The sequence below is a fragment of the Lathyrus oleraceus genome, chromosome 3 (assembly GCF_024323335.1).
Source record: "Lathyrus oleraceus cultivar Zhongwan6 chromosome 3, CAAS_Psat_ZW6_1.0, whole genome shotgun sequence".
In the NCBI taxonomy this organism is placed as follows: domain Eukaryota; kingdom Viridiplantae; phylum Streptophyta; class Magnoliopsida; order Fabales; family Fabaceae; genus Lathyrus; species Lathyrus oleraceus.
The window spans coordinates 121,535,118-121,607,206 of record NC_066581.1 but is presented as its reverse complement, the minus strand read 5'-3'; the positions used below and the strand labels follow the sequence as shown (position 1 = coordinate 121,607,206).

Here is a 72,089-nt window from a genome sequence, read left to right as displayed (position 1 = left end):
CCAACACAAAGGAGTCTTACACCTCCTTCTATACAAAGATTCAAAAGGTGCCATTTCAATAATATAATGGTAACTGTTGTTATATGTGAACTCGATTAAAGGCAGGTAACTATCCTAATTACCTTCTTGTTCCAAAACATAAGCTCTTAACAAATCTTCCAAAGATTGGATAGTCCTTTATATATGACCGTCCGTCCGCGGATAGTAGTAAAAAATTAACCATAATTTGGTTCCAAAGGCTTCCTGCAAACTCTCCCAAAAACTCGAAGTGAACCTCAAATCTCTATCTGAAATAATACTCGAAGGAATACCATGCAGCTTCAAAATCTCACTGATGTAAACCTCTGCTAGCTTCTGCAACAGGTAACTGATTTTTATTGGAATAAAATGAGCCGACTTAGTCATTGTATCCACCACAACCCAAATCAAATCACTTCCCTTAGTTGTTTATGGAAAACCCACCACGAAATCCATAAAGATGCTATCCCACTTCCACTCAGAAATACTCAAAGGTTGCATCAATCCAGACAACTTCTGATGCTCGATCTTCAACTTCTGACAAGTCAAACAAGAATGCACAAACTCAACACATACTTCTTAATACCTGACCACCAAAAAATATTCTTAAGATCTTGATACATCTTTTTAGCACCAAGATGAATACTCAAACCACTTATGTGACCTTCCTCAAGAATTCTCTTCTTAAGCTCTGGAAAATCTGGCACACAAACTCTATCTCGGAATCTCATAACTCCATTCTCATCAAATATGAAATTCACTTCTTTACTTTGATTAATTAACATCAACCTGTGAATCAATCCTAAATTTGATTTCTAACCTCCCCTGATCTTTTCTAGAACACTGCTAGTCAACTTCAGGATAACCAACATTACACTCAGTGGCGTCATCTCAGATACCAAGCTAAGATCTCTAAGTTGTTCAATCAAGTCTATCTCTCTAACCATCAATGCCTAAATATGCAAATAATTTTTACTCAAAGCATCTGCTGCCAAATTAGCTTTACCATGATGGTAACTCAATGCAAAGTTGAAATCCTTCAAAAAATCTATCCATATTATTTGCCTCTATCATACCCTAAATTTTACCCTGAGTTTTTCACCAACATCAACATAGCATTTTCATTTCATTTGGTCATGCATTTCGTTAACCAAAAGACATTCATTAGGTTTTAGGTGAAAATTTAGGGATTATGGTGTTTCATCTGATCTTATTGGCATGCATCCATTCATTTATGAACTGAGGAATCAAGAGTATTTTGTAGTCTTAAGACATTATTCATTTCACTAGCACTCATAGTTCAAGAGGATGAAGAATCAAGAGTATTTTATTTCATTTGTAGTCTTTGGAGATCATTTTTGTCTTTATGATTGAGTATTAGATGTGTTAGGATCATTTGCATTTAGTTCTCTGTTCATAAATCATTTGCATCACTGGCATGGATTATCATTTTTGGTAAAAGTCAAAATTCAACAATTTGACTTTCTAGACTTGTGTTAGGATCTTATTTGCATTAACATTCTCTTTTCTTTTAACTTAATATTAATATTTAAGCTTAGGTCAAAAGTCCAAGTATTGACTTTTGACCTTGACTTTTATTAATGAGTTGACCTTTAGTTCTCAATGTTTAGTTTTTTTTAACTAAATAAGTCAAAATATTGCTTTTAAGTTTTATTCATTTTATATAAGAAGTACAAAATGCAAAAATGTTTTGTTTACATTTTATTCCACGAATACTAAATACAATATATCACAAAAAGAAAAAGAAAGAAAAGTCTTTTCTGCAAACTTTTGTCATGAACCCTATGTGCCTCCCTCTATGCATCCATCATCACATTTTCATCACCATCAATGGTCTTGTAAAGAAAAATCGAACACAATGTCATCATCTTTCACACCACGCCCTTTACATAAACAAAGAGGAATCAATTAAAAAAATCAGGGACATTGCATAAGTATCATTCACATGTCCAACATCATACATGCCATGAATAAAATAAAGCTCTAAAAAATCACAATTGCAAAGTGAACTCAATAGAAGGAAAATGTGAGTCAGAGCATAACACATACAACCATAACATTAACATACATCATGACAAATTTAGGACCACAAAGCAATTCACACCCAAAATCACACAATGCATGCCCAACCAGAAAGGAAAAATTCAAATCCATTTTATCTTAATTTCAAAACTAACACAAATGAAATGCAAACCAAATTCATATTCAATATAATCCCAACCATTCATCCAAAGTTTCACATGGATTACGAGCAGGTCACACATTACCTTAACAGACTCATAATTTCCCTCCCAGTCTCATCACTACCTCACCTCAATTCCACTATAAATCAACTATCAAACTTCACTTTTTTCTACACACACAAAATCCATTGAACTGCCGCTAAAATACCTAACCACAACACTCACTAAAGCTCTCCTTTTATCTAATCAGTAGAGCTTCATATCTAAGCTTCACTTGATTGAGCTTTGAACCTTCATTACACAACATACACAAGTGATAAAAAATTGATAGAAAGAAGTAGAAGCAAATAAAGAGGAAGTCAAGAAACATAGTATACCTGAAAAGAACCCTTCGATTTTGCTTTGGTTGTTTGTCTTAAATTTTCTTCTTTCGTGTTTAAATGTTCACTGTTATTGCATTTGCTTGAAACTTCCTTCATTGAGTTTATGTATGATGTAATCGAGTATCAATGATAAAGGGGTATCAGGTTTTCAAGGGGTGGGGATCTAATCTCTTTGATTGTGTTTGATTTTTACTGAGCATCTTGTTTTATGGTGTTGTTGTTGCTTAATTAGGGTTGAGGTTAGGGTTTTATGTTTGTTTCTATGTTCGATTTAGAGTTATGGTTAAAATTCAAGTTAGGGTTTCTGAAGAACGGGCGGGGGGTCGATCTGACTATTTAAGTGCTCATTTGGTGATTTAAGTTTGAGATTCATGTTTATCAAAGATATTTTGGTAGGGTTAGTCTTTAGTGTCTTGTTTTCTGGGCGATTTTAATGGGGGTCGACTGAAGAAGATGACGGTAACCACCATGATCCACAACACTATTTCTTCTCTGATGAGGGTATTAGAGATAATGGGAGAGAATAATGTTATATGAGAGAGTTGGGGTTGTGTAATGAATGATAGGTTGAGTCCCACTTAGGACTCCCTTATCAATATCATTGTCATACCCCAAAATTCACCTACCCCCAAACAACTTTCATCTGATCTATGATCTTATTACGCATACATACATTCATTGCTCCATCATCATAATTACATTAACATTCATAACCAAAGGCATATTGCATGGGACTCAAGGCATGGATTTTACACTTAAAAAAAATTAAAAAAATTGGGAAATCGATTACCCCAATTGGGGAAATTGATTTCCACTGCGGAAACAACAGTAGTAAGTCTGTTTTTTGCACAAAGTGCATTTGGTTTCCCCCACTTACCCCCTTGCTTTCCCTATAAATAGATGCACTATTCCCCCTCATTTTTCATGCTTTCTAGCCCACCAAAATTCTTAAAAAATATCATCCAACCCCCCTCTTCTCCAAACCTAAATCAAAACCAAAAAAAATCTTTCTCTCCCAAAAGTCACCCCCACCAACTTTTTTTCCATTTCACATTTTTTTTCTCAAAATTTCTCACTCTCTAACACTCATAGCTCAGCCCCTTTACTAAGCTTTCACCACAAATATTTTCATCTCAAACCCCTTGCTTCACATTCAAGCTCAACACCATTTCAACCTAGCTTTTTTCACATTTTTTGGGTAATGATTTTAGCTTTAACTTTTTAACTTTTTGGTTATGTTTTTTTTATTAAAAATATTTGCTTGTTCTTGGTTGGTCTTTTGAGATGGTTTAGATTCAAGCTTGCAAAAATGATTAACTTTGGTTTACACACTTTTTTTTGAGTTTTTTTGCTCTTACTATCTTTTTGTTCATCTTTTTGTGGTTGCTTTGTGTTTGTTATTATTTACTTTTATTATTGATTTGTTGCTAAATTTGTTTGATTAATGAGGTCTATTAGATCATGACCATGGTTGTTTAGGGTTGATTAAATCTTCAATATTTAAAACCTATTAATGATTGATCATTAGATCATTCTTGATACTTTGAGGCATTGATATATTGCCTCTATTTCAACCATATTTGAGTCATTTGATGCATAGATGAAACCATTTTCTTATTGTTATTCTACTAACCACTAACTCCTAACTCCTAACATTTACATTATTGCACTTTACTTCCTTGCAATTTATTTTATTATTCACTTTATTTCAAGTATCCTATGTTTATGTTTATTGTTATCTTACTATATCATTTACATTATGCTAATTTTTTACTATCTTACTATCTTGCTAAATAAAAGAAGAATAAAAACAAAAGAACAAAACAAATCATAATTTGTTAAAATATTAACAGATGAACTTAAGGTTGCATAACTTTCTTTGTTACAAATCTATTGTTAGTTGATTTTTTAATCATCTTCAATACTTTGCATCAATGATAAGCTATCCCTTAATGTGCCATATTTTGAGTCCTTTTGATCTATGAAAAAATAGTCCTCAAAATATTCATTTTTGTACATGTTACTAACCACTAATTATATTTCATTAACTTTGTGTATCATTAACCTTTGTTATTGTGATTTTGGTATTATTGACTTATTATTTGTTTTATATCATTTATATCCACTAACCATTATTATTGTGATATTGTTATTCTTTATCTTGTAATTTACTTTTATGTAATTACCTTGTAATTTACATTCAAGTACTCATCATCATCATTGTACAAATTCATCATGCATGTTTATTTACTTGTTATTTATTTTATTGTCATCAAACATTAAAAACAACAAAAACATGATAAAATGATAAGACAAAAAATATTCACTTCACTCTTAATCAACTTGGACTTAGAGGATTTCATCTTAGGACCTTTGCTTGGAGTCCTTTTCATTAATCTTTGTGACACTTTGTAAATGTTGGATTTTATTCGTAACTTACATGCATGTTGTAAGAATGACATCATGGCACCACCTTAGGGGGACATGTTAGTAAGACCGTTATTATTTGTTTAGCTTAAGTCACTTTTGCACACAAAAGACTTTCTCTTGGGCTACCTTACAAGGAGACCCTTTAATTTCTTGTTGGTTACTTTGCATTCATGTTGCATAAGCCAAATGTCATAATCAAATAAAACAAACCCTTGATTCAACGTCAAGTGGCATTTTCATAGTCAAATTTAAAACATCTAATAATTACGATTATTATTGTGCGCCACGAGCCTTAAGTGGTGGAGAATGAGTAAGAATGGAGCATTCATACCTTTACTCTGACTATTTTGGATGCAAGACGCTTGGCTTGTTGTCTAGAATAGTCACCTCTGCCCATAGACTTTAGTACAATATAATCATAAACACTTATTTCATAAAACCCTTATTCAAGGTAAAAATAATACAACTTATCAAACTCATTTTTGTGCCTTAGGGCATCATCCCGAAAACCCTTTTCTCAAAGGTAAAATCGACCAACACACAAACATTTTCTACTCCGAACTACGGAGCTCTGATTCCTCATCCCCGAATGAGTGATACGTAGGAACAAGGGCCCCAATCCTTGGCGAGCACTATAATAATAAAACACCCCCTCTTTCACACACATTATTTTGAAAATAAAACGATGATCGATAAATCCACATGTATGTAAAACAACCCAAATGGTTCCCATGGAGTACCATGGACGTGAGGGGTGTTAATGTTGGTGTAAGCCCTAGAGGCCAATACTTTTGGTACTTGTATCGAATTATTTATTAATAATAAAAGGCATTTTTCTTTATTATGTTTGTTTAATAAAGTCCCTGGAATAGATAGTCCGTTTAATGTATCAAGTATGACTTAATCATGAGATCACATTAAACATAAGGACACTATTCTTAAAGTATCCGTAGTCAATCTTTATTGTGAAGTGGGATAACATTAAAGCATGAAGACTATTATGTTTATAGACTGATGATCACGTCTCATGGATCATGGATAAAGAGTTATCAAGTCTTAAACATAGGTATGAATATTAAGAGTAATATTCATACTAGATTGACCCGCTATGAGAATACTCTATAGAATGTTATGCAAAGTATCATAAGGTATTCTCATGGTGATAATGGTGTATACCACTCTTCGACCTGAAACCACTATGGACCCTAGATGTAGAGTTGAGTGCTTTATTGCTGATCCAACATTGTCCGTAACTGGATAACCATAAAGACAGTTGATGGGTACTCCACGAAGAATGCTAAGGGACATGAGTGACCTAGATGGAATTTACCCATCCTGCGTAACAAGATAAATGTCTATGGGCCCAATATTGAACTGGACAAGGATGACACAGTCTATGCCTTATGTTCAATATAGACATAAGGGCAAAAGGGTAATTATACACATAATTATTATCACATAAGGATTTGTCAGATTACATGACATTATCGTGTCTTGGGTAGCAGTGATGTGTTGCTAGATACCGCTCACTGTTTATTATGTTAAATGCGTGATTTAATATAATTGCCAACGTCGCGAAAACCTACAGGGTCACACACAAAGGACAGATTGATGAGAAATAGAGTAACTAAGGAACACTGTAAGGTACGGTGCACTTAAGTGGAATACGAAATATGGTAAGGTACCACACGCTTAAGTGATTTTGGGCATATTATAAGATATGGGCCAAAATACACTTAAGTGGGCTTTTTAGCTTGAAGCCCACACAAGTGGTTCTATAAATAGAACCCTTGGGTAGAAGCATTGTCACTCTTGCATTCCGTTTCTCTCTCTCTCAATCAAAGCCTTCATTCGTAGCAGCTAGCACTGAGATTGAAGGAATCCGTTCGTGTGGATTGAGTAGAGACGTTGTCATCGTTCAACGTTCGTGATCGCCACAAGAGGTAACGATTCTATCACTGATCATGCCCATTCGTAAGGATCACTAAATGGAGAAATTTTTAAATTCCGCTGCGCCTTGGATGACAATTCTCCTTCAGTGGTATTAGAGCCACTTACGAAACCATGAATCTGATAACTGTTTATTTTTCTATATTAATACGATTAAAACAGAATGAATCAAAGATTAAATTGAGATCGATCAAATTATATATATGATATAAGTAATCCTGATGCAAAATACATTATATATGATATAGTGTTCTTGTTTCGTTCATTCAAACACTCAATGGTTGTTTTCCTTTTAGCGATCAATGATCGTTTGCTTCTTGATCCGACATTAGTATGGTGAAGCAATGACGTGTTGATCAATCATACTGAATCAACAATCGAGATGTGTTTGACGGTCTGAAATTGGTGCATCAGGGTTAGTGACGGCACAAGGGTTGTATTGTCAGAGAGTTATGCGATTGGGGTTGTGACTGCACAAGAGTTGTGCTTTCTAACAAATTTTCGTATAGTGTTAACCGGTTAACGCATATGGTTAACCGGTTAACGCAAGACGGAATACTGTTTTCTAAAAGATTTTCAAACAGTGTTAACCGGTTAACGTATATGGTTAACCGGTTAACGTGAAATGGAATATAGCTTTCTAACAGTTTTTCAACAGTGTTAACCGGTTAACGTATTTGGTTAACCGGTTAACGCAAAACAGAATACAAATTATGAACAGATTTTCAAACAGTGTTAACCGGTTAACGCATATGGTTAACCGGTTAACGCAAGGCAAAATTCACCCGTTCGGCTAACTCTGCGTAATGTGATCGATCGTCGAGATTTAATTTGGTTTTAATTAATTAAAAGAATTAATAATAATAATAATGTGTTTATTATTGTCTTGTGGTGATCGGTTATGACCTTAGTTTTCCTTTATTTTGTTTTGGGTTTTAAAATACGACCTGCGTGTCGTGCCTCTCTTTTAATCTCTCAATGTAACTTCTTTTCTCATCTCACTCCCTCGTATGTAAAACGAGTTTCTTTATGTAATGTAATGTTATGAAGAAAGCAAAGAAGTCAGTGCCAAAGGAGGACAACCTTGAAGATCTTGCTTGGAGAAGCTTAGATCGTTATTAGGTTAGCTTAGGTTCTCTCATTGGCTTGGGAGAACAATTGCGCTAGGGGCCATAACTGTTTCATTATATATGTATGTTGATGCATGTGAGAGACGATTTATATGATAAATAAGCCGGTGAGATCAGAATAATTGAAAATTCCCTCAAATTAAATATTAAGTTTATGCTTTCCAAGTTTTAACACTCATCAAGACTAGTATCGGATAATGTAGGTTTCGCCTACGCGAGGTGCATGTTCTATATTAGTAAGGTGCGATGGGATAATTGTAATATCCAATTGTTAAAACCATGGGTCAAACTTAACTAAACAAATTATAATAAGATTATATATGTTTAGAAGCAAGAGTTGGGAATTATCCATGTGATGGATTGGAATAAGGAGTTATTCACCTAACTAAAATATTCGAGAGTTGTATTAGATACAATTGGAAGGAGTTCCTACCTAAATAACCTAGTTTTGTGTAATCCGCCTAGGCGGACTTAGAACGAAGTGAAATATGGATCTCGACCCACTAGAAAATCTTCCAACGGGATTTTCTGAATCAAATGATGAGGGTCATTTGTTTTGAGTAAAATAGTGGGAGCATATTTAATTAAAGGCCTAATTAAATATGTCAATGATACTTATATTTTCATTAATTCTTATGTAGATTACCATGACAACAAACACCTCTAACAACATCTTGCGATCAATCCTTGACAAAGAAAAATTGTCTGGGACAAATTTTCTGGATTGGCACCGAAACTTGAGGATTGTCCTCAAACATGATAAAAAGTTGTATATCTTGGAGAAACCTGTTCCTGAAGAGGAACCTCCTAGTTTTGCACCTAAGGCAGAAAGAGATGCTTATAAGAAGCATGTCGATGATGCCAATGAAACTGCTTGTCTCATGCTAGCTACCATGAACTCAGAATTGTAAAAGCAACATGAGAACATGGCAGCGTTCGATATGATCGAACACCTGAAGATGCTCTATCAAGAGCAAGCGAGGCATGAGAGGTTTGAAGTTTCAAAAGCCCTTTTTCAAGGCAAGTTAGCTGAGGGAGCCCCTGTAGGTCCCCATGTGCTCAAGATGATTGGGTATGTGGAAAACCTTGAGAGATTGGGTTTTCCCCTCGGAAAGGAACTTGCGACTGATTTGATCTTGCAATCGTTGCCAAATAGATTCAGTCAATTTGTCCTAAATTTCAATATGAATTATATGGACAAATCTCTTCCTGAACTGCTCGCCATGTTAAGAACTGCTGAGCAGAATCTGAAGTCAAAAGGGAAGTCCATTCTGATGATCGGAAATGGAAAGAGACAGAACAAAAGGCCCACTAAGCAGGGTGATAAAGGGAAAGACAAGGAAGTTGCCAAACCCAAACCCACTGTTGCTGCTTTAAAGCCTAGTGGAGGCATAGCAAAAGAAGGCACCTGCTTCCATTGCGGTAAGACCGGACACTGGAAGAGAAACTGCCCAAAGTACCTGGAAGATAAGAAGAATGGAGTAGAGACTTCAACTTCAGGTATTTTTGTTATTGAAATTAATTTATCTACTTCAGCATCATGTGTATTAGATACTGGATGCGGTTCTCACATTTGTACAAATGTGCAGGGACTAAAAAGGAGTAGAGATTTGGCAAAAGGTGAAGTCGACCTACGAGTTGGCAATGGAGCAAAGGTTGCTGCTTTAGCCGTAGGAACTTATGTATTGACTTTACCTAGTGGTTTAATAATTCAGTTAGAGAACTGTTATTATGTACCTGCAATTAGCAGGAATATTATTTCCGTTTCTTGTTTGGACAAGTTTGGTTTTTCATTTATAATAAAGAACAATTGTTGTTCAATTTATTTGAATGATATATTCTATGCTTCTGCACAAATGAACAATGGACTATATGTCCTTGATCTTGAAATGCCTATTTATAACATTAATACTAAAAGGATGAAACCTAATGAGTTAAATCCAACTTACCTTTGGCATTGTCGATTAGGCCACATAAATGAGAAACGCATTTCCAAACTCCATAAAGATGGACTGTTGGACTCTTTTGATTATGAATCATATGAGACATGCAGATCTTGTTTAATTGGAAAGATGACAAAGTCTCCATTCACAGGAAAAGGTGAAAGAGCTAATGATCTTTTGGCCCTCATACATACTGATGTATGTGGACCACTGAACATACCAGCCAGAGGAGGTTTTCAGTACTTCATCATATTTACTGATGATTTCAGTAGATATGGTTATGTGTATTTAATGAAACACAAATCAGAGTCCTTTGAAAAGTTCAAGGAATTCAAGAATGAAGTACAAAACCAACTAGGTAAGAATATTAAAACTCTTCGATTAGATCGAGGTGGTGAGTATTTAAGCCTAGAGTTTGATGACCGTCTGAAAGAGTGTGGGATCCTATCCCAACTTACTCCTCCTGGAACACCCCAATGGAATGGTGTATCTGAGAGAAGAAATCGAACCCTGTTAGACATGGTCCGATCCATGATGAGTCACGCCGATCTTCCAAACTCCTTTTGGGGACATGCACTATTGACAACAGCTTACACACTTAACCGTGTTCCATCCAAAAAGGTTGAGAAGACACCATATGAGATATGGAGTGGTAAGAAACCACATATGTCTTACATGAAGATTTGGGGTTGCGAAGTTTATGTGAAACGACAAATTTCAACTAAGCTTGAGCCCAAATCTGACAAATGCTTATCTGTGGGGTATCCTAAAGAAACAAGAGGGTATTACTTCTACAATCCTTCAGAGGGCAAAGTGTTTGTCGCTCGAACTGGAGTTTTCCTAGAAAAGGATTTTATTTCCAAAGGAATCAGTGGGAGGAAAGTAGAGCTTGAAGAAATTCAAGAATCACAAAGCATCGATACACCTATGGAGGAATTAGAGCAGGAAACACAAGTAGTTGTGGAAGAGCAACCTGCTCAAGTAGAACAAGACCAACGTAGGTCAAGCAGGATACGTCACCTACCTGAGAGATATGGATATCTCATAATAGACCAAGGTGATGTATTACTCATGGATCAAGATGAGCCTGTGACCTACCAAGAGGCCATAACTGGTCCCGAGTCTGAGAAGTGGCTAGAAGCCATGAAATCTGAAATGGATTCCATGTACACAAACCAAGTTTGGACCTTGGTAGAGCCTCCTGTAGGAGTCAACCCTATAGGATGCAAGTGGGTCTTCAAAAAGAAGACTGACATGGATGGTAAGGTACATACCTATAAGGCAAGACTGGTTGCAAAAGGATATAAACAAATTCATGGGGTTGACTATGATGAAACCTTTTCACCAGTTGCAATGCTTAAATATGTTCGGATTTTACTTGCTATCGCTGCATATCATGATTATGAAATATGGCAGATGGATGTCAAAACTGCTTTCCTTAATGGAATCTTCTTAAGGATGTGTACATGACACAACCTGAAGGATTTGACATACCAGAAGAAGCCCAAAAGATATGTAAGTTACAAAGGTCAATCTATGGATTGAAGCAAGCTTCTAGAAGCTGGAATCTTCGTTTTGATGAAACAGTAAAACAATATGGATTCATCAAGAACGAAGATGAGTCTTGTGTCTACAAGAAGGTTAGTGGGAGCATGATCGTTTTCCTGGTATTATATGTAGATGACATATTACTCATTGGAAACGATATCCCTACCCTGCAACAAGTAAAGTATTGGTTGGGGAAATGCTTTTCTATGAAGGACCTAGGTGAAGAAGCCTATATATTAGGAATCAGAATCTATAGAGATAGATCACAAAAACTGCTTGGCCTAAGTCAGAGTACGTACATAGACAAAGTGCTGAGACGCTTTAATATGCATGATTCCAAGAAAGGATTCATACTTATGCAACATGGCCTGTGTCTATCAAAAACACAATCCCCTTCAACTGAGGAAGAAAGGGATCACATGAATAAGATTCCATATGCATCTGCAATAGGATCTATCATGTATGCCATGTTATGTACTCGACCAGATGTCTCGTATGCTTTAAGTGCAACGAGTAGGTACCAATCTGATCCTAGTGATGCCTATTGGGTAGCTGTCAAGAATATCCTTAAGTACTTGAGAAGGACTAAGGACTCATTCTTGATATATGGAGGTCAGGAAGAGTTGGCTGTATTTGGATACACCGATGCTAGCTTCCAGACAGATAAGGATGACTTTAGATCACAATCTGGTTACGTGTTTTGTTTAAATGGTGGCGCTGTGAGCTGGAAAAGTTCAAAGCAAGATACAGTTGTTGATTCTACAACCGAGGCCGAGTATATTGCTGCCTCAAGTGCAGCAAAGGAAGCTGTTTGGATCAAAAAGTTCATTAGTGAACTTGACATAGTTCCTAGCATTGTGGATCCCATTGGTCTCTATTGTGATAACAATGGTTCTATCGCACAAGCTAAGGAGCCTATATCTCACCAATGATCCAAACACATACTTAGGCGTTATCACCTCATTCGAGAGATAATAGATAGAGGAGATGTGAAAATATGTAGAGTACCTACACTCGACAATATTGCTGACCCACTGACAAAGCCTCTTGCGCAGCAGAAGCATGATGGCCATACTAGATCTATGGGCATTAGGGATATGCCTGATTGGCTCTAGTGCTAGTGGGAGATTGTTGGTGTAAGCCCTAGAGGCCAATACTTTTGGTGTTTGTATCGAATTATTTATTAATAATAAAAGGCATTTTTCTTTATTATGTTTGTTTAATAAAGTCCTTGGAATAGATAGTCTGTTTAATGTATCAAGTATGACTTAATCATGAGATCACATTAAACATAAGGACACTATTCTTAAAGTATCCGTAGTCAAGCTTTATTGTGAAGTGGGATAACATTAAAGCATGAAGACTATTATGTTTGTAGACTGATGATCACGTCTCATGGATCATGGATAAAGAGTTATCAAGTCTTAAACATAGGTATGAATATTAAGAGTAATATTCATACTGGATTGACCCGCTATGAGAATACTATATAGAATGTTATGCAAAGTGTCATAAGTTATTCTCATGGTGATAATGGTGTATACCACTCTTCGACCTGAAACCACTATGGACCCTAGATGTAGAGTCGAGTGCTTTATTGCTGATCCAACATTGTCCGTAACTGGATAACCATAAAGACAGTTGATGGGTACTCCACGAAGCATGCTAAGGGACATGAGTGACCTAGATGGAATTTGCATATCCTGCGTAACATGATAAATGTTTATGGGCCCAATATTAAACTGGACAAGGATGACACGGTTTATGCCTTGTGTTCAATATAGACATAAGGGCAAAAGGGTAATTATACACATAATTATTATCACATAAGGATTTGTCAGATCACATGACATTTTCGTGTCTTAGGTAGCACTGATGTGTTGCTAGATACCGCTCACTGTTTATTATGTTAAATGCGTGATTTAATATAATTGCCAACGTCGCGAAAACCTACAGGGTCACACACAAAGGACGGATTGATGAGAAATAGAGTAACTAAGGAACACCGTAAGGTACGGTGCACTTAAGTGGAATACGAAATATGGTAAGGTACCACACGCTTAAGTGATTTTGGGCATATTATAAGATATGGGCCAAAATACACTTAAGTGGGCTTTTTAGCTTAAAGCCCACACAAGTGGTTCTATAAATAGAACCCTTAGATAGAAGCATTGTAATTCTTGCATTCCGTTTCTCTCTCTCTCAATCAAAGCCTTCATTCGTAGCAGCTAACACTGAGATTGAAGGAATCCGTTCGTGTGGACTGAGTAGAGACGTTGTCATCGTTCAACGTTCGTGATCGCCACAAGAGGTAACGATTCTATCATTGATCATGCCCATTCGTAAGGATCACTAAATGGAGAAATTTTTAAATTCCGCTGCGCCTTGGATGGCAATTCTCCTTCAGTTAATACCTTCCCCTTGCGTAACCAACTTCCGAACCCAAATCTCGGTTGTGAGACCGATTCCTTATTCTCTTTTAGCGCTTCCCATGCGCATCTCCTTTCCGAGGGTTTTATCGACTATTTCCCCTCTCCTCTCCGATAGAGGTAAACTAAATAAAAATTGGTGGCGACTCTTCTAACTTTGCCTCTCTTTGGCATCTCTTTAGTCTCAGTTTCGTTATCGTGAAATCCCGGTAGCGACAATCATCACTGACCATTGTTCAGAGAAGGACAAGTGGCAGTGGTGGTGGCCTCTTCCAAGTCACTTGTCCATGGTGGATCCCCTAGTGTTTCCCATATGAGCGTCCATATGGTATTCTGTGTACCTCCATTTGCGTTTCCCTTTGATCATTTGACTCAGATTTAGTATTGTCATCATATGGGGGAGGTTGATTCAACCAAGTTTGACTCCCTCAACCCCTAATGGACTGAGCGCCCATGGGCCCTTATTGGTTTCTCTTGTGCCCAATTTCTAACCACAATCCCATTTGCTTTGTTTTTTTAACTTATTTATTTTATTTTATTTTCTTAATATTATGTTTTATTTATTATTATTATTATTATTATAATTAACTAATATGAATTTATTTTAATTAATTATTTAGGTTAGTTGGCCATTAATTCACTTCATTAATAAATTTGATTTTTTCAATTAATTAATTAAAATAATTAATTCTAAATAACCTAAATATTTAATTTAAATACAATTTGGTTAATTAATTTAATCCTTATTTAATTATCATGCTTATCATAAACCATGCATCCCATTTTTGCCTTCTTAGAATCATATTTATTTTATTATTATCATGATTGTTTATTTGCTTAATTGGTAGTTAAAGTGAAAGAATGATTGATAATGTAAATCAATTTTTCTAAGTAATAAAAACCCTTGGTCCAACGCTAAGTGGATTTTTTAAAAACCTTGATCCAACGCCAAGTAAATTTTCAAAACCCGATACACTTCAAACCACGTTCATAATTTGCATCGCAACGCAAATCAAATGTTTGACCCAACATCAAGATCTTTTCATAATTAAACTCAAAACGATTAATTAATACCTTGACACTTTCAAAAATAACGAAAGAAAAAGGCTACTTGGGTGAAAGGTGCAGTCATAACCCCGAGTATTAGACCCAAGTTGTAATAGCTTTCAAGTCATAAATACTCATCTTTCACCAAAATACAAACGCATATCCTTTTTGCAATGAATTGAAAGAAAAATGCTACCTGAGTGAAAGGTTCAGTTAGAGTCCCGAAAACCAAGGCCAAGTTATAATAGCTTGCAAGTTCAAGTGTTTGTCTTTCATCACTACGCCAAATAAGGGAAAAGAGGGCGCTTATTTTGGCCTATAACAGCGCTTTTAAGCGCTCTCTAATCTGGCGCTGGCATAGGTAAAGACAGCGCTTTGTTCTCCTGGAGAAAGCGCTGTCTAAAGTGGCCACATTATAGTGCGCTTTAAGAAAAAAGCGCCATCTGGAGTGGTCCATAGAGGGACACCTTAGAGGGCGCTTTCAGGTAAAAGCGCCCTCTAAAGTTGTCAGTGTAAAGTGTTTAGAGGGCGCTTCCAGGAAAAAGCGCCCTCTAAAGTTGTCATTGTAAAGTGTTTAGAGGGCGCTTTCAGGAAAAAGCGCCCTCTAAAGTTATCAATGTAAAGTGTTTAGAGGGCGCTTTCAGGAAAAAGCGCCCTCTAAAGTTGTCATTGTAAAGTGTTTAGAGGGCGCTTTCAGGAAAAAGCGCCCTCTAAAGTTATCAATGTAAAGTGTTTAGAGGGCGCTTTCAGGAAAAAGCGCCCTCTAAAGTTGTCATTGTAAAGTGTTTAGAGGGCGCTTTCTGGACAAAGCGCTCTCTAATGTGTTAGTTATTTTAAAAAAATTTGTTTGAAAAACAGTGGATATATATTTATTTGGTAACCTGTTCGCATGCTGCAAAAGTGTAAAATTCATATTGATTTCATCCTTTAATCCAATGTTATACACCATTAATCCATTGATATATACAACATGAATCCATTTATATACAACATTAATCCTCCATATATACAACATTAATATATGATTCTTTGATCAACAATATACAACAACATATTCTCAAAGTACTACAATTAAGAGAATAAAACATAGCAACCAACACCCAGTGACCACTGTATCCAAAAGCTGTCTAGTAGTTCTAACCAATACTAAACAAAAACGCCCATCCACCCATGGTGGCAAACATGTTCTGTATATCCAAAAGCTGTCTAGTAGTTCTATCGCACATCCATACAAAATAAGGCTCAACCAAAACAACAGATGGCAGCATAAGTAGTCCCCTACAAAAAGAACACGTCCAAATGCAAATAACACAGAACTGTCAAAAGGCGATTGAGCAACAAAAAGTAAACAATGGCATAAAGTTAAATGACATAGCTAATATTACCTGAATTCCTGCATGGCTGTTAAGGTAAAAATCAAATTCCCTAGGGTGACAAATGCCGGTGTCTACCACGGTTCCTTTGACAATTTAGAACAACAAAATCAGCAAAAAGTGATAAATTCAAATGATAATATATACCAGCTGCATTGAGAAATATATTGAAAAAACCTGGCATAATTTTTCCACTTCTATCGGTCTCTTTGGGGTTGACAGGAAAGAGACGGGTGTGATGTCTCTTTTGGACCACTACAAAAGTAACTTTAAGTAGATACCCATCCTCTATTGAGACACAAGCCTGTATCTCCGACCATATTTTTTCTTTGCCAACCTTCAAGTCCGGACTTCTCCAATTATCACATGTAATCGGAATATGTTGTCGAACAAGGAAACCAATGTCGTAGAGGGATACTTTCAAATGTCCAGCATCATCATCTAAACAAATATCAATTGATACTTTCGAGCATCCCTTGCCCCTTGCACAAATGATTGACTTAATAATAGCCATTTTACCTGTAAAAAAGAAAACAATTAAAATCAGATGACAAATGTAAAAACAATTAAAATCATAAAAGTCATTTTACCTGTAATAAAGAAAACAATTAAAATCATTTGACCTGTACCTTTTTCACTAAGTTCTCTTTCTTTTCTTGGTTGGAATATGTTCTACATGTCTCTTAACAACACGGACGGTTGGATTGATCCAAATACCCTCATTATGATCATTTCTAATATATGAAACATTTGATATATTATTCTCATCTTGATCATTTCTGGTAAACGATTCAATCTCAACATCAATATCATCACCTTGATCTCCAGTGTTTTCATCAATTACTTTGTTGGAAAAAAGAACTATAGACCATTTCGTACTTTTCGGATCATTGACATAGAACACTTGTCTAGCTTGAGAGGCTAGAATAAAAGACTCATCTTTGTATCCCACCCTATTAAGATCCACTTGCAAAAATCCTGACTTATCCATTCGAATGTCGTTATTATTTTCAACCCACTTGCAACCAAATATAGGAATCTGAAACTTCTCATAATCAAACACCCAAATGCGCTCGATAACACCAAAATACGACAGATTTGCAAATTTGGGGTTTAAGTCCTTCACACTTGATATGTGCATTGCTTCAGCTACCACGGTGACACCACTATTCTGCATAGTACTTTTATCATCTTGTTCTTTGGTATAAAATGTGTATCCATTAATCGCGTATGCGCTATAAGAAAAAACATGGAAACTTGGACCATATGCTAAGCATCTCAACCTTTCTGTTATTGAAGCGGGATCTGAATAATACTTTGAATAAATATGATCCTTAAACCAAGGTATAAAACATCGATTGTGCTCTCGTACTATCCAATTTTCATTTCTATTGGGATTTAAACCTCGGAGAACATCCTTGTGAATTTCAACATACGGCTCAACCTCATTCTCATTGTGCAGAACATACAAATGCACTTGATCCCGTTCGACCCTTGATACTGCCACGATTTTATTTCCAATTAGATTTTTTCCTTCTTTCTTTTCGACAAGCTGAGACTTGGGGAGTCCGATTGACTGAACATTAGACAAATATTCAGTACAAAACTCAATCGCTTCTTCAACAATGTATCTTTCAACCATACAACCTTCTGGTCGACTTCGGTTCTTCACGTACCCTTTTAATATTTTCATATAACGTTCAACAGGGTACATCCATCTCATATAAGCTGGTCCACACAATTGTGTCTCTTTCACAAGATGAACAACTAGATGTACCATTATGTCAAAAAATGATGGAGGAAAAAACATTTCAAGCTCACACAAAGTAATAACGATTTCTTTTTGCAACATTGGTAAGATCGCAGGATCGATCACCTTACTGCAAATTGACTTGAAGAAAGAACACAACTTAGTTATAGAGCTTCTTACTTTTTCTGGAAGAATAGAACGTATACCTATTGGGAGAAAATGTTCCATTATAACATGGCAATCATGGGTCTTTAAACTCTTTAACTTGAGGTCTTTCATAGACACAAGTCTTCTAATATCTGAAGAGTACCCTTCTGGAACTTTAACTTCACTTAGAAACTTACACAATGTTTTTTTCTCCTTTCTAGATAGAGTATAAGCAGCAGGCGGTAGATATGTTCGTTTTCCTTTCTTCAAGGGTCCTAATTCAGTTCTTATTCCCATCGCTATCAAGTCCTTTCTTGCCTTAAGGCCATCCTTAGACTTTCCTTGTATATTGAGTAACGTGCCAATAACACTTTCAAATACATTTTTTTCAATATGCATAACATCAAGAAAATGTCTCACATACAAGGACTTCCAATACGGCAATTCAAAAAAAACTGACCTCTTCTTCCACCCACTTTTGACAAGTGTGTGGGCAAAAGGCTTGCCAAACTGAGTATCCAAATCTTTCACCTTTTCAAAAATTTGATCACCCGTCAATATAGGTGGAGCTCTGCCTTGTTCTGTCTCTCCATTGAACCCCTTTCTCCATCCACGGTAGTGATGATTTGAATTTAAGAATCTCCGATGACCGAGAAAGACATTCTTCTGACCAAACTCCAAGCGCTTCCAATCTGTTTTATCTTCACAAGTAGGACACGCACATTGACCTTTTATGCTATACCCTGATAGATTTCCGTATGCAGGAAAATCATTAATTGTGCCAAACAACATCGCCCTCAAGTTGAAACTTTCTTTCCTATATCCATCATAAACCTCCACACCGGTCTCCCACAAAATCTTTAAATCTTCGATTAAGGGCTTCAAGTACACGTCTATGTCATTCCCTGGTTGTTTAGGTCCAGAAATCAACATAGACAACATCATGTACTTACGCTTCATACATAGCCATGGAGGTAGGTTATAAATCATAATAATCACAGGCCATGTACTGTGTGAGATACTCTGGATACCGTGTGGGTTCATTCCATCAGTAGATAATGCCAAGCGAAGGTTTCTTGATTCTTCTCCAAATTCAGGATAATCATTATCAATTTTCAACCACTGTGGTGAATCTGCCGGATGTCGATACTTTCCATCTATAATTCTTTCATCTGCATGCCAGGTCAAGTGTCTTGAATCGGTTTCACTACGAAACATGCGTCTAAATCTCGGAATAACAGGAAAATACCACAAGACCTTTGCTGGAGACAACTTGTTCTTATATCGCGAGACACCGCATTTAGGACACTCATTTAACGATGCATACTCATTTCGAAACAAAACGCAATCGTTTGGACATGCATGTATCTTATCATAGCTCATGCCAATAGAGCACAACATCTTTTTGGTCTCATATGTTCGATTGGGAAGAACATTATCCTCAGGAAGCATATCTTTCAAAAGGCCTAATAACTCTGTGAAACTTTTATCCGACCACCCATTGCCCGCCTTTAAGTTGTACAACTTTAATACCGCAGACAATCTTGTGAATTTAGTGCAACCATCATACAAAGGTTTCTCTGCATCACTTACCAACCTCTCAAACATTTCGGGACAATCCTTAAGATCTCCTTCAAGTGCTTCTGCAATCTCTTCAACTCGATCACAATCGTATGTATCTGCGCCACTATAGTTTGAGGCATAGGTCGTACTATCCCCCGGTTCAACATTTTCGTTACTTTTCTCACCATGCAAATTCCAACATGTATAACTTTGATCAATTCCATGCCTCATTAGATGCGATGTCAACTGAACTGCGTCAACCCGTTTCCCATAACAACAACCCAAGCAAGGACATATCATTCTACTGGGGTCTTCGGCGTTCGCAACGGCAAACTTAACGAATTCTAATACCCCATTCTCGTACTCTCTCGACAATCGATTGGAAGACATCCATGTATTATCCATTACTAATTAGAATAAACAAAAAACAATTTCAGAAGAGTTCAAACACATTCGGACCTAGGTTTCTAATGATATTGGTGTTGACACAAAATCAGATATTCATAGGGCTTGAAATTGCCTAATAAACCCAAACAAACGTAGGGCTTGAAATTTAACGCATGAGCTATCAAATTTAAAATGACTATGAATATTGAAACTTTACAGGTTGAAACAAACGTAGCATAGACAACGCATAGACAACAATAACAAAAAACTGAAATGGGGCAAAGCTAAAACAAAGCAAGAAATAGGGCAAAGCTAAAACGAAACAAACGTACCTTTGGTGCCAGAAGGAGGAAACGTCGTAGATCTAACAGAGGTGGAAGGAGAACGCCTTAGAACCCTAACGTGGAAAAGAACGAAAATAACAGAGAGTGAAATAACAAAATGCGCAGTCTGTTATAATTTTAATGTTTACTAAACGGGACCTTAGAGGGCGCTTGTGGAAAAAAAGCGCCCTCTAAGGTGCGCTGTCTATTGCTCCTTATTTTTTCGCTTCACTTTAGACAGCGCTTTTGTAATAAAGCGCCCTCTAAAGTGCTTTGTTGTACATGGACTTAGAGAGCGCTTTTTTAAAAGCGCCCTCTAAGGGTACCCTTAGAGGGCGCTTTCATAAACGCGCCCTCTATTGGTGTCCCTCCATTTCCTCATTATTTTTTTGCTTCACTTTAGAGGGCGCTTTGTTACAAAAGCGCCCTCTAAAGGGGGCCTAAGAGGGCGCTTCTAAAAGCGCTCTCTAAGGCTTTCCAAAAGCGCCTTATAAACTGGAAATGTACATGGACATAGAGAGCGCTTTTTTAGAAGCGCCCTCTAAGGTTACCCTTAGAGGGCGCTTTCAATAAAGCGTCCTCTATTGGTGTCCCTTCATTTCCTCATTATTTTTTCGCTTCATTTTAGAGGGCGCTTTGTTACAAAAGCGCCCTCTAAAGTGCGCTGTCTATTCAAGTTGTTCGCTCCTTATTTTTTCTCTTCACTTTAAAGAGCGCTTTTGTAGTAAAGCGCCCTCTAAGGTGCGCTGTCTATTCCAGTTTTTGGCGTAGTGCATTTAAAACACTTGTAAATATTCGAACCTTTTCGCAAACAAATTGAAAGAAAAAGACTACATGGGTGAAAGGCTCATTCATAGTCCCGAGTATTAGACCCAAGTTGTAATATCTTGAAAGTTATAAATACTCGTCTTTCTCCAAAATACAAACGTGTATCCTTTCCGCAAAAAATCGAAAGAAAAAGATTACATGGGTGAAAGGTCTAGTCATAGTCCTGAACATTAAGCCCAAGTTATAATAGATTGCAAGCCCAAGTGTTTGTCTTTCAGTTAAAACACTTAAAAATGTCCGAACCTTTTCGCAAACAAATTTGAAAGAAAAAGACTACCTGGGTGAAAGGTCCAGTCATAATCCCGGATATTAGACCCAAGTTGTAATAGCATGCAAGTCATGAATACTCGTCTTTCAAGCCTAAAACATACCCAAACAAACCAAACCAATTCTCTTGCCCCGTGCGATCAAAAAATTTCTTTTCAGAAACAAGTATGCTTTATCCATTTCGATGTGAAACAGACAAAGGCTTCAATCTCTAAGAGCGGGCAACAAGAAAAGGTTTAATCACTCGAAATGTATAAAGAGACATTCTTTAAAAACAATAAACCAACACGCAGTTTTCTATGCATAACTACATAGCTTTGAACTCCTCATTATACTTGAGGATACATAGGAGCAAGACCCACAATCTCATCAAGATCCTTAATTAAAACATTTTTGCAACCCCTTTAATTTTCCTTTTTCACTTTTGATCACTCGAAGAAAACAAATAACAATCGCTAACATTCAATCACAAGTTTAAATAAAAGGTTCCTATTGAGTACAACGGACGTGAGGGGTGATAATTGTAACACCCCGATGAAATAAGGCTAATTATTTAATTTAAATTAATATAATATTTATTAATTTAATTAATAAATTGGAAATATTATTGGATTATTATTATTATTGGAAAATATATATATGTTGGAAATAAGGAAAAGAGCCCATTTTGGAGTAAAAAGGTTTTTACTGAAAAGCAGAGAAACGATCGTGAAAGAGGAAAAGGCAAAGAGACAGAGCAAGGGCTGAAGGTTGAAGAGAGAAAAGCTTGGAGCTCAAAGATTTGCCGGATTAATCAGGTAAGGGGGGTTTATCGTCGATTAATGGGTATTATGGGATAATATGTAATGGGTAGTGATAAGCCGTTGATTTGACCCTAATTGGGATTGTAAATGCTGAAAATGATGCTGGATAAACTGTGTTAGAAACTGAAATTGAATCCGTAATTGTGTGAGTCGTGTTTTCCCGAACGTATCGCGTTTTACGGAATTGGAATCGGAGGTCCGGAAGTCCTCTAATGGCGGAAAATGCGGAGAATTCTACATTCTGCTTGAGTTAGCGCAGGAACAGCTTCTGTCTTGCGTTAACCGGTTAACCCAGGGTGTTAACCGGTTAACACTGTTTTGAATTGTGTAAATTTGCTGTTTTGTCTGCGTTAACCGGTTAACCCAGGGTGTTAACCGGTTAACACTGTTGTGATTGCTGAAATATTGCTGTTTGTGCTGCGTTAACCGGTTAACCCAGGGCGTTAACCGGTTAACACTGTTAAGTTTTGGGAGGAAGCGTGTTGTGCTGCGTTAACCGGTTAACCCAGGGCGTTAACCGGTTAACGCTGTTGCAGAGTGGAAAAATGGATATTTTAAATGTTGTGTACATAATTGAGAGTTGGCCTATGTTGGCGTATGATGTAATAGGGATTATATCCCGCTGTTTTGAGCAGTATAGGTATTAGTAGAGTGTGCTAATATTGTGTTTAATTGAATTACATGATAATGATGTGTTGATACCTGTGTTGATGATGTATGATGGCATGTATAATGATGTGAATGTATATATTATGCCTGTATTTGTGAGTGGACTGTTGTATGGCTTAGAGTGTGAGCATATGTCCATTGTGAATTTTTGTTGATGCTGCATTGCTAGATGATTAGCGTGCATAGCATAGCCTTTGGGGCTGTAGCTAATTCCCATGGTGAGGAATTAGTGAGTGAACCATTGTGGGTTTGTTGTTGATGTTTGCATGCTAGATGATTAGTGTGCATAGTCTAGCCTTCGGGGCTGTAGCTAATTCCCATGGTGAGGAATTAGTGAGTGAGTCACTAGGTCTCAAATGAGTGGGACTAGTGAGCTTAGTAGCCGTATCTGGAGGGATCGGTGAGCTTGAATTATATGTTCAAGAATAGTCGGTACCGCATGTGTGGAGTCTCATTGCATAATGTATGTATGGCGTATAATATGAATGGATGTATTCCAATATTATACGTGTGTTTGTGTTGCTATGGAGTATGATTTGAGATTATACTTGTGCTTTATGGGGGTGTTGAGTATGATGTTGAGCTGATGAGCTGTTACTGATTGTATGTTGTGATTAGGGTGATTAATGTGTTAAATTACTTAACATGACATGATATTTTATAATGCTTATTATATCGATTGAGGAACTCACCCTTACAACTATTTTTCAGGTAACGAGAAATGAGTTGAGTAGAAGCGAATGCTTGGAGTCTAGTGTAGTCTCCTTAGTGGGTCATGCTCTGATAGATGTAACATCGGGAGGGAACCTTTTAATTATGTTGTTCATGATTGTTGAACCAGTTTACATGTAGTGTGTTACATGTTTTGATTGATTTGATCTTTATCCGCTGCGATTTATGCAAATGTTTAATTGATTAAATAAAGAGCATGACAGTTATTTTGGAACATGGTGTGAATGATTGTGTGACACCCTTAACTGCATAATTACTCTGATATATGTTTATTATTTTAATTAAATATTTGGGGTATTTTAGAAGGGTGTTACATTAGTGGTATCAGAGCATAGTCGGTCGAGTCGAGTCGTAATTATTCTGTTTCCCCTGTACGGGATAGGTGTTGTGTAACCCTATCAGTACTTATTGTTTTAGCTTGTTGGGTTTTCAGAATAGAGATGGCTGGAAGAGGTAGAGATGATGCTGCGATTGCTGAGGCTCTGGGTATGCTAGCTGGAGTACTTGGAGGGAATCCGAATGTTGCGGGAATGGGAGTTGCTCGTCAACTGAGTGAGTTCCAGAAGAACAATCCTCCAATGTTCAAGGGAGCATACGATCCAGATGGCGCTCAGAAGTGGTTGAAGGAGATAGAGAGAATCTTCCGAGTGACTGAGTGTGCCGATAACCAGAAGGTCAGGTTCGGTACGCATATGCTGGCAGAGGAAGCAGATGATTGGTGGGTTGCTACCCGCACTGAGTTGGAAACTGCTGGGAATGCTGAGATCACTTGGGCTGTGTTCAGAGAGAGATTCCTGAGGAAGTATTTTCCAGAGGATGTTAGAGGAAAGAAAGAGATAGAGTTCTTGGAATTGAAGCAGGGTAACAGGTCTGTTACTGAGTATGCTGCTAAGTTCACAGAGCTGTCAAAGTATTACACTCCCTATAATGAGGTTGCTGGAGAATTTTCGAAATGTGTGAAGTTTGAGAACGGGTTACGTCCCGAGATCAAGCAGGCTATTGGATATCAGCGGATCAGAGTGTTTTCTGACTTGGTTGACTGTTGCAGGATTTTTGAACAGGATTCCAAAGCCAGAGCAGAGAGCTATCAGCAAAGGGTTGATAGGAAAGGCAAGAATCAGAATGATCGTGGAAAACCGTATGCAGCTGGCAAAGGTTTTCAGAAGCAGAGTGGGATGAAGAGGCCTAGTGGGGGAGACTCTAGTGCTCCTGCTAAGTGTTATAGATGTGGTCGGGCTGGACATCGTGTCCATGAGTGTACCAGTGCTGAGATGAAGTGTTTCAAGTGTGGCAAAGGTGGTCATTTGGCTGCAGAGTGTCGGTTGAAGACTGTAACTTGTTTCAACTGTGGAGAGTTGGGTCATATTAGTCCACAGTGTCCTAAGCCGAAGAAAGAGAATCAGTCAGGAGGCAAGGTCTTTGCTTTATCGGGTTCTGAGACTTCTGCAGATGATCGGTTGATCCGAGGTACGTGTTATATTAATGGCTTTCCTCTTGTAGCTATTATTGACACTGGTGCTACTCATTCCTTTATATCTTTGGATTGTGCTGTGAAACTTAAGTTAGAGATATCTGAGATGCTTGGAAGTATGGTGATTGATACTCCTGCGAAGGGTTCAGTGACTACTACTTCAGTTTGTTTGAATTGTCCTTTGAGTATTTTTAGTAGAGACTTTGGGATAGACCTTGTGTGTCTTCCACTAGTGCAGATTGATGTTATCTTGGGTATGAACTGGTTGGTGTTTAACCGAGTTTCTATCAACTGTTTTGATAAGACTGTGATATTTCCTGAGATTGAAGAAGGAAAGAGTTTATTTCTATCAGCCAGGCAGGTGAATGAGGAAGTAGCAGATGGGGCGGAGTTGTTTATGCTGTTAGCGACTTTGGAGGCTAAAGATAAACTGGTGATTGGCGATCTAGCCGTGGTGTGTGATTTTCCTGACGTGTTTCCGGAAGAAGTGAATGAATTACCGCCAGAGCGTGAAGTTGAGTTCTCGATTGATTTGGTACCTGGTACTAGGCCGATATCGATGGCTCCGTACCGTATGTCTGCTGTTGAGTTAGCTGAATTGAAGAGTCAGTTGGAAGATTTGTTGGATAAGAAATTTATTCGTCCGAGTGTGTCACCGTGGGGTGCACCAGTGTTGTTGGTTAAGAAGAAAGAAGGTACTATGAGGTTGTGTGTGGACTACAGGCAACTGAATAAAGTGACGATCAAGAATCGATATCCTTTGCCGAGGATTGATGATTTGATGGATCAGTTGGTTGGTGCGAGTGTGTTCAGCAAGATAGATTTGAGATCTGGGTATCATCAGATACGTGTGAAAACTGAGGATATTCAGAAGACTGCTTTCAGAACAAGGTATGGACATTATGAGTATTCTGTAATGCCTTTTGGTGTGACTAATGCGCCTGGAGTATTTATGGAGTATATGAATAGGATTTTCCATCCGTACCTAGATAAGTTTGTTGTGGTATTTATTGATGACATTTTGGTGTATTCGAAATCTGAAGAAGAGCATGCTGAGCATTTGAGAGTGGTTTTAGAAGTTCTACGGGAAAAGAAGTTATTTGCTAAACTCTCTAAATGTGAATTTTGGTTAGAAGAGGTTAGTTTTCTTGGTCATGTGATTTCAAGAGGTGGTGTTGCTGTTGATCCTTCTAAGATAGAGGCGGTGTCTAAGTGGGAAGCTCCGAAGTCTGTTGCTGAGATTCGAAGTTTCCTTGGATTGGCTGGTTACTATAGGAAGTTCATTGAGGGATTTTCTAAGTTGGCGTTACCGTTAACGATGTTGACTAGAAAGGGGCAAGCGTTTGTTTGGGACTCAAAATGTGAAGAGGGTTTCCAAGAGTTAAAGAGGAGGTTGACTACTGCTCCTATTCTGATATTACCGAGTCCGTCGGAACTATTTGAGGTTTACTGTGATGCTTCATTGTTGGGTTTGGGTGGTGTGTTGATGCAGAATAAGCAGGTTATAGCTTACGCTTCGAGACAGCTGAGGGTTCATGAGAGGAACTATCCGACGCACGATTTAGAGTTGGCAGCTGTGGTATTTGTTCTGAAGTTGTGGAGGCATTATTTGTACGGGTCGAGATTTAAGGTTTTCAGTGACCATAAAAGTTTAAAGTATTTGTTTGATCAGAAAGAACTGAATGTGAGACAGAGGAGATGGTTAGAGTTTCTGAAGGATTATGACTTTGGTTTGAATTACCATCCGGGTAAAGCAAACGTAGTGGCTGATGCATTGAGTCGGAAATCATTACATATGTCTATGTTAATGGTTAGGGAATTGGATTTAATTGAGCAGTTTAGAGACTTGAGTTTGGTGTGTGAGAGTACTCACAATAGTGTTAAATTGGGAATGTTGAAGTTAACGAGTGGTATTCTGGATGAGATCAGAGGGGGTCAGAAATCCGATATGCTTTTGGTTGATAAGTTGACTTTAGTGAATCAAGGTCAAGGTGGTGAATTCAGAGTTGATGAGAATGGTATTTTGAAATTTGGTAGTCGGGTGTGTATTCCGGATGTTACTGAGCTTAAGAAGAGTATTCTGGAGGAAGGACATCGTAGTGGCTTGAGTATTCATCCTGGAGCTACGAAGATGTATCATGATTTGAAAAAGTTATTTTGGTGGCCGGGAATGAAAAGAGAAATTGCAAGTTTTGTTTATTCTTGTTTGACTTGTCAGAAGTCAAAGATTGAGCATCAGAAGCCGTCTGGGCTAATGCAACCGTTGGCTATTCCAGAGTGGAAGTGGGATAGTATCAGCATGGATTTTGTGTCTGGTTTACCGAGGACAATTAAGAATTTTGAAGCTATTTGGGTGATTGTTGATAGATTGACAAAATCGGCTCATTTCATTCCGATCAGAATGGATTATCCGTTAGAGAAATTAGCCGAGTTGTATATTGAGAAAATTGTAAGTTTGCATGGTATTCCGTCGAGTATTGTTTCGGACAGAGATCCTAGATTTACATCGAAGTTTTGGGAAGGTTTGCAGAGGGCTTTGGGAACTAAGCTGAGATTGAGTTCTGCATATCATCCGCAGACTGATGGTCAGACTGAGAGGACGATTCAGTCATTAGAGGATCTTTTGAGAGCTTGTGTTTTGGAAAAAGGAGGTACTTGGGATTGTTATTTACCTTTGATTGAGTTTACCTACAACAACAGTTTTCATTCGAGCATTGGTATGGCACCGTTTGAAGCTTTGTATGGTAGGAGATGTCGGACACCTTTATGTTGGTATGAGTCCGGTGAGAGTGCTGTGGTTGGACCGGAGATTGTTCAACAGACTACGGAAAAGATTAAGATGATTCAGGAGAAGATGAGAATTGCTCAGAGTCGTCAGAAGAGTTATCATGATAAGAGGAGGAAGTCACTTGAATTTCAAGAGGGAGATCATGTGTTTCTCTGTGTTACTCCGATAACTGGTGTTGGTCGAGCTTTGAAGTCGAAGAAGTTGACACCTCGATTTATTGGTCCTTATCAGATTTTGGAGAGGGTAGGAGAAGTAGCCTATCGTATCGCTTTACCGCCGTCGCTTGCGAATTTGCATGAGGTTTTTCATGTGTCTCAGTTGAGGAGGTACATCCATGATCCGTCGCATGTAGTCCAAGTAGATGATGTACAGGTGAGAGATAACCTGACTGTTGAAACATCACCTATGAGGATCGAGGATCGAGAGTTGAAGCAGTTGCGGGGTAAAGAGATTGCCTTGGTGAAGGTAGCTTGGGGAGGACCAGCAGGTGGCAATGTGACTTGGGAACTGGAGAGTAAGATGAAGGAGTCTTACCCAGAGTTGTTCGCTTGAGGTATGTTTTCGAGGACGAAAACTCTTTTAGTGGGGGAGAGTTGTAACACCCCGATGAAATAAGGCTAATTATTTAATTTAAATTAATATAATATTTATTAATTTAATTAATAAATTGGAAATATTATTGGATTATTATTATTATTGGAAAATATATATATGTTGGAAATAAGGAAAAGAGCCCATTTTGGAGTAAAAAGGTTTTTACTGAAAAGCAGAGAAACGATCGTGAAAGAGGAAAAGGCAAAGAGACAGAGCAAGGGCTGAAGGTTGAAGAGAGAAAAGCTTGGAGCTCAAAGATTTGCCGGATTAATCAGGTAAGGGGGGTTTATCGTCGATTAATGGGTATTATGGGATAATATGTAATGGGTAGTGATAAGTCGTTGATTTGACCCTAATTGGGATTGTAAATGCTGAAAATGATGCTGGATAAACTGTGTTAGAAACTGAAATTGAATCCGTAATTGTGTGAGTCGTGTTTTCCCGAACGTATTGCGTTTTACGGAATTGGAATCGGAGGTCCGGAAGTCCTCTAATGGCGGAAAATGCGGAGAATTCTGCATTCTGCTTGAGTTAGCGCAGGAACAGCTTCTGTCTTGCGTTAACCGGTTAACCCAGGGTGTTAACCGGTTAACACTGTTTTGAATTGTGTAAATTTGTTGTTTTGTCTGCGTTAACCGGTTAACCCAGGGTGTTAACCGGTTAACACTGTTGTGATTGCTGAAATATTGCTGTTTGTGCTGCGTTAACCGGTTAACCCAGGGCGTTAACCGGTTAACACTGTTAAGTTTTGGGACAGGAAGCGTGTTGTGCTGCGTTAACCGGTTAACCCAGGGCGTTAACCGGTTAACGCTGTTGCAGAGTGGAAAAATGGATATTTTAAATGTTGTGTACATAATTGAGAGTTGGCCTATGTTGGCGTATGATGTAATAGGGATTATATCCCGCTGTTTTGAGCAGTATAGGTATTAGTAGAGTGTGCTAATATTGTGTTTAATTGAATTACATGATAATGATGTGTTGATACCTGTGTTGATGATGTATGATGGCATGTATAATGATGTGAATGTATATATTATGCCTGTATTTGTGAGTGGACTGTTGTATGGCTTAGAGTGTGAGCATATGTCCATTGTGAATTTTTGTTGATGCTGCATTGCTAGATGATTAGCGTGCATAGCATAGCCTTTGGGGCTGTAGCTAATTCCCATGGTGAGGAATTAGTGAGTGAACCATTGTGGGTTTGTTGTTGATGTTTGCATGCTAGATGATTAGTGTGCATAGTCTAGCCTTCGGGGCTGTAGCTAATTCCCATGGTGAGGAATTAGTGAGTGAGTCACTAGGTCTCAAATGAGTGGGACTAGTGAGCTTAGTAGCCGTATCTGGAGGGATCGGTGAGCTTGAATTATATGTTCAAGAATAGTCGGTACCGCATGTGTGGAGTCTCATTGCATAATGTATGTATGGCGTATAATATGAATGGATGTATTCCAATATTATACGTGTGTTTGTGTTGCTATGGAGTATGATTTGAGATTATACTTGTGCTTTATGGGGGTGTTGAGTATGATGTTGAGCTGATGAGCTGTTACTGATTGTATGTTGTGATTAGGGTGATTAATGTGTTAAATTACTTAACATGACATGATATTTTATAATGCTTATTATATCGATTGAGGAACTCACCCTTACAACTATTTTTCAGGTAACGAGAAATGAGTTGAGTAGAAGCGAATGCTTGGAGTCTAGTGTAGTCTCCTTAGTGGGTCATGCTCTGATAGATGTAACATCGGGAGGGAACCTTTTAATTATGTTGTTCATGATTGTTGAACCAGTTTACATGTAGTGTGTTACATGTTTTGATTGATTTGATCTTTATCCGCTGCGATTTATGCAAATGTTTAATTGATTAAATAAAGAGCATGACAGTTATTTTGGAACATGGTGTGAATGATTGTGTGACACCCTTAACTGCATAATTACTCTGATATATGTTTATTATTTTAATTAAATATTTGGGGTATTTTAGAAGGGTGTTACAATAATACCTTCCCCATACGTAATTGACTCCTGAACCCGAATTTGTTTGCGACGATCATCTTCTTTTCTTTTATGGATTTTATCGATATTTTTTCTTTCCTTATTTTGGAATAAATAAAGTTCGGTGACGACTACATTCGAATCATTTTCCACGAGTGGGCGAACGCTTCGTGAATGATCATATTTTTCGAGATGTAACAACTGACGACTCTGGTGGGAATTTTTCTCCAAGATAGAGAGAGTCAAGCGTAATTTATTTCAATTTGTGATTTTTATTATCTTTGTTTATTCTCTTTCTTCTATCTTTCGCCTTTGTGTATATCTTATGTTTTGTTTTATTTTGTCCTGTATCTGTTGTCTGGGTCCCATGAGATTTTGATATGGATACCCCGATTGCTAACACTATGGGAAATACTCTCTACCCAAGTATATAGAAGAAACATAGGATATGACAATCATTTCATAGTGCGGGTCCCCAAGATGTTTTTCTCGTAAGGGTCGACACGAGAGCCTCACTTAGAGTTGATTCTTTTGAGAATGTAGTCGACCGACAAGTAATTTATCGTAAGATTCAATGTTTTCATTAGGGCATGTGACTCTAAGGACCTTTGCAGGACATTGAACCATTGGTCAACTAGGAATGATGGTTGTATAGTATGGGTCGGCGAGATGTAGTTCTCATGGGGTTGATACGAAAACCTCACCCTATAGATTCCTTTGATAGAATTAACTTCGGGTAAGTAATTTGTCGTAAGCGACAAATAGTATTGGCAAACACATGACTCTGGGAACCTTTTCTAGAACCCAAAGTTGATGGTTGTGTAGTATCGGTATGCAAGATGTAGTTATCGTAGGGTCGATACGAAGACCTCACTCAGAATAGATTCCCTCAAAGGAGTTGACGTCCGATAAGTAATTTTTCGTAAGCGAAAAAAACATTCTTGACGAATCCTTGACTATGGGAACCATGGTAAGCCCTAGATTATTCCTGATGAGAACCATATGTGACAAAATCAATAAAATTTATCCTTCATCCATGCCTCGATCTTATGAGACCTTGCACCTAAAAAAAACAAAACAATGTCATCCATTCATTCATTCATTCATACATCATAAAGAATAAAGCTTTTAGTATTTGTGTTTATTTTAGGAAGTTGAGCATTTGCAAAACATTGAAAATGAATCCATCTAGAAGAAGCACCTTCTTGTTCAAATACAAAGAACCTCTGATATACAGCTTGAAAGAACCGAACTCCAGGATAACACCCCTCAAGCCTATTGACTGCAGGGTTTCTCATCGAAATATATTGAACATGCTAACTAAAAAAGTGGACTTGGGAGCCATCATCACCTTAGCTCACTACTATGATTCACCTCTATGATTATTCACTTTCTCTGACTTCCAGTTGGCGCATACCCTAGAAGAATTTGAAAGGATATTGGGTCGAACCATAAAAGATCACAATCCTTTTCCCAAGCTTGAACAAGACGTTACCTTGCAAAAATAACCCTAGCCTTGGGTATGGATACTCAAGAAGTAGTAGCCAATTAGGATACAAAAGGAATCTTCAAATGGTTTTTAAGGAAGTTCCTAGAAGGGTAAAATGGAAGTTTGTGAAAGCTAAAAATTGGGATGCATTCTACGTTATTCTCGCTCTTTTGGTTCATGGGATAATGCTCTTCCTAAATATTAATCACTTTGTGGATCATTTGGCTGTTGAGATCTTCTTATTAGGCAACCTAGTGTCTTTCCTCTTGGTTGATATCTATCATACTCTCCATACAAGCCATGAGAAGAGAGGTGGAACCTTTATTTGTTGTACTCCACTCTTGCACGCTTGGATGATGACTCATATGCCCAAGGAAGGCCCATTCATCTCTAAGGATCTCAAGTGGCCTTAAAGACCAGCTTCTCTCACTTTCAGCACCATCAAATGGTACAAAAGGGAATGTGAAACCAAATATATCATCCTTATTTGTGGGGAATTCCTCAATGTACCACTCATGGGAACACAGAGGTGTATTAACTATAACCCGGTGTTGCACATAAGACAATTTGGACATGCCATGAAGGGTCCTCTTGAGGATAAGTACCTTGAAACATTTTGTTGGTGTAAGCCCTAGAGGCCAATACTTTTGGTACTTGTATCAAATTATTTATTAATTAATAAAAAAGATTTTTCTTTATTATGGTTGATTAATAAAGTCCCTGGAATAGATAGTCTGTTTAATGTATTAAGTGTGACTTAATCATGAGAGCACATTAAACATAAGGACACTATTCTTAAAGTATCCGTAGTCGAGCTTTAGTGTGAAGTGGGATAACATTAAAGCATTAAGACTATTATGTTTGTAGACTGATGATCACATCTCATGGATCATGGATAAAGAGTTATCAAGTTAAACATAGGTATGAATATTAGGAGTAATATTTATATCGGATTGACCCGCTATGAGAATACTATATAGAAAGTTATGCAAAGTGTCATAAGTTATTCTCATGGTGATAATGGTGTATACCACTCTTCGACCTGAAACCACTATGGATCCTAGATGTAGAGTCGAGTGCTTTATTGCTGATCTAACATTGTCCATAACTGGATAACCATAAAGACAGTTGATGGGTACTCCACAAAGCATGCTGAGGGACATGAGTGTCCTAGATGGAATTTGCCCATCCTGCGTAACAGGATAAATGTCTATGGGCCCAATATTGAACTGGACAAGGATGACACGATCTATACCTTGTGTTCAATATAGACATAAGGGAAAAGGGGTAATTATACACATGATTATTATCACAGGAGGTTTTGTCAGATCACATGACATTTTCGTGTCTTGGGTAGCAGTGATGTGTTGCTAGATACCGCTCACTGTTTATTATGTTAAATGTGTGATTTAATATAATTGCCAACGTCACGAAAACCTACAGGGTCACACACAAAGGACGGATTGATGAGAGATAGAGTAACTAAGGAACATCGTAAGGTACGGTGTACTTAAGTAGAATACGAAGTATGGTAAGGTACCAAATACTTAAGTGATTTTGGCATATTATGAGATATGGGCCAAAATACACTTAAGTGGGCCTTTTGGCTTGAAGCCCACACAAGTGGTTCTATAAATAGAACTCTTGTGCAGAAGCATTGTATGGGAATACAACACAACTGAAGAGTTGGAATTTCGTATCTCTCTTTCTCTCACTCAAAGCCTTCATTCATAACAGCTAGCACTGCGATTGAAGGAATCCGTTCGTGTGGACTGAGTAGAGACGTTGTCATCGTTCAATGTTCGTGATCGCCACAAGAGGTAACGATTCTATCACTGATCATGCCCATTCGTAAGGATCACTAAATGGAGAAATTTTTAAATTCCGTTGCGCCTTGGATGGCAATTCTCCTTCACATTTTTCATCCATGATATCACACCAAGTGAACCATCTGTGGAGAAGGTCAGAAAAGCTTGGTTGAAGATCAGTAGAACTGGACAAAAGATAGGGAAGAAAAATGTTATTGCTAGAGAAGCCTACATCTGGTGGGTAAAAGAACGAGTTCAAGTGATCAAAATCCCCTTCATAGTTGAATTTTCATCCTTCCCACCAGTTCATGAGCTAGAGCCCATCTCAATGGAAGAAGTTAAAGAACTCAGGGCTAAGGTATAAAAACTTGAGTTAGAGAATTCCTAATTGTAACATAAGCTTAACCAAGCTAACCAAAAAAGTGAATACCTGAAAGGGGAGTATGTGAGTGAATCTTTCTGTTTATATATGTTTTGTATGATGTCAAGACTAGGAAATGGTGTTTATGTATATTAGACGGTATCATCCTGAAATTCTAGTTAACAGACTTTCGATGTCACACTGGTTGTTATGACATCCAATTCTGCGCAGACAAGAATGATGCAGAACGTAAATGTAAAGTGCAGTAAATAACACAAAGAATTGTTTACCCAGTTCGGTGACAAACACACCTACGTCTGGGGGCTACCAAGCCAGGGAGGAAATCCACTATTAGCAGTATTAATTCAGGCCTTAAACCAACTGTTTAATCCTATCACTTAATACCTACCCAATGCAATTTCAATCTAAACTAAGACCAGAGTTCCTACTTACAACCCCTCAATCACCACAGTGATTACAACCTTTAATTAGTTTAAAGTTAATGGCGAAGTTATACTTCAAACAACTCTTGATTGTGCTTAACAACTTTAATCAAGAAACTCAGCACTCACGCTTAAAAGCTTAGAGTGACACAACTATTACAACTCAATGAACACCCTAGTCCAATGCAATCATCTAGGTGATAATTGCTTGGCTCACAAGTTAAACCTGATACAAGACACAAATAAAATACAGCAGTGAAATATGTTGGTACAACAAAATCTTCACGCTTGAAAACCTCTGAGTTGCTGAAAGTAGGATTGCCATCCTTTTATAATGCAACACTTGGGCCTTGTACTTGTATTTCCTAAAATTAAGGTTAAGCAAGTTAACCTAATTTCCACATATTAGGATGCTACCAAATAGGCTATATGTTAGGCCTCTTAATTGTAGCTCAGTTGTTAGTTTCTTGGATTTTAGCTCAGCTGTTTGATTCCTGAAAAATAGCCTGAGAAAAATACTGAAACAGAAAAACTAACTAGCCTACACTTTAGCATATGCTATCAGGAAAGAATGTCATAGCATTCAGTTTGACGTCCAGAACATAGGCCATATGCTAGGTCTGTTATTCTCCTGAAAAATAGACTGAAATAAATACTTAACTGTAGCAGAAAAACCAACCTGCCTATACTTCAGTATCTGCTGTCAAGGATGAATGTCATAACATTCAGTTTGACATTCAGACAATAGCCTATGTGCCAGGTCTGTTATTCTCCTGAAAAACAGACTGAACTAAATACTGAGCTATAACAAAAAAACCAACTATTCTATAGTTCAGTATCTGCCGTCAGGGATGAATGTCATAACACCCAGTTTGACATTCAGTAAATCTTGTATTAGCTAATCCTGCAGCATACTACTCAAGCATGTCATGACATCAGTCAAGACATCAGAGTACAGTTAGTGTTTTAACATAAAATGCAGCTAATAAAAAACATCTACAAACTCCCCCTTTGGCAAATTTTTGGCTAAAACAACTTGGCATCACAACAGAGTTCACAGCAGCGGAAAACACACATCCAAGCAGAGAATTAACATAGCTAATACACTCAGCACACATAGAAGTTAAAAAACTTCAAACAGCAGCAACACAAGTAGATAGCAAACAGCAACACACTCATCACACATAGAAGTTGAACATCAAGCTGCAGCACAACCTCTGGATTAGAGGACCTTCAACTTCGAATAGATCTGTTCAAGCAAATAACAAATTTGTTGTCCTGGGGTACAGGTGTTACTCCCCCTTTTTGTCAAAAATGTTGCCAAAGCAACACTTAATAATACAGACCAAAACAAAATAAATTACACACAAATTTCAGAAACACGGGAAATGCTCTATTCATCTGACTCAGAGTCAGCATCATCATCAGTGCCATCATCAGGACTGGCATCCTCTTCTCCCTCTGCACTTTGTCTTGCAGCTCCTTCTGCAGCATCAGCAGCTTCACCAAGCGCATCACCTTCAGTCATCTCCAACTTGATAATCAAATTTTCCAAAGTGAGCTTCCTTGCCTCTAACTCCTTACACGTTTCTTTGAGTATTGCAATGACAGCAGCTTTACCTGGTTGATTGCAAACACTTGATGTCTCTCCTGTTGCCATGGCAATGTCAGGAACATGCGTACCTAGGAACAATTTATGATTGAAGGCCAAAGGGATGTCTCTTCTCTTCACAGAATCATTCTCTGTTAATATGTTTGGAAATTGATTCAACAAAATACCACATATGAGGGAAGGAAAGGCTATAGGCCCCTTCACACTGAAGCTTCCTGCATGCTTCATGGTTTGATCAAAAATATAGGATCCATAGTCAAAATTGGCTTTGGTTCCAACAACATATATGAACTTTCCAAGCATTACAGCCACTGTAGATTTGTGATTGGTGGGCACCCGGTTAGCAGCTCCAATTTTGTGTAGCATTGCATACTTGACACTTAGTTTGCTGGCCACCAACTTACCTTTGAGAGGCCACTTCCTGACTTGATTAGCAGTGATGACTTGACAGATTTTGTTGTCAGTCACCTCAAGCTCAGGTTGAGCTACATCAGGTCTTCCCAAATACATGTTGATTACTGAGGGAGAGAAGTTTACACACTTGCCTCGCACATATACTTTTCTGAATTCCTTAGACTTTCCATCAGCACATTCTTCAGACACATTGACAATAAATTCCTTTACTAACATCTCATAGCACTTTGAGAACTGAGTCACGGTCTTTATTAAACCTGCCTCTTGAATAAGGGCCATAATATCCTTACATTCTAGGACATTCTGAGACAATTCCCTTTCCAAAGCCAGCCTCTTCTGATAAACATATTTCCACCTGTTTACACTTGAAGAAAAATGGAACGATATGTTGTCAATTGGTACCTCAGGGACACTAGCTGCAAGCTTGCTAGTGGTTGGCTTCTTCTTTGACAGAGAGGCAGTGACATCACATGGAACATCTGAGTCAGACTCCACAACAACAGACTTGGTCTTCATTTTCTTGGGCACCCCTTTGCTCCAAGATTTTGTTGGACCATGACCTTTCCTCTTGAGGGAACTCTCTGCCACCTTTGGATTGGGAGAGGCTGGCACATCAATCTTCTTTCTGGGGGTCCTTTGCACCACTGTTTTCTTTTCTCTCCTAGTCCTAACCCTTTTGGCTATGCTAGGGACAACTGAGGTCAACAACTCATTATCAGAAAATTCCTCCAGGTCTACTATTTCAGCTTCACAGTTAGGGTTGTCACTGACATCATGAGTGACATGGACTTCCTCACCACCCACATTATCTAAGGGTTTGTCAATATTTGACCCCTCCTGAGCATCAGTGTGCTCAGCATCATCAGATACATTCTTTCCTAAGGAGACTGTATTTTCTTGACAAGCAACATTATCAGGTACAATAGTGTTTAAGGGAATGGAAACCCCAAGAACCTTATGATTACCAGACAGTATTCCAGTCACCATAGTTGCAATGGCATTGTGAACATACCTGGAGCCTTCTCTGGTTTGTTCATCAAGCGTGATTGCTGAGGAGAAGCCTGAGACAGTTTCTATAGGTCTTCTTGCATGTGAGGTATTCGCAGAGTCAGCAACAGGATCTTCCCTGTTAGGGTTGCATGATTCAAAGCTAGAGGAATCAGACATGGTCTTGAAGGAAGATGAGTTGGATTGGTGCGACATGATGAATATCTTAGAGGCGAAATGAAAAGTTTCTTTGAGAGAAAGCTTGCGAGACTGAAAGTTGAAACGATGGAAGAGGTAACACTTGTTGCACAAGCAGTATCTATTATTTGTTGACCAATCAGAGAAACCTCTCAAATGTTTAATAATTTGAATTATTAAACAGAAAATAACTAACATCATTAGTTGCTATAATTCCTCCGAAGGACAAATTCCCACTTTGCCCCTTAAATTTTCAAACTGAGTAGCATCCAATGTCATGACATTCTGAGTGACATTGTGCTCAGTCTGCATCTGGTTCATCCATACCAGTGGGGAACAACTGCTACCAGATGCTAGGTACTTAGCTTCTGCAGTGGATAATGTTACACAGTTCTGTTTCTCCCTTGCAACTACATCATTTTGATGAGGACTAATACGTGAGGACAACTCATGACTTTCAATCTGCATAGGTACCATTAAGTCCATGGGCAACCGTTCCAGAATTTTGGATGTTTTTGGATGTCCAATCTTGGGATGTGACATCTTGGTTAGCTTGCCCACCTGACATTTTCCACAACCTTTTCTTTCATCCATAAGCAGATTTGGGATTCCTCTAACTGCTTCCTTGGATATGATCTTCTTCATTCCTCTTAAATGAAGTTGTCCAAGTCTTCCATGCCCCAGCTTCACTTCCTGTTCTTCCTTGGCTAAGGGGCACTTTGAGGAGTAGTTTGAGACTTTAGATTCCCACAGATAACAGTTATCTTTGGATCTGGATCCTCTCATAACTTCCTGATTGTCTCCATTCATCACCACACATACTTCCTTAGTGAACTGTACATTGAAGCCTTGATCACATAGCTGGCTTATGCTGATGAGATTAGCAGTTAGTCCTTTAACTAACATCACATTACTCACTTCTGGAACTCCAGGACAGTCCAACTTACCAACACCTTTGATTTCTCCTTTAGCTTCATCACCAAATGTCACATACCTGGTAGTATGAGGTTGTATATCCACCAATAAGTTACTCATCCCAGTCATATGTCTTGAGCAGCCACTATCAAAATACCAGTCTTCTCTGGTAGATGCCCTTAGAGATGTGTGAGCTAGTCTAGCAACCCATTGTTGTTTCTTGATGGGGGCATTATGCTTAGATGCCTTTTGCTTAGGTCTGACTTGAGGGGTCTAGTTAGGATAACCATGCAACCTGTAGCAGAAGGGTTTTATATGACCAAATCTACCACAGTAGTGACATCTCCATCTCTGAAATTTCTTCTTCTGATGGTTACTCCTCCTGGTTCCCTGATGTTATGACATTGGTCATGACTTCTGCTTGAGTTTCTGAACTTCAGCCTTTGAGCTTTTGAGTTCAGTTGAGGATTTCTTAACAAAGCATAAACCAGACATGGTTCCTGACTTCTGTCCCACCTTTAGAATCTCTTCCAAAGTGTCAGTTCCTTTATTCAGCATTCTGATGGATTTTGTCATTTGTTCTAGCTTAGAGGTCAGCAAGGTTATCTTACCATTTAGACCATCTATGACTGTCAGATGCTTCTTTTTCTCAGCTTCCAGCTCCTTGATGAGTTTCTTCTGCTTTTCTCCTTGTATACACATTTTTGCACTTTTGACACATAGCTCTTTATATGAAGCAGCAAGTTCATCAAAGGTAAGTTCATCTCCACTTGAGTCATTATCAGAGGCACAGACACTAGTTAGTGCAGTGACATGTTTAGCAGATTCACTCTCAGAGTCTCCTTCTGAAATGCTTTCATCACCTCCAATATTTCCTTCTTCTGAATCCTTTTCAGTATTTGATACAAGAGCTATGCTTTTGTTTTTCTTTTCAACATCCTCACACAAGCCCATTTCAAAGGTTTGGAGAGAACCAATAAGCTCATCAACCTTCATATTGCAGATATCTTGAGCCTCTTCTATAGCAGTGACCTTCATGGCAAATCTCTTTGGCAATGATCTGAGAATCTTTCTTACAAGTTTTTCTTCAGACATTTTCTCTCCCAAGCCACCAGAAGTGTTGGCAATTTGAAGAATATTCATGTGGAAATCATGAATAATCTCATCCTCCTTCATCCTCAGATTTTCAAACTTGGTGGTCAGCATCTGAAGTTTAGACATCCTCACCTTTGAGGTACCTTCATGAGTTTTGTTGAGAGTATCCCAAACTTCTTTAGCCAGCTCACAGTGATGCACCAGTCTGAAGATGTTCTTATTTATCCCATTGAACAGTGCATTTAAGGCCTTAGAGTTTCCAAGGGCTAATGCCTCTTGCTCCTTGTCCCACTCTTATTCAAGAATTTGCATAATGATTCTATCTTTATCTGTCTTCGTTGGATGTTCCCATCCTTTGTTGACAGCTCTCCAGACCTTGCTATCCAGAGACCTCAAGAAGGCTATCATACGAGGTTTCCAGTCATCATAGTTAAAACCATCCAGCATGGGTGGTCTATTTGAGAATCCTACATCCTTGTCCATGGTACTAGAAAGTAACGTCCCTAGATCTCACCCAGAAATTAACAGGCAGGGTGCCTGCTCTGATGCCAATTGAAATTCTAGTTAACAGACTTTCGATGTCACACTGGTTGTTATGACATCCAATTCTGCGCAGACAAGAATGATGCAGAACGTAAATGTAAAGTGCAGTAAATAACACAAAGAATTGTTTACCCAGTTCGGTGACAAACACACCTACATCTGGGGGCTACCAAGCCAGGGAGGAAATCCATTATTAGCAGTATTAATTCAGGCCTTAAACTAACTGCTTAATCCTATCACTTAATACCTACCAAATGCAATTTCAATCTAAACTAAGACCAGAGTTCCTACTTACTCCCCCTCAATCACCACAGTGATTACAACCTTTAATTAGTTTAAAGTTAATGGCGAAGTTATACTTCAAACAACTCTTGATTGTGCTTAACAACTTTAATCAAGAAACTCAGCACTCACGCTTAAAAGCTTAGAGTGACACAACTATTACAACTCAATGAACACCCTAGTCCAATGTAATCATCTAGGTGATAATTGCTTGGCTCACAAGTTAAACCTGATACAAGACACAAATAAAATACAGCAGTGAAATATGTTGGTACAACAAAATCTTCACGCTTGAAAACCCCTGAGTTGCTGAAAGTAGGATTGCCATCCTTTTATAATGCAGCACTTGGGCCTTGTACTTGTATTTCCTAAAATTAAGGTTAAGCAAGTTAACCTAATTTCCACATATTAGGGTGCTACCAAATAGGCTATATGTTAGGCCTCTTAATTATAGCTCAGTTGTTAGTTTCCTGGATTTTAGCTCAGCTGTTTGATTCCTGAAAAATAGCCTGAGAAAAATACTGAAACAGAAAAACTAACTAGCCTACACTTTAGCATACGCTGTTAGGAATGAATGTCATAACATTCAGTTTGACGTCCAGAACATAGGCCATATGCTAGGTCTGTTATTCTCTTGAAAAACAGACTGAAATAAATACTGAACTGTAGCAGAAAAACCAACCTGCCTATACTTCAGTATCTGCTGTCAAGGATGAATGTCATAACATTCAATTTGACATTCAGACAATAGGCTATGTGCCAGGTCTGTTATTCTCCTGAAAAACAGACTGAACTAAATACTGAGCTATAACAGAAAAGCCAACTATTCTATAGTTCAGTATCTGCTGTCAGGGATGAATGTCATAACATCCAGTTTGACATTCAGTAAATCCTGTATTAGTTAATCCTGCAGCATACTACTCAAGCATGTCATGACATCAGTCAAGACATCAGAGTACAGTTAGTGTTTTAACACAAAATGCAGCCAATCAAAAACATCTACACATCCGAGTCTAGTTGTGCATTTCAACGTTCTTACATTGGGAAGCATGTCAACGTTGTTGGAAATGGTCTGGAAAATATTTGTGCATCAAAATATTGTGTTGAGCATGAAAAACATGGTTTTAAGTGAAAAATCCTCATTATAAGTCGACACACACGATTATAGGTCGTCCTATAGGAGACATGTTTAATGCATAGGTCAACACATATGCTTATAGGTCGACATATAAATGACTTTTTTAAATTTTAGGTCGTCACATTGATGGTATAGATCGACATGTACACTGCATTATTAAAGCCAGCGGGATCTGTTTTATGTGCCAACTTAACAGGTCGACCTATAGGCAGCACATAACCTTACAGGTCGACCTATGCTTCCAAACAGGTCAACACATGACTTGAATAGGTCGAACATGGCTTGCATAGGTCGACCTATTGATAATTGTTTTTTGAAAAATTGCATTTGTTTTCATTACTTTACATTCCTTTTGCTTTTTGTGAGTCTTACACATATATTTATACTTGGTACATGCATCATTCTCTAGTAAAGTTTCTAGAGTGAGTAAAACCTACATGAGTCCAGGATTTCAAAGCATTCTCATCATCTTCAACTTCATCTATGCATACACACAATCAAACTACACATAATCATTTTTTGATTGGGCGCGATCTAGTTTAGGGTTGATAACATCCAATTAGGTTTGTTGTACCGAGAATATTTGGTTGAGAAATTTGAGGGATTCAAATCAGAAAACCGAGTTGGGGTTTTCCTTCAAGATATTTTAGGGTTTGAAGCCTTTTGGACAAGATTGTGCAATTCAGATTCGATCGAGTGAAAGCCTTGTGACAAGGGGTGCCTTGCATGGGAGTAGCGTTAGATGGTGGATAGTGTTAGCAAATCTTGGGTTTCAACAAGTGTGCGCTTTGTATTAATTCAACTAGGTAAAAGCCTTGGGACAAGGAGTTCCTTGCAAGGAAGTAGCAAGAACATGTGAATTGAAGCGGCATTTTTCGATACATGATCATGCGCTTGGGATTAATTCAGTCGGGTGAAAATCCTTGGGACAAGGGGTGCCTTGCAAGGAAGTAGCAACAATAGGTGAATAGAAGCGGCGTGGTTGGTTACTTGATCAAGATTGATCAATGGTTTGGGAGGTGGTAGAGTAAACATCAAACTTAGGGTTTATAGAGTTTGATTTATTCATCTCTTGTATACATACATTTTGCAAAGTAAGATTTATTATAATATCTCAATTAGAATTTGAATTAAGGGAAGACGTACCCATAGCGAGTTCGATTGGAGAATTTCTTAAACAAATCCTTGTGTACTCTCTCTCTCTCTCTCTCTCTCTCTCTCTCTCTCTCTCTCTCTCTCTCTCTCTCTCTCTCTCTGCGTTTTGAAATTTATGTTGTTGTGTATATCACAAACCATTTGGTTGTGATTGGATTTCTAAGAACAACAAACATTACATAAAGCTCCAAACATAGTTGATCGTACACTAAGTGTTCGACAAATTGCTTGACTTAATTTTTGTATGTTTTGTTCATTTGAGATAGAATTTTCCTATTGTATTTTATTCAACTAGTTGTGATTAGTTGTTGTTGATTGACTTGTGGATTATTATCATTGCATTGACACCTTTACACATATCTGAGTTTTTTTATAGTAGGTTCGGTTAAACGATTTTTGATCCGGGAAATTTTTTAAACTTGCTTACGCGCTATAAACTTTTTCAAAACCAATTTTGGTTCAAATTTTAACTTGTGATCTATTCACCCCGTCTAGATCTTGGCTAATCATCTAACATAATGCTTCACCGATCCCATTACCGAAATCAGCTACTCACTCCTGGTCCCCACTTCTAAACTAGAGCTCACCACCAAAATTGAAGTTCGTACCCCATTATGCATGAACTCAACATCAATACGCAAATATGGTTCATCAATATTTGGCCCCACTTTTGACCTATACATGGCCAATATGTTCATCACCACAAAGTTAACTAACCAAAATAAACAACAACAAAATATCAGTCGTACATGACATAATTCATCAGAATTCATCACAACTCAACATAATAATCAATTATATAATTCAACAATACTCATCCCATAAACACCACAAGAAAAGTATTACATTTAGATCCTCATGTACATATTTAACCTCTTGGAATGATACCATGAGTTACTCCTATGCAACAACTTTCCAACGCTTCAAACCACACCTCAAACAAATTCATGGAACTCAAGTTATGGCGAAAACGGAAAAACTAGTCTATTATTGTATTGGAACCACTCGATTGATGTTGGTGCACCAATCGATTGATCTGAGCTTGCTATCAAATATTTTTTCGTTGAGTTCAGTAAACCAATTGATTGTTCCAGGGGAATCAATCGATTGTTGTATGGAATTTTTCCAGAATTCCCACATTTAACTCATCTTCTTCATCTTCTACCCATTTCAAACCCTACCCAATCATGTTCTAACATGTCCAAGCATCTCATAATATGAATTCAACACCATACATCAATTACACAATATTCAACACCTCATATTACATATAATAACCATTTATCTCATCAATTCATTCACAATTCAACAACACATCCATTATATTAACACATACTGATATGAACACCAACACTCCAAATTTCACATATGATGGTACATAAATTTCAACAGTAAAAATCAAAATATTAATTCATGTTTATCACAATAATTTGAGATAGGTTTTACACAAACCTTCTCCAAAATGCACAAACTCGACAATAGAGAAAATAGAAGAAAAACCTATAGGAGAGTGAATATCCCTCTCTACCCTTCATGAAATTGACATCATCCCTTCTCCTTACTTGAATTTCCAACAGCTAAACAAGTTTGATTATGGTTTTTTTTTTCTACCTCAGACCCTTGTTCTCCTTCTCTCACACTTGCCTTTTTTTCTTCTTCTAATTTGTACAACTTCTACGTATCAGTAACTTTGTCTCCCGTCACATATTCTATTTATTTTAATTTAAAATATAATTAACTCTCTTTTCACACTTTTACCCCTTCACTCATCCCTACTTCTACCATTTTCCCTTATTCTTCTAATAATTCTAATTTATGCCTGAATATCAATATTCCTCCTATTTGATTATTATTCTATCATTTTAATCAAATAAAGCACCACTAAATTCTAATAAACCTCCAAAAATCACATAACACATAACACATGCTATCACCTAAATAAATAATTAAAAGTATATCTGTTAACTGATATCTTGCATATCACTTGTATATATATTTAATGGCTTTTTCCTTTTCTGTCCTTGGTGTGTGGATAATGTAATATAAATAACCAATCATATTCTGTTTTACACATTCAATTATCAATAACAAACTTTCTGTTATCTTCTTCTTCTTCTTGGATATTGCTTGTTTTCCATTTTCTCCATATGAGCATTGCTGTAATTTGTTTCACCACTGCACTATTTCATATGGACATTTATATGGTATCAGAGCTTCACCAGCAAATCACTCAAATAATTTAATAAAAGCAATGAAAATTCAATTAAATAAATTAATAGAATTCATGGTGTTATAGATCGGCCTAGTCCGACCTAATCCTTGAAAAACATAGGCCACGTGGGTTGGGCCAAAATGATAGGGTCGTGTTTTTTTAAAACATTTTTAATGGTCATACCCGCACTAAAATATATGACTTGTGGTCGGCCATAGGGGTCGGACCCATTTTGAGAACTCTACAAATTATACCATAGAATCAATTTAATAGCAAATCATATGCAAAACACTTTGAAATTGATCGATATTTAATCAAATAAAAGTTGGATAGTAAAGTAATAATACCTTACATTCCTTCTATTTACCAGCTAGTAGATGTTTTAACAAAAAAATTTACCAACCCAAATATTCAACCAATTAAATTATAAGTTTAAAATGATTGACATTCATTCACAAACTTAAGTGAGTATTATAAATAATAGATTGACTTTATTTTTTTATTTTATCTTTAATTAGTTTTATCTTATTGGAATGGTTAGATAAACAAAACATGTTAGATATAAATTTCTTTTCCTATTAAAACAAACTGATTAGTGTCATACAATGTCTAAAAAGTCAACAGTCCTCCCTTGTATCATATGTAGCCTGTGGGAGAAAAAAAGTCAAGAGCATGTAGTATACTCAACCTTTGATTGGCCTAATAGTTAAAACAAAAAATCGCACATAATCCTTCATGGATTTAGCCTTATCATACTTTCCTAGTATAGCAAAATGAAATTTCCACTTTAAAAGTATGAGTGCAAAAGGAAGACCACTTTGGAGAACAAGACAACCATTCTAAATATTCCAATTCTTGTATATACTTTTGAATAATATAGTTAATTCTTTCTAAAGAAGATGGCATATGATTCTAATGTTTCTTTCTCATCCAATAAAATCAAGTTTTGGAATCACTTTATTTCCTTTCTCAGTGGACTACTCGTTATTTTTTAAAGACTAGATTGCACATTGTTACATATAAATACAACTTTAAATTTTTCAGCATAAATTCCTAATAAAAGTTACTAATATCATTAATACTATTCTTCCACCACATTTACACCAACTACATACACCTAAGCACTGTTTATCTATTTATATAATTAAAAATGTTTTTTTAATAAAAAATTATGATTGTTCATTGTGCAGGTCGATTATGAATATACTGACTCAAATCAAACATATCCATAAATTATTCGAACTCATTTATTTATGGATATATTCAACCAAACTCATAACAATCCATATAATTTTGATTCGGGTATCAAATTTGAATTTTACAATCCGTTGCCGCAATCCGCTGATGTGATTTTAATACTTTTTTATTATTATTTTAAATAAAAATATATAATTAATATCTCACTAATAACCATATTTATTTTATAAAAAAATTTATTCTCCACCAATAATACCACTAAATCAATGAGTTTACGTAATTCTAAAATTAAAATTTGTTTTTTTTGTATCATTTTATGTATTTTATAAAAATAACATATCTTTGAATTTTATATATCAAATATTATGTTGTGTTGATGAATTTTATTAAATATTATATAATGTGTCTCTTCAAATTTAAGTGTTATAAATAAACATTATTGTACTTAATTTGGTTTGATTGGGAACTACAAAAGTTTAGTTTCAAAATGTCTTCTTACAAGGAAGAGGAGATGTATATAAATATTCTCTCATCTTATAATCTCATATTCAACTAGGTGTCTCGATTCAGGAAGATCTTATATGAACTAAAGCAGTCCTCTCTTGCATGGTTTGATTAATCACAAAAACAATGGTGTCTTTGGATTAAAAGCAAAGCCAAGGAGACGTCACTCTCATCTTTGAGCCATCATAAGAAGAAAAACTAGTTGATGATATTATTATTATTATAGGAAATGATTTAAATGAAAGACAACTGCTAAAGAAAAAATTATCAATAAAATTTAAGTTTGAGGACTTTGGCTAACTCAAGTATATATTAGAAAAAATAATGTTATTCTTACATTAATATCTACCTCAAATATAAATACGGTGAATAGTGTTTTTTTATAAATACAAAATAATATTTATAAAAATATTTTTATAATATAAAAATAAAATTTATGATTAATCAATTTTATTATTGCATAACCACAAAAATGTAGATTATTAACCACGTATTTTATTTATAATTCATTAATCAAGTTTACTACTTTATAATCAATTTTTTTTATAACATTAACCAAGTTCTTAAATTAAAATATGAAATATAATAGTGTAAAGATTGACTATTATATTTTATATATTAATTATGATATTTATTGGTTAATGAAGTAGTAAATTTAATTAATTAAAGAATTATAAAGAAAATATGTAGTTAATAATATATATATATATATATATATATATATATATATATATATATATATATATATATATATATATATATATATATATATATTTATTGTTAATGCAATAATAAAATTGGTTAATCCCTAATTATATATTTATGTTATAAAAATATTCTTTTATAAATATTTTTATTTATTTATAAAAAAATAAAAAACATTGTTCATCGTATAAATAAGGTCAACAGTATTTATGTTTGATGTAAGTATTGATTTAATTATGGATGTAACAATATCATTGTTCTATTAGAAATTAAGGTAGCCTATTCAAAAAAAGACATGTATATCTCTCAGAAAAAAATATGTATTTGATTTCTTGCATGAAATGTGTTCCTATTGAACAATATCACATGATCAGTTATGAAGTGAAAATATCAAAGTTGACAAGATTAATGTGAAAGTTGACTTACTTGACACACATTAGACAAAAAGTGGACAATATAATTAGTCTCATTAGACTAATCGGTTTCGTGACCATATACTAAAATTAAAAAAAAAAAGTGATGACTCCTTCATATATTCCTTTTGTTTAAGCGTTAATAAATGTACTAATAAGAGTTTTACCAACAGAATGATTTAACTAAATAATCAAATTAAAGATAAGTGTGATAAATAATAGATCAAATTAGTTTTATTTTTCTTTATTTTATTTTAAGTTTAATTAGTTTTAACTTATTGTAGTGGTTCATTAAACAAACACATGTTAGATCTAAATTTCTTTTCTTATTTAATGAAACTAAATATTGTATTGCTACAAAACTTTGAAATATATTATAAAAAAAGTATTAAAAAAAATTAACCAAATATTTAATGATTGTTAATTGGTGACATGCATGAACAGTATAATACAATGTCTAAAAAGTCAATAGTTCTCCCTTAAATGGCATGCAACCTGTGGGTAGTTAAAACAAAAATAATCGCATATAATCCTTCATGGACTTTGACTTATCATGCTTTCCTTGTATAGCAAAATGAAATTTCCATTTTAAAAGTTTGACTGAAAACACTTTCCTAAGTTGCAAAAGGAAGACCACTTTGGAGAACAAGACAAAACCATTCCAAATATTCTAATTCTTGTATATACTTTTGAATAATATAGTTCATACTTTCTAAAGAAGATGGCATATGATTCTAATGTTTCTTTTTCATCCAATAAAATCAAGTTTTGGAATCACTTTACTGTGTACTACTCATTATCTTTTATAAATAGTGTATCCTCTATTCCCAATTGCAGAGACTAATCTCACGAGTCTGGAAGAATCACATGCGCAACTGCAAAGATTAATCTCAAAGTCAAGGAAAACCACATGTGCAACTGCAGAGACTAATCTCAGGAGTCTGGGAGAACCACATGCGCAACTGTAGAGACTAATCTCACGAGTCTTGGGAGAACCACAATAAATAGCAAAGCTCTCCCTCAATAGATTATAACATTAAATTTTTCAACTTAAAAATAACTAATAAAATCATATTCTAACACACAAATCTGAACTAGATTTTTGTGTCTATTAGGCTGACTATTACACAATACACTTGTTATATTATCAAACATAAAACACATTATGAATTCTTCAGTCTTGATCTTCAATCCTAATTATGCATAAGAGTCTTTCAACAATATCCCTCATACAAGGCCTTTCAACTCTCTTCTCTCTAAGACAATCATGTGCAAGCTCCCAAAAGAGTTTGATGCTTGTGATCAATTTATCATTTAAGGGTTCCATAGATAGAACAAGCCTTTGATCAACCACTTGCATGATTGCACCATTGCTTGCATATTGACTCACATGAATTACGAGGTTAACGTCGTCTTGATCGCGAGAAAAGTCTATTGCTTTCTTTGATGTCAAAAGCTCTAGCAGAACAACTCCGTAGCTATAAACATCACTTTTATCGGTTAACTGGTAGTTGCGATAGTATTCCGGATCCAAGTACCCTAGCGTTCCCTGAGCACAGGTCGACACATGACTAAGTCCCGGGTTAGCCAATCTGGAGAGTCCGAAATCTGAAACTTTGGCGTCGAATTCATCGTCTAATAGTATATTTGTTGACTTAACATCTCTATGGTAGATAGGAGTGTGTGCAGAAGAGTGCAAATAAGCCAATGCTTCGGCGGTTTGAAAAGCAATCTTCAGCCGTTTTTTCCAGTCGAGAAAACTCGGATACCTACCGTGAATATGGTCGTAGAGAGTCCCATTCGAGATATACTCATAGATCATCAATGGTTGCTCAGATTCCACACAGCAGCCTAAGAGTCTGACTAGGTTCTTGTGATTGACTTGAGATAGTATTGAAACTTCATTAAGCACTTGTTGGGTGCTTTTAAGGTTGCCAACTCTAGCTTTCTTGACAGCTACAAGTGTTCCGTTTTGTAGTTCGCCTTTGTAAACTTCCCCGAAGCCGCCACTTCCTAAGATCCTGTCGTGCGAAAAACATTTCGTCGCTTTCTTCAACTCTTTCAGTTGAAACATTTTGTAAGGCTTCTCCACTCCAATGCTCGATTTCATCGCAGTTTCTCTTTCCTTGACGATCTTAGAGTGTTTGAAGGACTTTGTGATTACGACAAGAACCACTGTGAATGAGAAAAAAGAAATAACCGCTATTGAGACAATCAAGCTGGTTTTCCATTTGGATTTTCTCTTGTATTTTTCACAGGTTGTTGCAGAAGGGTTCCAATGGAATCCTCGATTACAAAAACAGCGGAAGAGTTTGTCTCTACTAGAAGCGAAACACTTAGAGTCTCTAGAACAATCGCTTTGTCTCCTGCATACAGGTTCGGGTGGAAGAGACCATTGAATCTCTAGACCTTCCTCCCACTGACTAGGAGGTTTGTCTTGGTCCAAATGAAGGATGCTTCTGAACGCTTTGCAACCGGAACTGTGAAGGCGAATCTTGTAAGCCGAAGGCATGCCACCAGCAACAAAGGTGCAACAGGGACGAAGACCACTCGCACACCCGTGCGCTCGCTTTACGTCAACGTGACCTGAATTTTCCAAGTAACGATGACATATACTAGAAGCGGTACAGTTAAGAGGAGAAACCAAGAGACGAGGCGAACAGTTGAAGAGGAACACTGTGTTGGACGAAGTTATGTTGAAAGGAAGCGACTGATTTAACCAAATTCCGTTACTTACCAGCATGTCTTGTGTGACACATGAACCAGGTAACCAAGGTGGTGCCTGCACCACGATCCGCTGGATCGAAGACATGACTCTGAGTACAACATAGGAACCTCCATTGAGAGTGTCAAAGTAAAGCTTTTGAGAACGAGGATCACAACGAAGCCTATAGTACGGATCGCCACAGTTCGATTCTATACTCAACGGATATGGAACTTTCATCGAACCACAGTTTGGACAAGTCTTTTGCGAACAAGTATAACGACAGAGGAAAAGGCAAAGAAGAAAGACACAGCGAAAACATCTCCTATTTGATTCATCAATCATTTTGCACGGACAATTAGGAGAAGAAAACTGTTATGCATTGATACGAACGCGATCAAAGAAATAAAAAGGCTACGCGTAGCTACTGCAAAGTCTGCAATGGAATAAAGTGGCTCCAAGAATCTACAGCGAGGAATATCATAAATATATAAAGATCTAAGGGACCATAAATATACTCTCTTTTATAAGGTGCAAAGAGAAAAGGCTTTGCAAAGTTATTTTACTTTCATTATAGTCGAGCAGCGCGTATATATAAATATCATAGTGGAGAGAAATTAATGATTAAAATACAGAAAATGCTTGAAGGCTAGACCAATGTAAGTTCGGCACTATCAGTAACTAAAGAGCCAATTCCAATGTTCTCCTATGTAATGGAATGTAACTAACACGTGGATCATGCGCGAGTTAGTTACAGTTACCATGAAGAAACTACTATGAATGACAAAACAAAACGAATTTGACAGATGTTAGTTACTGATGAAGAATATGTGAAAATCTAGAAAGAAAAAAGTGAATATACTTTGACATAAAAAAACTTTAAAACTTTTAATCATGTGCTTATTGGAAAGTGGAAATAGCATCTGTAAATATTGTTGTTTGTTCTTGATGGAGAACAACAAAAGCTTTTGCAAAGGATCTAATCCTTTTAAATCCCATTTGATTCAAATCTAAGGGTTGTTGTGATAAACAAGATTAAGAAATAGTTATTAATTAACATTCCATTTGATAGTTGAGATATGAAAAAGCAGTATATAAATATTCAAAACATTGTTGGTAAAGGTCTCATAATTTCAGCAGCACATCTTTAATATTGAATGGTGTGGATTGCATATTTCCTAATCAAGCATGAACATGAATATGATTCCACATGATTTAATGGTTGGAAAAGCTAAAGATTTTGAATGCCATATTTGTAACATGAGACAAGGAAAACTAGCCCCAGAATCTGTTCTTAACTCACTACAAATAGATTAGTGTTTTGATGAGCAGTGACATGGTTTTAAAAAGAGTATCTATCATCCGCGTAAAGACTTTCGCGATTTTGTTTGGTACAAATGTCTCGATACTGATTGCAGTCATTGTATTGTAAATTAATCATAATTTATTCTTTAAGTAAAAACAATGAATAATGATATAGATATTGACTTGTGTCGTTTTGTCGCAATCATTTTTACGGATTTTTAAATCTTTATAAAATTACGGTGGCATCATGATTTTGTTGAAGCTCAAATTTTTTTTTTTTGTTGAGAAAAACATAGTTTTTGGCCCTTATGAAATCCATGATGCTGCAATTATTTCTAGTTAGTATAGCAACACACAGTGAAATAATCTAATTATTTCAGAATTTCAGAATTCTTAGAAATTAAGCAATAACCTGTTGAATTGAAAATGAAAAAGATGAGTAGTAATTTAGGGTTTGGTGAGGTAAAAGTAAAGAAAATAAAGAAATCATATACTGATGAAATAAATAAGTAAAATTAATGCTAATTTGTGTCCAAGAACACATGTTAAAAATTTCATAAATAAAAAATTTGTTTTAAAAAAATAAATAAAATTATTAATTGTAAGTTAATTTTCAAAAATTTATTTCTATAATCAGAGAAAGAAGGGAAAAAAACTTTTCTCTTTCTCCACACAAGCAAAAACAAAAACTCGAGCAGCCGCTCCTCTAGCAGCGGCGCGTTGTCTTCACATTCCGTCGTCGACGAATCTCCTCCTCTTCTTCAACTATCTCGCCGAAGCTTCCAAACCCGTAGGTACTCTCTTTTTTCGACGCTATATAGTTCCCAATTTCATAAATTTCGTTTTTAGGTCTTTCTAAGTTTCGATTTCAATTTCGACCTTAAGAGTGCCAAATCACTGATGGTTTTTGAGATTGAGTTTTCAGATGAGTGTTTATTGATTTCATACAGGCATTCATTGATAAAGTGAAGCTCTCATTGTCCAATGAAACCACTATCATATTCTGTTTCAAACAAACTTACATTTATTTATGCAGTGTTGATGATTTCTATTTGATTACTTAATTTGAATGATAATTGTTAGTTACTCCTATGTAGCACCGACACATCTGAAAAAGAGTGCACTGATGCTTGTAACGTATAATTTATTCATTTTTCAAATTATTATCCGTGTGTCGCCGTGTCAGTGTTAGGGATTTTGACGTGCTTCATAGTTTTTGACGTGTCCTAGCTTGATTAATTTATAGGTAGGAGGAAGAAGCCAAAAAATGCCTCCTTATGATTGCATGCTTCTATTCAAGCCACATGTGAAAAAAGAAGCCCTAATTGGTTTAGTTGCAAGGATTGGAAAACACATATGTAGAAGAAATGGGGTTGTCACTGAGGTTAAGAGTTTTGGAACAATTCAGTTGGGCTATGGTGTCAAAAAGCTTGATGGCAGGTTTTTTCAGGTTCCTCATGCTGCAATTCACAGTTTATTTATTTATTTTCTTCTTTTCATTGTCCTTTATTTATAATCTAGGTGAATCTCTTTTCCTCCTTTTTCTGCTCTAATGAAACATTAGTGCTTTACTGTGTTTTTTTTTATTTGGGTTGTATTGGTAATAGACAAAGCGATGCTACAAAAAATAAACAAACTACTGTGATGCATAGGTAGATGTGAAAAAAAATGGATTTGGTAGTATGTTTAAGAATTTGGAAAGATGTTTCATATAGCTCTATGTTGTCAATAGCACATTATAGCACCACTATAGCAGAATAGCGCAGTGGTGGTAGGTTTGAGGTGACGCCCTTGATCTGCAAGCCGCTGTCAATAATAGCGATTGTAGCAGCCGCTAGTTGCGGCTCCAAACCGTTATTGCAGCCGCGATTGCCGCCATTAGAATTTTAGGGATAAATTCCTCAGTTTTTTTTGTTTTAAAGTGTTGTCTTTATTTTGAGGGTATAAATTTCAATCTGAACCCTTGGAAGAGCAATGTTACATTCTTGCTCACAAGTAATGGTTTTGCTCTTCTTCCTACTTTTTATTAAGTTCTGATTTCTTCTTCTTCTCTGCATAAGTTTTATTACTATATACTTTGAGGTATAGCTATTCCTCGTTTTATTGCTCAAATTCTAATAACTATTAAGTATGATGATCTCTTTAATTTTGCGTATTAGTCTATTTCTGAGTGTTTATGTTTACTTTGTACACTAGTTTTTAGTCTTTGCAATAGCAGTTTTCCAATTATCCCGCTATCTGCTATAACATATTAGAGGGTCGGCACTACACAACGCTATCCAAGATTAACAACACAGGGTTTGAGGTAGAAGTCGATTTACTGGATGTCAAAATTGTAGATTATGGGGGTGTTTGAGAAACAACTTAGTTGATTGAAACTGTTAATTCAACTAACTATTGGCATTTGGATATATTTGTTGAATGTGCTGCAGAACGGTGTGTTTTCAATATGTTTCTTTTTGCAAGAATTTACTTTAGGGTGGACAGAATTAAAATGAGTACAAGAAATAAACTTTGCATAAGCTTTACCTAAAATGTTTTTATAAACTATCTTAAGGATGAAATCAATTTATGGGTATGCACTATGAAACTCTCTTCCACTGAAACAAGTACTTCTGCATGTTATAATAAATTTTAAACAAGCTCTATGGAATTTGCATTTCTAAGCAACGTTTCTCAATCACCTCACATCTCATTACTTCTTTCACCAGATCTATCTCCATAACCTTCTCTTTTTCTTCAAGATTTTCCTTCACCGTGACCGTTCCGTTGCTATACTTAAATTGATCTTCGCACACTGCATCCTGTAATCTCCTTCCCTCTTATTTATCATTTTACTAAATAACTGCAGCCCAGGCCTACTACTAACACAAACTTGCAAATCTTTTTAGTTTGAAAGTCTGGCTTTGGTGAAACAGGAGTGGCATGTTCTTCTCAATGTTCGAAAAGACATTATGCAATTGTTAATTAACTTGTTGCATTTTCTATTTTTAATGATGCAGGGCCAACTGATGCAAGTGAGCATGATGGCTACACCGGAAATCAACAAAGAGCTGCATTACCTAAACAAGGAAGACAAACTACTGCGTTGGCTTCTGGTTAAGCAGCGTGACACAAAGTTTGGGCTTGAGTTCATGGGAGATGAAGGTAGATTAGAGCCAAGCAGATTCTCTCAAATAAATAAACCTGATGACGACGATGATGAGGATGAAGACGATGAAGAATATGAAGTGAACGAAGAAGAAAACAGAATGAACTAAAAGATGGTTGTATTTTATTTGTTTCCATTAGGAGAAAGATGAAACCGTAGTGCATGCCAAACATATTGAAGATTATGATTAGTAAACAGCATGTTGTCTCTTGATTTTAGACAATTAACTTTTTGTAACTTGGTGAAATAATTTATTTACAAACGTGTTGAACACTTGTGCTGGGTGAATGTCGAAAATCCCGGGATTTTAAATTTTATTTTTGCCGATAAATTGTTAACAATGTACTTTGGCTATCCAACACATTTTTGGTCTTTCTTTTTAAATTTTGGATTTTTGGTCTCCATCTTCACTTTGTTGTAATTTTGGTCTAAAATCAGATTGTTAGCTTCAAATTTATGATTTTTTGGATTTAAAAGTGATTGTATATGCTATTTTCTATTCAAAGTTTAATATTTGATCCAAAACCTACCCCCTTTGGTGTCAAAATGTACCATTTTTGGGATTAAAAGTATAGATTGAGACCAAAATTTTAATATGTGATATTAGGAAGGCAAAAATTATTTTAGATAAAATAAGAGATCAAAATGCATTTAAACTTTAACTTTTTCTAAAAATTTAGCCACTTTATAAGATTTGAGTCTAACAAATAGATTCATGCCAAACTTTTGATCTAGAACGCTCTGAATTACATCAGTATGTTTGTCTCGAATCGGAGTCTCCATGTTTCACTTAGTCGACTTTAAGTATAAACCTCCCACTAATGACGGGTTGTGTTTGGTTATATTTGTTTGAAGCTTCCAATGGTTGTGAAGCTCTCAAAAGTCACAATATACTCTCCTTTGCCATTAGGATGAATGTGACAATCATTTTTTTTTTTTGTTTCTATTAACTTTCTTATTTTAACATTTGATTTGTTGGCCTTTTGCTTCCATTTGTGTACATTAGAAGAAAAAAATTGTGAGAGAAAAGCAGAATACAAAGAGAGTGGTCACGAGACAAAGGAGAAAATGCGAATGGAGCAGTACATGCTTATCCAAAAAATTATTTAATTTAACAAAGTATAATTATATAGTTTTTTACTTAGTGAAATAAATAATAAAAATTATAAGTACGCTCGTGATATATTCTTGAGCTCATGTTTCGTGACATAGCACTGCTGTCTTTGCATAGCCTGTCTATGCACATCTCAGAGTTCTAGTATTGTCCAAACATTGTATGAGCTAAAATCAATAGGACCAATGAAGATGATGAAATATTCTCCAAAATGAATGTAATCTAAATTTAGATTATATACATCAACTTTTCAGTTATCCTTTTTCTTATATTTCATTTCAAAGAAAATTAAAAATAATTTTAAAAAACTCAATATATTTGTGTCCCAGAAAAAAATTAGTACAGTATATGTATCCGCTCAGCTGAGCCCGACTTACATATGCCATTGCGATTCTAGTTTTGAAAACAAACAAACCATATATTTTAATGGCACAATGATCATTATTTGCATTTACACACAAACTTAAAATAAATAGTTTCCAAAATTAATAAGTACAACAGAATCTCCATGCACTGGGATAATGGAGTAACCATTGCATTAACCAATATCTTCCCAAACTAAACCAGAGTGCTATTTTCTTCAATGAAAACTTAGATAGCATCTGAGAGCTTGCAACAGCGTGGTCTAAATTTGCAGTAACAAGTACTGCCTGTTGGCCTCTTTGGAATATGATGGCCAGGCCCCCCAACAAACGTACAAGTCTGAAAACAGACGTAAAAGTGGTACGAGCAAAAAGACTATTCCCAAATTCCTTGAATTAGGACTGAACTGAGAAGATTACATGTAATTAGTTAGATCAACAGCAGCATTGAAATATCTGAAAATCATATCATACACATCAAGTATAAAGAGCATATCGCGTAAGAGTACAATGAATGTGTGAATGAGAAACAAGCCCTAATCTTGCTGAGCGTGATTTATTAAAGTAGATGCAACATAAGTTGGGCAGACTTCATTAAATCATACAACGAAAAAAACACTGACCACCTGAAGCAAATCAAGAAAGTTCAAATCCGGCATTTGAGTTGATAGCATATAGAAGTTTTGTTCTCAAAGTTCCTGGACGTTTGTATGTTGGAAGCTGTAATCATTGAGAGGAGGAGTATAAAAGTGTAAGCAATTCAAATGTATGACAAGGTATTGTCTAAAAAAACCAACACTTTTGTCTAACAACTTAAATCACCAAGTGGGAGTGTTTGGTAAGTGAACATCCAAAAGTTTATACTTATTACAAAGTTTATCTATATGATATTTCCGATTATGAGATCATGAAAATTTTCATATCCAATACATAACTCATATAACTGACGTGAGAATCTTGCTTTCAAATGTCATAGTCAAATCCCTAATACCTTATTCATAGATTTTCAAAAACACTCAAGAGTATAGGTGTCTGTCGTGCTATATGTCTACTAATTATATGGTTAAGGATATGTTCTCGTAGTACTTCGTTCGTACCTTAAGGGTGTTGTAGCAGGTTGAAGCTGATGGAAGCCGCTCTACATCTTGTCCTCCAAATGTTGCCCAAAGAGGCACATCACATGCAACCTAGGTGGACAAATAGACCCAAGCAATACTAATCAATGAAATCATAACATTTTAGTATTCACTAAAAAAATACATTATTATTGGGGTTTCTTTAATATTCATTGAGATCAATGATATTTCAAAGGGAAAAAATGAGAGAAAGAAGAAAGTAGAAATTTCTAGAAAACTAAAGCTGGATAAAAGAGCCACACACAAAGGTCTTGTATTTTCTTCCCTTTAATGGAATAACCATTGAAAAGAATGCTGAAATAACAATTGAAAAAGAATACCACACCCAAGAAGCAAAATACCGTGCTCTTTTTTTCACAGTGCAAAATACAGTACTTAGGAGTAGATGTGTGCAAAAATATGGTTAAATAAACCATATTACTAAATTAAATTGCATTGCACCATAAAAAAACTTAAACATTTAAATGGTTAATGAACTGAACCATTCAATTCAAACAATTCTGATTCAGTTTAAAACCTTTCCAGAACCAGATTCTTTTTATAAACTTATTTAATTATATGAATTAGTTTCTAATAAAAAAGAGGAAAAAAACGATAGTGAATTTTTTTTTTGGAAAATTAAAAAATATTTTTTATTATGAAAAATAAAGAAAAAAATTGAAAATTAAAATAAAAAACAATTTTTATAAAAATAAAAAATAAATTTAGAAAGTAATATTGAAAAAAAATATTGTATTCCAAAATATAAAAAATATTCTCTTTTTGAAAAAAATAATATTTTTTATTCATAAAAATAAAAAATATAATTTCATTTGAAAATTAAAAAAAAACTGAAGATAAAAAATATTTTTTATTCCAAACAAAATATTATTATATTTTTCAAAACAAAAAAAAAAATCTGAAATAAAAAAATAGTCTTTTTTTAAAAATTACAAATATTTTTTACTCAGGATAAAAAATTCAATTTTTTTTCTGAAAATTAAAAATATTACGAAAATATTTTTTTTAAATTAAAAAAATTGATTTTAAAAGAGTTCAAATTATAAATTTTGGCTTATAATTGCAATGTGATTATAAACTAGTTTATAAATACAAACTGATTCTAAATTAATTTTAAATTGAATTAAAATCATTTTAGTAGTTAACTATATTTTTATTGAAATGATTATTGTTATCTTCACTTAACCATAAATGTGATTTGGTTTAGTGCAGTTCATAAACCATGAATACCCCTACTTAGGATACCCTATTAGTCTCTCAAAAATAAAAATTTTAAACTTCTCTTTCAAGAACCATGGAAAAAAAAGATTTGGGTGCAAAACAGTTATTGTTATGCTAAACAGTCCACTCAAGTAACAAAAAAAATCAAGCCATGCCTTATTTCATTACGATAAACAAAGTAAATAGGATAATAGAGGTGCTAGTATAAATGATCTTGAATGGCTGTTGAACATAAAAAAATCAAGAACATACCTTGTGGATGGTAAAAGGTGGCTGTAAGTGTTTAAACCCTAGTAATGGAGCACGAGAGCAACTGGTGACAAATTTAAGAACCATACAGCGCTCTTTAGGTTCAAAGCCTTTAATCACCTGTACAAAAATGGCAGAAATAAGTCAAATAACATGCATCAATTCTTCATTATAATTCACGAGGTTGAAAATAATGTTAACGTGTCTGTTTTAGAGAGGGTAAGAAACTGCAATTCAACCAAATTCTTCATTATAATTCATCAAGTCATTAATTCTCCCTAACAAGCAAAAACTCAACAAGAAAGAAATGAAATCTTCAAATCGGACTAGACATGAGTAATATGACCACCAATTTACAAAACTTAGAGGATTGCATATAACTAGAGAACTGCACAATATTACATCAGTTTAAATAATTTGTTGTGCATCGATTGGGATTGCTATAAGTGTGTGTGTAGTATTAAGGTTCCAATACCTCCCAAAAGATTTTGATTGTCCGGCTCCCCTCACTGTAACCACCGGTGTATCGTGTATTATTTTTAAAATCATCAACGTCAATATCGTAATTGCCACCTGAAAGCAACTACATTCTTGTGTATCTCAGAAATCTTGCAGTAAAAAATGAACTCATCACAAATAAAATCTTCAGTATAAGTTGGTTGTAGTGAATGAGTGAGCAATTGCATCTTGATTCAGATATTTTTCTCTTAAAAACTGTCACTGATACAACATATAATTTTAGTAAATGTAAAATTTTGTCACAGCAATGCTTAGTTGCTCTTAAAGTGCAAGAGAGAAGAAGAATTATTAAACTCACAAAGAAAACCTTTTAAACATACTTAGTAAGGAAGATACCTGATTAAATTCACTAGCGTTGAATAATTTCAACCAGGATGGTGATATAAGATCCGTTAGCCCTCTATAAAATGCATTTGAAAATGGAAATATCTGCAATTTAAACATTGTTACATATATACCCATGATACAACAGTTAATACAGTACAGAAGTGAGTAAGTTGCATTAGAATACAGTCAATGACGATAAAACCTGTTGGTTGAGTTTGTAGTCTGCCATCGCATGTATGTACTGCATCTTGTTTTCATTTGTCACAGAAATATCTTTGCCCCCAGACTTGAGCTCAACCACATGCCTTTTGCCAAATGATTCTTCAGTAACTGTGAAGTCAAAAAAGAGCTCCTTGACATCACCATCATAATTCTGCATGAATGATTACTGTGAACCTTCTAGTGAAATGTTAAATTGCAAGAAGAGACTTGAGGAAAGAACAAATCCCAATAAAAACAATTGAAGCTAACATACAAATGAAAATTGGATCATGTTAATGAATTATTGAGGTTTTCATGAATAATACTGAGTATATAACATCCACCAAGCAAGACATAGGTCTTGAAGGACGAATGTTGTAGGTTGAGAAACAGCACCAAACCATGTAAGATTTTTAAAACAAGGATCCTAGCATAAAGCAATGTGATACATTGGGGATGGTCAGGGATAGATCTATGTTTTAGTATTCTGGCAGCTGCCCCCACAAGTTTTTTATTGCGATTTGTAATTATTGGATATTTATTTTTTGCCCGCACTTAAAATAGTATCTTGACTCCACTAAATGGAAACTAAGGTCATGACTCATGAAAGCAATTTTTCTTTTAAACTTTTTGAAGAATCAAAGACAAAAGTGTATAGGAGATGAACTTTTTATATGATTGTATCGTCACATGCACATAGATATAGTTTTGATAGTGTTGAAAATGAAATATTACAACACTTTCAAAATAAGAATTCAAGTCAAGAGCAATTATAATTTGTAGATGTGAAGGTGGGTACAGTTTTTTAGATATGCAACCGTATAGTATTTAGAACATCTCACGTTTTGCTTAATATATCTTTTAAAACAAATAATTATTGTATATAATCTTGCCCCCGCCAATTGAAATTTTTGGATTTGTCGGTGTGGATCGTCATGATTAATTTTGACAAAAGATTTATAAGAGAAGCAATAACATGGATATATCTCTTGGGATTACCTTGACATACATAAGACTCCTGTATAGCTCTGGATCAAGTGTTGATAATTCATCAAGAAAGCTATATCGTCCCAACAGCTTTTGTACAAAAACATGCGAGAAAGAGTAATCAAGTAATATTCCTTCATAAAGAGCTTTACCAACTATTCTTCCAAGGAACTCAATCATCTGAAGACCGTTGTCCAAAAATCTTGCAGAAGCAGTGGGAATTAGGAGGCTATCTGAAGTTGAGGTTTGGGAAAAAAGCCCATATCTACAGCAAAAAGAAAAATTTCAACTAAGAAAGTCACTCCTGGAAGAGGAAATAGCTATGAAATAAATGCATGAAAATACAAAATAACATCTCAAACTTACTCAGGGGCAAATGCTTCTTTTGATATGTCAGTCAAAAACTCTTTCGATAATCCACCATAGTCAAGACCTGCCTCCATAAGGCCACATTCACTGACAAATGAGACATGGATGGATGACTTCAACTTTGACCCAAGTGAGTTTAATTGTTGAAATCCATCTTCAACAATATGACCCCGACGTACTACAATCTCAATGGCTCGTGAACCAGGTTCAGAAATCTCACCAGCCATTTTGCGTGAGGCTTTATCTATCTTGATGAATTCACGAAACATCTCCACTCTATTTCAGCAGTAAACCAAGTGATTAAGTACTTCCAATAACACAAAAAAAGTACTTCCCATAACACAAAAAAAGTACTTCCAATCAGAGACGATCATGTGTTACATTGAAAACAAGCTAATATGACTCTGATGACGAATTGCAAACAAATATCTCTTCCCCTCTACTCTCAAAATGAAAAGAAAACGAAAACCAATTCAATTACATTGATGAATACTCTCGTTGACAAACCTTTCTCCCTTACAAAGTCTCAAAATTTGGGTTGGGCCTAACTCAACCCTACAAAACCGGCTTGTAGGGTGAGGATTGCCCCCACTTATAAACGCATCGCAGGCCATATCTCTTAGCAATGTGTGACTAAATTTACCCCTTCAAACCCAACACAATGAAGGTGTTGGGGGCAGCAATGAAGGCAAGCCAAATGCCGCAATTAAGGCGACTAGGAGCAGACTGCAGTTAAGGCGGAAATTCCAACACACACCCTCACGCTTGGGCCTCAATGAGCCCGAAGCGTGGATGATGCGGGAAGCCCAACAATGAATCTTGGATAGGCTCAGATACCATCTCAAAATTTGGATTGGGCCTAACTCAACCCTACGAAACCGGCTTGTAGGGTGAGGATTTCCCCCACTTATAAACGAAACACGGGCCATATCTCTTAGCAATGTGGGACTAAATCCACCCCTTCAAACCCAACACAATGAAGGCGTTGGGGGCTGCAATGAAGGCAAGCCAAATGCCGAAATTAAGGCGACAAGGGACATATCGCAATTAAGGCGGGATTTTCAACACAAAGTTTACTCTCGTTGCTTTGCTTCATTTAAGGTTTCTTAATGATCAACATATAGCACATAGTGGATAAATAAATTAAACTATCACTCAAGTAATCAAATATATGTAATAATCACTATTTTACAAGATACATGATTCATAGTATTCCCTGAGTGATTCTCCTTGCACATACTAAGATAGTTCGAAAAATGTAAAGGATGTATTAACGATAATCTTCTAAGTTGATCATACTTATCAGCTCTCAATTTAACCCACCAATAGAAGCAAGAAATGACAGTATTTCTTAGAATTGTGGTTCAGCCTTAACTCAACCTTACAAAACTGGATTGTAAGGTGAGATTTGTTAGGGAAATGTTAGGCCCAATCCACACATTCTAAGATAGTATCAGAGCCTATCCTAGATCTGCTATTGAGCTTCCCGCATTGTCCATGCTTTGGGCTCATTGACGCCCGAGCATGAAGGAGTGTGTTGGAAATTTCACCTTCATTGTTGTCCGCCCCTAGTCCCTAATTGCGACATTTCCCAAGACCAGACATCTGGAGCGTGGATGTAAATGGTGGGTGGCGCGATAGCGCAAAACTGATAGCAGGTGACCTAGTGGATCTTTATTCTTGAACCTAGCTCTAATAACATCCTAACTCAACTTTATAAAACCGGCCTGTAAGGTAAAGATTTCCCTTATAAACATATATGCAGGTCATATAATGCCCGATGTGGGACTCTTTAACAATACTACACGGTGAAGATACTCGGGAAAAGTTTTGCTCAAATAGGAAAATTAACACAACCAAAAAAACAAAACTAAGATTAAGTTCTTTTTCTAACTCTTGTACTTTCTACTAACATGAGAAAATATAAGAAAACAATTCAACCAGGCATCACCTGTGGTCAGTATCTCTTTTTCCTTAGATTTTATCGTTCTAATCTAAGGGTCCAGTTGATGTGACAATGGAAATGTCAAAAAGGATATAAAGTACAGAAAGCAGAATTGAATAAAACAGAATTTATGAGAAGCAAGAGGCCTCATGATAGTCACAGTCACAAAGCTAGTAGTTACCTTTCTTCAAATGGGAAAACATGGGGAGTCACAGTGATAACAGAACCTAGACTCAGGGAAGATGATGAATCATCAGATCTCAGGTTGGTTGAAATAATTTCATGAGTTCTAGCAGCAACTGCAACTGGTGGCCGACTTTTTCTAGCAGGAGAAAGCCACAAGTCAGGAGGACAAAATGGATGTCTGCAATCCCTTTCATACATTAAATGTAAGCATCTGACAGCACAATCTGTGAGGGGCCTATTATGATGACCATTAACATGAGACAGGCCATTATAGACTAGGGTATTAAGCATTGATGCAATTCTCCTTTGCTGCTCTAACTTGAATGGAACCTAACCATGTTATCAAATTCTCTAGAAAGTTAGTTTCTGAAAATGTGAACTTATTCATAAAAGGACTGGGACAAGAAGAAACCAAGCTGCTACCTGTTTCTCATAAAACTCTATGTCATCAAGAACTAAAAGCAGGTGAGAATAGGTTGCACAGAAAAGATGAAGCATAGCAAACATACTTTTTGGAATGCCTTGTGGGCCCTGCCTCATAGGTTCTATGTCCCATACATCTGACGGTTCTAAATTCACTTTGCTAGGTGCAGAGTGACTGCCAACGGGATCTGTGCAGTCTGTTGCGGTTTGTGACTTACCTGTAAACTTATGAAGTACGCTGACCCACTTACTGGCCCCATCTTTACTTGCCTGTTTTGGGATCTTCTCAAAAGCTTTATGGTTTCCATTTTCACTTGAGTGATTATCCGACATATGTTTGTGTTCAGAGAAAAAGGAATCCTCAAGTTCACCCCACAGTCTCACAAGAAATCCAGGAGTAAATGATAGCATGTTAAGAACTGGTAAAGATCCACGAATTGGACTCAAGGTTGAAAATACTCTAAGTAAGTTAGAATAAAAAAGTGCAACATCACACAGATCTAGCTTCCCCAAATATTCCAGACTGTTTGAGATCAAAGTCTCAGCCTTGTTGGTGGCATCTCCATTCACTGATGCCAAAAGATTTGTGAGATGCCATTGCTGACAGACAGGCCTAAATTGATCCATGTATGACGTTATTAACGACTCGTGGGTTGAACTTTCGGCATCAGTTTGGAGAGATTTCTTCTTTTTGAGCCATTCAATATTATCAAGACAAGCCAGTAGGCTTTCTGTTAGAGTGACAATAACATGGACATACAATGCACAGTCTAAACCTTGATTGAAGGATCCGGAGTCTACATGATTATTTTCCTTCCCTGTTGCTAGACATATAAAGTTCGCAAGAGACCAACCAACTGGTGGAATAGCCTTGAAAGAGACGAGAACTTCTGACTTAACCAACTCTGACATCTCCATTAAAACATCCTCTTTCAAAATCTGTCATCACCTGTCAGATTTTGATCAGTTCTGATATGTTTGAATCATAAAGCATAATCTATGAAGTTATACAAATCTATGATCTTATTGACTCTAGACAGATATGATGGCAACATCTTAATACTTCAGAAAGAGGCTGCCCTTTGCAACAAAAAATAAAAGAATGAATGGAATTTCACCTTTGAGCCATTGTTTTATATCTTTTACCGATAAAGTAAATAAGCAAAGAACCATTACATATTCAAATTAAAGAACCTTGATTTTTTTCAGTTTATGTATTGTGTGTGGGGGGTTGAGTAATCCTACATATAAATACTGAGAAAATATAATTAGACAGCAGTTTAAAGAGAATATTAGAGCCATTTGCAATATCATAACTCCGATACTAATAAAAGACAGATTCTAACAAACACAAAACATAGTTATTAAACAACAAGGATCCATCTCTGATGTATAAAACTTAAAACTACAATATCCAACAAATTACATAAGAATAAAGAAATAAAATGTACATGCACAATTATGAAATATCAACTCATAAAGTCAAAAGTTGGAATTAATTATACACAAACATCTGGGTTACCCTTGCATGATCCATTAGTGACATCAAAATATAAGAACGGAAATTTTCATAATGAATAAAAACTATAAAAGAGAACAAGTTCTCATTAAAACAAAAGAGACGGTTATTAATTTTGCACGTGAAATTGTCTGCTTTAAATATGCTTACCAATAGTGCCTGAAAACATGTGAACATAATCGATTTGTGTTTTAAAGCAGGCAGAAGAACAGGTGGGATATGTTGCACTAGCCAAGGAATAGTCATTAAATGTAAAATATACTGCTTAGCAGCATGGTTGCCATTCAGCATACAAGGCCTTTCTCCATCAATGTTTGTCAGAGAAAAGGGCCGCACAGCTAAAGTTATTGCACTTGCAGTAATAAAAAACTTCTCAGCAGCCTGGGTGACAACTTTCATCTGGGAAGAGTAATTATCCAATGCACTAATATATCTGGCAATAGAAACATAACTGCCACTTTTACTACTCCCTGTGAACTCAACTAAGCCTTTCACGGCTAAGTCTGCATCTAAGCAGTTGTCATCTGGAATGCCTTCCCATCCTTTTAGATCAGTTAGCATAACAAGAATACGCATTGCTAGAGATGTAACAATAGTGATATCTTGAGCCCCTGAATTGCATTCACTATACTCTGAAAGAATCGAAAAACCAAGAGAAGTAAGTCTCTGTGCCTGGTAACGCCAAATTATTCTCTCTTCAGTAGTACCAATCGCCAAAAAGCAATAGTTCAGCTTTGAATCTATACAAAGAAAGGAATAGATCCATTAGACATATATTAAGCATGTGAGTTAACAAGAAAAGGGAAAATGGGTCTATCGAATTCTAAAAGCTACGAAAAACAAAGCAACATAAAGTATCTTGTCATTCATAATTTCATATAAGATGTAGGCATGCCTTACATCAAAATGAGCAACATAATTGGAACACTGACTTAAAGCCTAATAAGAGCAAATCAAAATGAGGGAATATACCAGAAGAATTCAGGCTTTTCAATAAGATTGTAAAGCACATCCTCATAGAATCTATTTTCTTGCTATGAACCTTTTGATGCCAATTTGAGAACCGGGTCACAAAGAACAGAAATGGCCTCAACAAATTGTTTGAAATCCAATTTGCAGTCATCACCCCAGTATAACTATTCACCGATGTCTCCCACTCCTGCTGAAGCTGCAGAGCCACCATCTTTGTAACCTTGAAGCGCCTCCATACTCTCTTTCAAAATTAAGAAAAATTTGTCATTTCTCTAGTTTGATAATTGATGCGAACATGGCGTCCGAATGAAGGCCAATAGAAGATCAGAAGAATCATGCATATATTTTGTTTTTAACTTACGCGATAAACTATTATTTATTAGACTCTTAGTCAGTACAAAATCATTTCAACTTTCTTTTCACTATAACTACAGGTTCAATAATTTATCCAAACCAGGCTCAATTAAAAAAAACATAGAACTTCATTGTGTCTCAAATCAAGGACTTACTCTAACTTTTAGAATATTAATTTTTCTTATCCGAGATAAAATTTGTATATTTATATTAACTATAACCCCAACATCACATGAGAATTCACACAAATCCATTTTGTAAGCGTATTTCAAAAATAACTTCAAAACATTGAGTTCACATTAAAAACAACAACACAACAACAACAACCAAGTCTTATCCCACCAAGTGGGGTAGGCTATATGGATCAATTTTCACTATAATGCTCTATCCAGGACCATATTTATATCCAAATCTTTAATATTGAAATCTTTCTTAATAACTTCTCTTATAGTTTTTCTAAGTCTTCCTCTACCTCGAGTTGTTTAACTTCTCCTCATCTGATCTATTCTCTTTACTACAAAATCTAAGTATCTTCTCTCTACATACCCAAACCACTTAAGTCTATTTTTTACCATCTTTTCTACCGTAAATGCTACTACTATCATTTCTAATCATATCCCGGCAAGTCTTTCCAAACATCCAATTTCGAATTCACATTGAACCTTAGTGTAAAACTACTAACTAGTTCACCGCAACATTGGGCGTCAATCTTTTCTAATTAACATGTCCTATCTAATCTATACTACTTCTTAGCATGCAATCAAGGAACTATCAAGTTAAATCTTGAAATTTTTGCACCAATTAAAAAACAAAAAAGGCAAAGATATTGAACCTGAACGAAGAGAGCAGCAGCAGCAGCACGTTTTGCATAATTACGAAGTTCTCTTTCCCGCGAAACCTTCTGAAGAAGATCATCTCGCGTAATCTCCTTCGCACTCGCTCCTCGCAACGATACCTGAACAAAACAGCAGTAATCTGTGGTGATTCAATGGTTTTTTGACACAAAATTAAACGAGATTTAGGTATAATTAACAAGAGTACCTGGTGTTTACGAGGTGCATCCATGGAAAATCAGGATCAGAGATGAGGTTCAATGCTGAAATCCATTAACGTCTTCTCGTTAACGATACTGTGTTAAGTTAATCCTCTTTTATAATCTTCTGTTAATTTCTTCTATAGATTTACTTTGAGTTAGAAGAAAGAACGAACAAGGAAGGAAAAATAAAAGTTAGTTTTGTGTTATTTTCTTTGCTAACTTGACATTTCGATTTTTTAAATTATCAATAACAAGAATTATTATTATTTATATTGTTATTATTGTTGTTGCCTACACACTCCTCCTTGATTAAAATAAACATGTTAATTATGAAGGAAGAAGGACCGAAGGCATATCGGGTATTATGTGTGGGTCAAGTAATGAACTAATTATGAATGACCCAAGGCATATTGGGTACCTAACCGAACTTAATTTGTTTCGTAGATTTGTTTGAAAACCACTACAAATCTATGGTATCTTGATAGTGGTTGTTCTAAGCATATGACGAGAGACTTAAACACATTTGATCTCTAGTTCTAAAGACCAAGGGATATGTCACATATAGGGACAACAACAAAGGAAAGATTCTTGGTATAGGAAAGATTGGAGCACCACCTTTCACATCAATTTAAGATGTATTTTATGTTGAAGAACTAAAGCATAATCTTCTAGGCATAAGCCAACTTTGTGACAAAGGCTTCAAAATCAAGTTCACCAAGGATGAATGCTTGATTGAAAAAGAAGCCACTCGTGAGGTAAAACTCAAAGGTAAAAAAATTAATAAGATTTCCATGATTTTTTAGATGATTTATCTTTGAAAGTAAAATGTCTCATGGTAAGCAACAATGACTTTGGCATAAAATAGTTGCCCTATTCATATAGAACATTTGAACTAACTAGTCAAACATGATTTTGTCATTGGTTTACCTAAGATAAAGTTTGTCAAACATAAATCATGTGATGCAGGTCAAAAGGGAAAGTAAACCAAGTCAACTTTTAAACCAAAGAATGTGGTATCAACTTTAAGGTCACCTCAATTGTTGCATATGGACTTGTTTGGTCCATCAAGAACAAGAAGCTTTTGAGGTAATTTATATGCTTTAGTTATTGTTGATGATTTTTTCTAGATTTTCTTGGACACTCTTTTTAGTGCATAAAATTCATGCATTCAAGGCGTTCAAAAAGTATGAAAAGCAAGTACAAAATGAAAAATCACTAAAAATTGCATCAATTAGAAATGACCATGGTGGAGAGTTCCAAAATGCATCATTTGAAGAGTTTTATGAAGAACGTGGCATCTTTCACAAATTTTCAGCACTAAGGACTCCACAACAAAATGGATTGGTGGAAAGAAATTATTGATCTCTAGTAGAACTTACAAGAACAATTCTTAGTGACTCAACTCTACCAAAGTATTTTTGGGCGAATGCGGTTAGCATGGCATATTATGTAAGTAATTCGGTTATCATAAGACTAATATTGAAAAAGACTCCATATGAACTCCTTAAAGGAAGAAATCCAAACGTTACTCACTTTCATATCTTTGGATGTAAGTGTTTTGTCCTCAATAATGACAAAGACAACCTCGGTAAGTTTGACTAGAAATTCGACAAAGGTATTTTTGTAGGTTACTCTCTCTCGTAAATTTTATCGGATTTATAATAAAAGAACTTTAACTATTGAAGAATCAATGCACGTTTCCTTTGATGAATTTAACCCCTATAAGGAGGATAAAATTGTTTGTGATGATGATGATGATTTCTTATAAGTTACTATGAAAGATGTTACCAAAGACAACAACGGTGATTAATCAAAACACAAAGAGGAATCTATCCAACAAGAGACAAATCAAAGTAATATTCCTCAAGAACGGAGAATCCATTATGATCACCCAATTGACAAAGTTAATGGTGACATAAGTAAATGAGTTCCAACAATACTTAATCTCAAGGATGCTTGCTTGAATATGGAATTTGTTTCTAAAATTGAACCTTAAAAAATTGATGAAGCCTTAGGATACGAACAATGGATACTTGTCATGCAATAATAATTAAATCAATTTGAAAGGAATCAAGTTTGGGAACTTGTTCCTAGGCCAAGTGATAAACACATCATATGTGACAAATGAGTGTTTAAGAACAACTTAACTTTTTAAAAAGTTGTTTAACATACATTTAAAGTTATTTGCTGAAAAAGTTATACTTTCATGACCTATGAACATGTTGGATATAACATTAGCCTTCTTTTGACAAAAGTTATCTATTTTAAACAACTTTTTCACTTTGATCATGTATACACTCCAACTGTTTAAATCTTTCTCTAGCATATTTACCCGCTTTTTTTATTATGCAAATGGAAAGGTATACCCTTAGGAGGAGGAGACTATACTCTCTACTCATGTGAGAGGGATTTTAACAACTCCAAACTTTATCTATGTGTTTGCTCCTTTTACCACCTCCTGAGAGATGCATTATCATCATAAAAAAGGGGAGAATGTGGAACCATGTGCTTGCAGGTATAACCAAGATGGTGAAGCCAATGAATATCAAGACTTAAAGAAGCAAGTGCTTAATTTTGATGATTTTGATGATGACAACACTTGAAATAGTAACAACGAATGTCAAGTAGTCAAAGATGCACAAGGTGGTTGATCAATATCAAACTATCCTTCCAAATATAACTAAAGTTGGCTTAAATGAAGAATACGTGTTTATGATCAGTGGTGTTATCTTTACCACTCTCTGATAATGGCGACCTAACTTTAAGATACCTCAAGCTTCATCTAATAAAATATTCGAGTGAAATGCTTATATGATTGGTACATCTAGTAAGAAACTTGAAACCTCAAAGTGTGAAAGAGAGGAATGGTGAAAGTTCGTCTGATCGTGTTTGTTTGAGTGATCAGTGTATTGTAAAAACATAAGGGTGTTTTCGTATGTATTATGGATAAGTCACACACACACACACATATGCTAAAAAGATTTTTGGAGCCTCCCACTTTTAACTAAAATCACAAAAAATGGTTTTGGAGTCTAACTGGTTGAATTGGAGTCTGTTAAATGATTAAGGCAAGTTTTTGAACTGTCTAATCAATTAGAACAAATACCTAAATAATTGATTATGATAGTATCTTAATGATTGGTAACGACTATATATCCAAACCTTCTAATTTGGGAAAAAATAATCAATTATTGTAAATGTCTAATCGATTAGCTATTTGATTATGACAGTTAAACGACCCATGAATGGTTTCTATTTTTACACCATCTCTTGGCCTATACATATAAAGTATTTCCATCATTTCAAATCATTCAAAAAACTTGAGAAAACCTCACTTCCTAACTCTCTCAATTTCTCAAAATCATTTCAATTATTTTCTCATATATTTAAGCCATAGTGCTTGAGAGTGTTCTTGAGTTTAGTAAGAAATTTCTTCTGGGTAAGGGATTTATTGTAAATTTATAAAGAGTAATTTATCTTGATTACATCATTATTCTTTTTTTTTTAAATCTAAACCATTGTTAAAATCTTTTTGTTTGGTTTTAAGGATTAGAATAATTCTCTGTTTGGTTCATGAGCTCCGCCATCGAAGAAAAGCTCTCCTTTTGGGTTCGTGAAGAATAACTAGAGAAAAATATTTACAATGATTCTTGAGCTTAACTTGGTTAAAAGCTCTATGAGTTCTAAATTAGCTTGGTGTAAATCCTCACTCACTTTTTGAGTTCACCTTGTATAAAAGCTCAGTAGGTTCGATATCAGCCAT

The 72,089-nt window shown here is 35.9% G+C and overlaps 4 protein-coding genes across 11 annotated transcripts; 1 reads left to right on the top strand and 3 right to left on the bottom strand.

The window, feature by feature from the left end:
- Positions 1-36,269: 36,269 nt before the first annotated feature.
- LOC127129994 (uncharacterized) lies at positions 36,270-38,564 on the bottom strand. Its single transcript, XM_051059079.1, has 4 exons — positions 38,415-38,564; positions 37,612-38,159; positions 37,034-37,257; positions 36,270-36,931 (listed from the first exon to the last, which is right to left on the bottom strand). Exons 1-4 carry the CDS (start codon positions 38,562-38,564, stop codon positions 36,270-36,272), a joined length of 1,584 nt encoding a protein of 527 aa, XP_050915036.1.
- A 10,804-nt stretch (positions 38,565-49,368) lies between these two features.
- LOC127125723 (wall-associated receptor kinase-like 20) lies at positions 49,369-51,574 on the bottom strand. Its single transcript, XM_051054525.1, has one exon. It carries the CDS (start codon positions 51,293-51,295, stop codon positions 49,421-49,423), a length of 1,875 nt encoding a protein of 624 aa, XP_050910482.1. The 5' UTR covers positions 51,296-51,574; the 3' UTR covers positions 49,369-49,420.
- Positions 51,575-52,866: 1,292 nt separating this feature from the next.
- LOC127125724 (uncharacterized) lies at positions 52,867-55,679 on the top strand. Of its 2 annotated transcripts, none has more exons than XM_051054527.1 (3): positions 52,867-53,049; positions 53,502-53,705; positions 55,258-55,679. In XM_051054527.1, exons 2-3 carry the CDS (start codon positions 53,523-53,525, stop codon positions 55,513-55,515), a joined length of 441 nt encoding a protein of 146 aa, XP_050910484.1. In that variant the 5' UTR covers positions 52,867-53,049; positions 53,502-53,522; the 3' UTR covers positions 55,516-55,679. The 2 variants fall into 2 exon arrangements, with proteins under 2 accessions (XP_050910484.1, XP_050910485.1); XM_051054528.1 differs by having other exon boundaries at positions 52,882-53,049; positions 53,506-53,705.
- A 1,136-nt stretch (positions 55,680-56,815) lies between these two features.
- On the bottom strand, positions 56,816-68,562 carry LOC127125722 (E3 ubiquitin-protein ligase UPL7). Of its 7 annotated transcripts, none has more exons than XM_051054522.1 (15): positions 68,332-68,562; positions 68,123-68,245; positions 66,937-67,177; positions 66,115-66,704; positions 64,446-65,384; positions 64,018-64,352; positions 61,889-62,167; positions 61,535-61,787; positions 60,537-60,707; positions 60,344-60,436; positions 59,964-60,071; positions 59,492-59,608; positions 57,980-58,069; positions 57,506-57,602; positions 56,816-57,338 (listed from the first exon to the last, which is right to left on the bottom strand). In XM_051054522.1, exons 1-14 carry the CDS (start codon positions 68,353-68,355, stop codon positions 57,519-57,521), a joined length of 3,447 nt encoding a protein of 1,148 aa, XP_050910479.1. In that variant the 5' UTR covers positions 68,356-68,562; the 3' UTR covers positions 56,816-57,338; positions 57,506-57,518. The 7 variants fall into 7 exon arrangements, 6 of the variants coding, with proteins under 6 accessions (XP_050910479.1, XP_050910477.1, XP_050910481.1 ...); XM_051054520.1 differs by having other exon boundaries at positions 56,816-57,289; XM_051054524.1 differs by having other exon boundaries at positions 56,816-57,284.
- Positions 68,563-72,089: the final 3,527 nt, after the last annotated feature.

Bases quoted from the DNA above. Each gene is read 5' to 3' on its own strand.
- LOC127129994 (XM_051059079.1), bottom strand. From the start codon at position 38,564: ATGGTACCTATGCAGATTGAAAGTCATGAGTTGTCCTCACGTATTAGT. The intron at 37,258-37,611 runs GTTGTTGACCTC...AAGTGTAAACAG, and splicing joins GAGGAATTTTCTGATAATGA to GTGGAAATATGTTTATCAGA. The intron at 36,932-37,033 runs GCAAGTGTGTAA...AAATCTGTCAAG, and splicing joins CAGAAAAGTATATGTGCGAG to TCATCACTGCTAATCAAGTC.
- LOC127125723 (XM_051054525.1), bottom strand. From the start codon at position 51,295: ATGATTGATGAATCAAATAGGAGATGTTTTCGCTGTGTCTTTCTTCTT.
- LOC127125724 (XM_051054527.1), top strand. From the start codon at position 53,523: ATGCCTCCTTATGATTGCATGCTTCTATTCAAGCCACATGTGAAAAAA. The intron at 53,706-55,257 runs GTTCCTCATGCT...TTAATGATGCAG, and splicing joins TTGATGGCAGGTTTTTTCAG to GGCCAACTGATGCAAGTGAG.
- LOC127125722 (XM_051054522.1), bottom strand. From the start codon at position 68,355: ATGGATGCACCTCGTAAACACCAG. The intron at 67,178-68,122 runs GTTCAATATCTT...TAATTTTGAAAG, and splicing joins CTGCTGCTCTCTTCGTTCAG to AGAGTATGGAGGCGCTTCAA. The intron at 62,168-64,017 runs GTAACTACTAGC...CTGCTGAAATAG, and splicing joins GTTTTCCCATTTGAAGAAAG to AGTGGAGATGTTTCGTGAAT.